The sequence below is a fragment of the Marmota flaviventris genome, chromosome 6 (assembly GCF_047511675.1).
Source record: "Marmota flaviventris isolate mMarFla1 chromosome 6, mMarFla1.hap1, whole genome shotgun sequence".
Taxonomy (NCBI): Eukaryota; Metazoa; Chordata; class Mammalia; order Rodentia; family Sciuridae; genus Marmota; species Marmota flaviventris.
The window spans coordinates 120,342,500-120,414,588 of NC_092503.1; the positions used below are offsets into that span (position 1 = coordinate 120,342,500).

The 72,089-nt window shown below is 38.1% G+C and overlaps 1 protein-coding gene and 2 pseudogenes across 1 annotated transcript; 2 read left to right on the plus strand and 1 right to left on the minus strand.

Annotated features, from left to right (window-relative positions):
- Positions 1-7,693: 7,693 nt before the first annotated feature.
- On the plus strand, positions 7,694-36,675 carry LOC114099403 (HLA class II histocompatibility antigen, DQ beta 1 chain-like). The gene is made up of 5 exons (XM_071613948.1): positions 7,694-7,791; positions 32,871-33,140; positions 34,069-34,350; positions 34,896-35,006; positions 36,126-36,675. The coding sequence occupies exons 2-5, from the start codon at positions 32,936-32,938 to the stop codon at positions 36,233-36,235; spliced, it is 708 nt and encodes a 235-aa protein (XP_071470049.1). The 5' UTR covers positions 7,694-7,791; positions 32,871-32,935; the 3' UTR covers positions 36,236-36,675.
- Positions 36,676-48,500: 11,825 nt separating this feature from the next.
- LOC114099284 (eukaryotic translation initiation factor 4E pseudogene) lies at positions 48,501-49,197 on the plus strand (annotated as a pseudogene).
- A 2,995-nt stretch (positions 49,198-52,192) lies between these two features.
- On the minus strand, positions 52,193-60,136 carry LOC139706127 (HLA class II histocompatibility antigen, DQ alpha 2 chain-like; annotated as a pseudogene).
- Between the last annotated feature and the right edge of the window lie 11,953 nt (positions 60,137-72,089).

The window sequence follows — 72,089 nt, forward strand, 5'->3', positions numbered from 1 at the left end:
TTTCAGCACCAAAGAAAAATTACTGTTTCAAAGAAAAATAACTTTTCTCAAATTAAAATATTTAATTGGAAAAATGCATCATTTTACTTTTTACAATTTGGAAAGCCTTTTTATTTGTCATCAGAGAATGCTAGATATTCATATTTTCAGCCCTTAATTTGTGACTTTGGTTGAAACAAAAAAAGGCAGCCTCACACAAATATATAGGAGGAATGTTTTTAATAACGTTTCCAATATTCATCTTTGATACTACACTAAAATGACACAAATGTTAGCTTCTTAAAAGTTTTTTGCCACAAGGACCATGAAACATTGTCATTGAATAGTTCATATTCTATCCATTAAAGTCTGTGTGGATGTGTCTTGCACATTGAATCGATCTTTTGCTAGTGAATGACATTTTTTAAAGTCATGCATCCTTTGACCAAGCTATATAGACCTTCTAGTGTTAACAGATTTAAGTGAAATTAACCAATAGGTCTTATGTTGATTATTTTGATATAACCACAAATTTCCCCAGAAAGTGTTGTAAGTACTTGGATGTCTGCAGGTTGATAGTGGTGGATGCAGGTTTGCTCAGATTCTCTTTTCCTCTTGAGAGCATAGATGTTATTATTGAATATATTGATGTCAGTGGATTATCTCAAAGGGACATGTTGAGGTAATTTTTTAGAATATTGGCCGAATATTGAAGTGTAAGTAATACTTCCCCTGTCGTTCATTCTTTTAAGCACGAATGGTATTCCATAAAGTTGAGGCCAGTACAACTCAACAAATGGCTTTTGTTGACACAAACTCCCTATGGTTGAATGTAGCAGATGTGTTTTATGTGTATTTCCATTCTATCAAATAAGTATATTTATAACATGCACCGTGAATGGCAATTTAATAAATTTAACGATTTTAATACTTCAGGACATATTTAAGCGAACTGGAATGTTTTCCCTTCTACAGTTAAAAGTGTTCAAGAACACAATAACTACTATTGCACTTTGGTACCATAACTTCCAATTTTCTGAGTTTTACTTTATTTTAAACAACGTTTTAGTGATATTATAAAAATAATTTTTGATAATATGGATCCTGTGCAATAGTCTAAACACCTCTGGGGGTTCCACAAATCACCCTTTGAGAATTGCTGCTCTGAGTAAACTGTGGAGAGACCCCAACTGGTTCCATCCTCTTCCCTTGATTCACTGCCACTACTCTAGATAATTGCTTCAACATGTAGAAAGATATGGTATTTGTGAACAAGTAGTGGAATTATGCATAATTATATGCAGAAAAAACAAAAATAAGTTGTTAAAAATTTAAAACTGGTCACAGAAATGAATAAGTCTATAGATGATTTGGACAATTAAATTAGTACCAGAAAAGAAGTCTTATACCTAGTAAAATAGTGGTAAGGAAGACTGAAGAACTATAAGAGAACAAGCCTGTCAATAAAGGATTTCCAACAATTGAACAATATCAATTCCAAAATAGTAAAGAGTAAACAATGATTTTCAAATCTTAAGAAAATGACTCAGTGTTTACAATCCCCCCCAAATTACATTTGAACTGCCTGATAACAAACGAAAACTTACCCATGCAAAGATACATTGCAATGAAATTTCAGAAAACAGGTAGAAAAGAAAAAACCCTGAACCTTTCAAGAGGCAGGAAAAGCAGCTTTGGAAAGCTAGAAAATGTTGAAGCAATATCATATGCATTCAATGTAAAAATATTTTTAACACAGAATTCTGTACTAAGTTAAAGTTGGACTAAGAGCTAGGGTGTCCTAAAGATATTTCAGACGTTTAGGGTTTCAATATTTTCTTTTCTATATTTCTCTAGGATATGGCCAACTGAAATGAGAAACAAAAATAATGGAGGAAAACCAAGAAAAGGGGATATGTGAAACGTAGTTAAAAGGAGCCAGCACAAGAGATGGAGGCCAAGTGTGTTTCCCCTGAGGTGAAGGAGATCCAGGGAGTCAGCCTCTATCCAGTTGTGAAGGCATCCAGTCCAGGTCTGTCAGGACTGAGAGTTCTAGGACTGGTGTCTTAACAAAGATCGAATTAGAGGAATCCTAGATATACCTGAATATATTCATGGAGACTGTCTTAGTCTGTTGGGCTGCTACATGAGAACACTACATATTGAGTAAATTTTAAAGAATAAAAATTTATTTTCTCACCATTAGTAAGGTTGGGAAGTCAAAGGTTAAGGCACTGGTATCTGGCTAGGGCCCTCCTGCTGTATACTCATATTATAAGGTGTAAGGGCAAGAGAGAGAGAGCAAGAGTGGTAAGGAGGGACCAACCTACTTCCAAGGTAACAGTACTGACTGATCTATTTATGACAGCAGGACCCTCATACCCACCTCCCATTAGGCCCCATCTCCCCACACCACCACATTTGAATATCAAGTTTCCAACATGTGAACTTTGGAGCACACATTCAAACCATAGAAGAGACTCTAGGGGAGAGTTTGAGAATGTTCCAGGAGTGAGAACAATAGAAACTAAACAAATGAAGGAAGAACATTTTTATTGACTGCAGGGAAGTTAAATTCAGTTCAAGGCAACAAAGTAATGAAAGCTACAAGTCTAGTTGTGAATAACACTTGCATAGTCAATATAAATAACATTGATCTAATCAAAATGATAGAATGATTGTTGAGAGAATGGTGCCTGTGAATGGAAGCTGTCCACTAAGAGTGCAACTTGAAACTGAAAAATTAAAGATGAGTCTTATTTGCATTCTATTTAGGCACAGAGGTAGCAATGACAGCACCAGGCAAAACAGTAAAGCAGGCTACTTCTGGGGATTAGGAAATGGGGGCTACATGGAAGATTGGGGCCATTTGTCTTTATAGCAAACCTTGTAGAAACATTTGAACTTGGAAATGCTGCCATGATTCTACTAGGAAAAAAAATCAATATTTAAAAAGACAACATGAGAGAAAGAACTCAGATGTCACTCTATAAGGTGTATCAGAGAAATGAGGCAGTAATGAGAGGGAGACATAGGGTCAGGTGGTGATTTTTTAAGGAGCGATTTTGTTTAAAATAATGAAGTTAATTATGTTGGTTTTAATGGGAGATGTTGCAATATGATTAATGCAGGAATGAGTAAGCCCCAGAGAGTGGAAAGTGAAGATTCAGGGGAGTGAGGGGCCAACCTTGTTCCCAGGTGTAGAGTACAGACCATCCACCATCACTGGTGGGACAGTTTCAAATGTGCAGGCTCTGAGGGGATTATGAGGCAGTCCTTACCTGAGTCCTACTTTTTTCTCACGTGAAAAGAGAAAGAATTTCATCCTCTATGGGTGAGGAATGGGGATGTAGTAGTGGGATGCAAGAAGGCAGGAAAAAGTGACAAATGCATTTTTGGGGGCAGAGAGCCAACTGATCTAGAAAATGGCATTTGGAGAGAGCAGTGCAGGGGGCCACTGAAGCTTGTGTTCATCATCTGAGGGAAACAGAGGAGAGAAGGAGAAATGTGCAGCATTCAGTCTGCAGGAGGTGGAGTATACCAGACTAGAATGAAATGCAACAAATTTTTCTGGTCTAGGCATATGGATTATTTTAACTTGTAGCTTATTATGGTTAAGATTTCATAATTTTTCTGTATCAAATATACATTAGAGTCATACATTAGGTAATGACAAGAAATGTGTTCGTTCTGATTCTATGAAGCCAATATCACCCCGATACCAAAGCAGATAAAGACACATCAAGGAAACAAAATTATAGATCAGTATGCCTGATGAACATAGATGTAAAAATCCTTCATAAAATATTAGCAATTTACATTCAAAAACACATTAAGAAGATCAGTTCCATCCAGAGATGCAAGATTGGCTCAATATATGCAAATTGGTAAATGCAATATATCACATAAATAGAATTAGAAAAAAAAACATTACATAAACATCTCACTAACTATTAAAAAAACCCCTTTAGCAAAATTCAGTACCTATTCATGTTAAAAACACTGAAGAAACTAGGAATAGAAGAAACTTGTGTCAACATTGCAAATGCTATATATATCAAACCCAAAGCTGATGTCATACTAAGTGGAAAAAAATTGAAAGTATTTTCTTTAAAAACAGAAATAAGACACAGATGTTCACTCTCACCACTCCTATTCAATACAGTACTTGAAACTCTAGCCAGAGCAATCAGGCAAGAGATGAAAATTAAAGAGATAAAAATAGAAAAGGATTCAATATCTCTGTTTGCTGATGACATTATTCTATACTTAGGAGACTCCAATTTAGCCTGAGACCAGCTCTGGCTTCATGAATGAAGATTCAAAACATGAGAAATCTGTAGGGAGTTTTGAATTAAAGAGACAAGACTCTAATTACCTTTAAACTAGCTCCAGGATGGCTCCTCTTAGCTCCAGCATCCAGCCACCTATTATGGTACCGAGGTTTACTGAAGAGGCGAGAGAGAGAGAGAGAGAGAGAGAGAGAGAGAGAGAGAACATGCCAGGGAGTGGACTTTTATTGGGGAACAAAAAATTCTGGGGAAAATCCCATCCAATGAAGATTTAGGGGGGCAGAATCCCAAGGTCGGGGGCGACGATTGGGTCTTCAGGTCAGTGGCCAGACATGCCTCCACTAGGACGAGGCCTTGGACCTGAGAAGGGTGGGGAAAGCTCTGGACACAAGATGTGCCTAAGTGCCTCTGGCCCAGCCAGGGAGGTAACTCAAATCACATGCAAGAAATGGCCTCCCACACCCAAGGAAAAAACCCACACTTTTAGAGCTGATAAATTCAGTAAAGTAGCTACATACAAGATCAACTAGCAAAAGTCAAGCTATCCTAGACACGAATAATGATGCTGCTGAGAAAGAAATCAGAAAAATTTCATTCATTATAGCCTCAAACAAATAAAAAAAACTAGGAATACATCTAAACAATGAGATGAGAGATGTGTACAGTGAAAATTATAAAACACTGAAGAAAGAAATTAAAGACACTAGAAAATGGAAAGACCTCCCATGTTTTTGGATTGGCAGAATTAATTTTGTCAAAATACCCACATTACCAAATGTGATCTACAGATTCTCTGCAATCCCCATCAAAATACTAATGATGTTCTCAAAGAAAAAAAAAAAAAAAAAACAGTCTGTTGGGGATGCAAATCAAGTCAAGATGGCGCCTGGCAGTTTGCCCGGAGGAGTGGTTTGTGAAGCAACGCAAGCGAGCCATTAAGATGGTGAGGATTCCTTATTGGCTGACTGCTGTATCTAGATGATGTTAATTGAGTCAAACTGTGTGTAATCAGTTAGGTATATATACCTCTGCTGTCCCACAATAAAGCGGTTCCGCTACCTTAGGAGCCCGCTACTTTGAGTTCTCACTCAGTTCCCGCTGAGTTCACTCGTAATAAAGTAGTTCCCACTTCAACCTTCAAGTTGCTTGTCACCTCCCGGTTACTTTGCCCAGCCAGACTGCGGCAACAGTCCTAAATTTCATATGGAAGAAGAGAAGACCCAGAATAACCAAAGCAATTATTAGCTATTAATCAGAGCAATGCTGGAGGCATTAAAATACCCAATTTCAAATTATAGTGCAGAACTGTCGTAACAAAACCAGCTTGGTATTAGCATAAAAACATACATGAAGGCCAGTGGAATAGAATAGAAGGTATAGAGACTGACCTACAGAGATCCAGTCATCCGATCCTTGACAAAGGTGGCAAAAAGACAAATTAGAGAAAACATAGCTTTTAAACAAATGTTCCTGGAAAACTGGATATCCATATGTAGAGGAATGAAACTAGATCCCTATCACTCACCCTGCACAAAAATTAACTGGAAGCAGATGAAAGACTTAGGAATTAGACCAGAAGCATTGCAACTGCTAGAAGAAAACAGGTCAACACTCCAACGTGTCAGCTCAGGCATCAGCTTCCTTAATAATACTCCTACAGCTCAAGAAATAAAACCAGGGATCAATAAGTGGACATCAAATAAAAAAAATCTGCACAGCAAAGGAAACAATTAAGAGCATGAAGAGAGAGCCTGAAGAATTGGAGAAAACCTTTGATGGATTCTATCTGACAAGGGGTTAATATCCAGGATGTATAAAAAACTTTAAATACCTGCCAGAAGAAAAGCAAGTAACCCAGCCAATAAATGAACAAAAGAACTAAACAGACATTTCTCAAGAAGAAATGCAAATGGCATTTCATATATACATATATGCATATATCTATATCTATCTATCTATATCAGAGAAATGCAAATCAAAACTGAGTTTATCTCTCACTACTGTTAGAAGAGCAATCATCATGAACACAAATAATAAATGCTGGGGAGGACATGGGAGTAAATGTTCACTTAAAACATTGTTGGTGGGCCTGCAAACTAATACAGCCACTTTTGAAATCGGTATGGATATGCCTCAAAAAGCTAGGAATGGCACCACCATATGACCAGCTATCCCACTGCTTGATATTTGTCCAAAAGAACTACAATCAACATACTCTATTGAGATATGCACACCAATGTTTACAGCAGCACAATTCACAATAACCATGTTATACTACAGATCTAGATGTCTGTCAACAGATGAATGTATATAAAATGTGCTATATGTACGCAGTGGGGGTTTACCCTGCCATAAAGAAGAATGAAATAATGTCATTTGTTAATAAGCCAATAGAACTGGAGAACATCATGCCAAGTGAAACACACCAGACTCAGAAAGTCAAGGAGCAAAATTTTCTTTCGTATGTAGAAGCTGGAGCAGAAAAAACCCAAACAAACAAAACCAGAATAAAGAGGAATCTCTAGATCAGCCATCTCTGCCCTAGTCCTTCCACAGCCTGGTCCTCTCAAGAAAGCTCTGGCAGCCTCGCAGGGCAGCACAGCAGCGCCTCTGTGTGGCCATGTGGCTGAGCACTAAAGATCTGAACTGCCATTTTTTGTGCTCATTTGGGAGTCCTGGGTCTTCCTAGGCTTGCAGCAATTGTACCGGACTGTGTGCACAAGTTGGCGCTTTCATCCTGTCAGGTTTGGGATTTCCAACTGTTACTGAAAATACAAGATAAAATATATTTCCTCCCAGTTGATCTACAGTGAACTCTTGTCCCAGGGCGCCTCCAGGTCTCTATGGCATAAAAGGCAAGTTTTCAGGTTATGGATGAACCCCATGAACAAAATGCATGTCCTCAGTTTCCTGAATGGAGCCTTGTACCACTGAATCCCTGAGACTTGTTCCAGGGTCAAGGGTCCTCCTTTACTGGGCCAGATTTTTTAACCCTAGTGTTAGGTGGTAATTAGTAATGAACAGTGGAATACAAAACAATAAGGTAGAAGGGTGTTAGGATGGCCTTAGGCCTGAGCCTAAGCAACTCCATTTTAAAAACTCCAGTTTAACCTATAGTCTCACTAGGAACACCCACAGAGCCTTCCAGTATGGCCTCAAACAAGTTACTCCCCCCACCTTATAAAGAGAGTGAAGCCCCTGGCAGGCTGTCCTGGCCTGATAAGAGGGAAAGGGGAGAAGATCAGGGTGGAGACCACCGGACCAGATGTTTTTGACCCCAGGGTAAATGATGTCACCAAGAAATCTGGTGGTAGCTGATAAAGATTGAAAGGGGTGTCAAAAGCCCCCAAATTTAGTGTAAATGATAGAGCAAATGAACAGGGATTCAGCCAGCCAAAACAAGGATGCACTCCAGCTGGAGAGCCTGATGAGGGCCTGACATCCCAACACTTTTAATCATTTCCTGAGCTTCTTCATGATCCTCACCACTCTCAAACTCTTCTGCCTCGTCTGGACCTTGGTGAGAGCTACAACTCCTCCTTATGACCTCTCTCCTCAACAGGTCATCTACTCCATGTCAGGAAAAGCCTGCCTTGGTTCCGGACCTGGTCACCACGGTCTGAGTGAGTGTGCATCTGCTGGACATAAAGCCTAAGGGTTAAGCCTTTTGAATTTAGCATGCAGAGGAAATGTCTGTCATTAGCCTGTCATGATTAAGTGTGTTTTGCGGTATTTAGAATCAATATAGAATTGTTTACTGTGAATTGATTATGTCTATTGCAGTGCCTAGCATTAAGGATTGTCATTTTCTTGATTAAGAATCCATAGAGTGAAATTGTATTGAGTAATTTGAGTGAATAAAACATTGAAAGGGGCAGAAGTGCATGAACATTCTTTATTTCTCCCCTTGACTGCATAAGTGGCAATTTTCCCCCTGTGAGACATAGGATCATGTGATTTTCTTTAAACTGCCTTTAATACTAATGAACAGCCAGAGTGGTGGTACACGCCTGTAATCCCAGCAACAAGGGGAATCAGAAGAATGGAAAGTTCAAAGCCAGCTTCAGCAATTTATGGAAGCCCTAAGCAACTTTGTGAGACCTTGTCTCAAAATAAAAACTAAAAAATGGGCTGGGGATGTGGCTCAATGTTAAGCACCCCTAGGCTTAATGTCTGATAACAAAAACAAAAGAAAAACCTAATATATAAACGAGTAATTCATAAAAAAAGGTGTACTAACCCTGAGAACAAACAGGGGGAAGCAAAGGGACAAATTAAGAAATAAGTACAGAAGGAAAGATCTATGGGGAGTTCCTGACAGAATCTTTCAGGATCATTGTAAAGTTAGGATTCATAGCCACAGGATTCTCAATGTATATCAGAAGAGACTTTAGTAGCACAGGTACATTAACGTAAAGTTTGCCTGGTTGTGGACCCCATCTCCTATATTAACATAGAATTCACCTGTGGATGAAGTCCCCCTAAATGGGATGGTCACCATGACAGTTACCAAAAGGATCAACTAGGGTAAAACAATACCTTGCTCAGATTAATGAAGGTGGACCACTGTTCTCCTGGTAAACATCAAACTTAATGTGTTTGGAAGTAGTATCAATTTCCCTTCGTGTTCTCTGCAGAGAGATGGATGACTCACTCTCTTTCTCCCTTGAGAGCGTTCTTTGCTTGAGCCTTACTTTCACTTATAATAAAATTCTCTTGCTTTTCTTTTTCATGTCTGACTCTAAATTTTCTTTCATGGGGCACAAGAATGGAGGCCTAGAGCTTCAGCTCCCCATTTACTGTGACACTGATGGGGCAGGAGTGAGAGGAGCCATTGAAGTGTTGTCCTAGGGTGGTGAGGGAGCCTCCTGAAGAGGTGAACATGGGGAAGAAAGTGGGACATTAAGGGAATGGAGGCCCAAGAAGTGAGGAGAATGAATCAGACCAAAAAAAGCCCTGGGAAGGGCCAACCTAGTGAACACTGTGAGGGAGCATAGGTCTGTTTGAGGAGAGGTTCAGGGTCTTCTGGCTGGGGTGCTGAAGGAGGGCTCCATTTTTTACTAGGCTGGTCATTACACAGGTATTAGCTGTCTGTCATCAGTAGGCCACTGTATGTTTTGGACAGTCTTCTGTATTACATGCATAGAGTAATTCAAACACACACAGGGAAGAAATGTGAAAAGAAGCAGATGCAAGAGGATAATTGACTAAGGGGATCCCCCACTTCCAGAGCCACAATCACGAATGCTGGGGTGGCAGGCAGCATCAAGGAGAGGAGGGAAGAGAAGGCCTGTGCCTCAAAGTGAAGTGCCCAGCTCTCGTCCCTGATTCTCGGATTCTCAGGGTCCCACTTATTATTCTCCAATGTCATGGTCTTTTCTAAGCCCACCCCAGTCATCCTGCAACAAGCCTTGGCTACCTGGATGTCTTGGTTCAGTAGGAGCTGCTGCAGGAACAGGGGGCTATGGGCTGGCAGTTGGCTACACAGCTGGTAGCCATGGAGACAGAGGGTCAAGAGTAGGTGTGGCAGTAGCTGAAGATCACAGGGGGCTACTGTAAGACCTGTGAAGAGTAGGAGCCCAGGTGTCCACCCATTATCTCCCCTGGATACTTAGGTGGTCACTCTCTACTTCTCCAGACCTTCAAGTTCAGGTGTCCAACTACCATCCTCTAGATGTCAAGGGTGAACCCTTCTCCAAGACACCAGATCAGGTACCCTCTTGGAGCCTGGACCATCTCTCCACAACTGCAAGAGTCCAGGACACAAACATTCTGCCTCTTCTTTTTTAGGACCTAAGCAGAAAAAGACCTGTTGCTACATTCCTCAAGCCTAACACCTTATCCTCACCATTTCTCCAAATTAATGGTCCTGTGGTTTTGAGTTTATTTTGATCCCTGCCATGTGCCCCCAGAGTTTGGGGGTTTTGTTCTAGGGTGTCTCCTGAGGGATCCACAGTCTGCAATTGGGACAGGACTGTGAGATGGGAAGCAGCAGTGAATTCTTTAGCTTAGGCTGCTGGGATCATCCTGTGCCTGGTTAGGATCCTCTTCCTGAATCCAAGAGGCTGTCAACACAATTAGTGGTCAGAACTCCTCCCTGGTCATGAACTTCGTGCAATGTCCAGAGTGTGGAGGGTGCTGTAGGGCTGCTGAGTGAGGGGTACCAGTTGGGAATAAAGTAGTAAGTAGCCCCTGTCATGCACACATGCACAAAGAAGACCCCCAGTCACATCCAGGAAAACTACCTGCCTTTCCTGGGCTCCCAGGAGATCTTTTCCTTGGCTATACTGATTCATTAAAACGTGTTTATCTGTCCTGTGCCTGGCTCTTACAATACATTAAACCAAAGTCAGGCAAAATCCATTCTCCTCAAGGAGCTAACCTTCAGGTGGGGGTAATAAATAATGAGGTGACTGCAGTAAAAGGAGCATCAGAAAGTAGAGTGATTTAGAGAAAAGGAACAAAGTAGGGATAAGGGAGATGGTTGTAATTATTTTAATTATCGTCCTCAGAGTGGGGTTTCCTGAGAGGTGACATTTGGTCACTGCCTGCACATTCTGGGCTGTACTGAGCACCAATAGGCTGCAGCAGGAATAGGAGTGATCCCTCCCAGGAGTTTCCATACAGCTTTCCAGAGTGGTTGCATCAATTTGCAGTCCTATTAGCAATTTATGAGTGTACCTTCTCCCCCACATCCTCACCAACATTTCTTATTTCTTGTAATTTTGATAATGGCCATTCTGAATGGAGTCAGATAAAATCTCAGTGTAGTTTTAATTTGCATTTCTCTAACTGCTAGAGATGTTGAACATTTTTTCTTCATATATATATATATATATATATATATATATATATATATATATATATATAAAACCAATTGTGTTTCTTCTTTTGTGAAGTATCTGTTTAGATACTTTGCCCATTTATTGATTGGGGTAGTTGGTTATTTAGTGTTAAGCTTCTTTAGTTCTTTGTATATCCTGGAAATTAATGCCCTATCTGAGGTACAGGTGGTTAAGACTTTTTCCCATTCTATAGGCTCTCTCTTCACATTCTTGATTGTTACCTTTACTGGGAAGAACTTTTTTAGTTTGATACCATCCCATGTATTGATTCTTGATTTTCTTCTTGCACTTTAGGAGTCTTGTTGTGAAATTCAATTCCTAAGCTGACATGCAGGAGAGTTGGGCTTACTTTTTCTTCTACTAGGTGCAGGGTCTATGGTCTAATGCCAGGTCCTTAATCCACTTTGAGTTTCTTAAGGGTGAGAGATAGGGGCCTAATGTCATTTTGCTACATATGGATTTCCAATTTCCCCAGATCATTTGTTGAAGATTGCCTACTGAATTTGAGGTGTAATTGAATCTTACATGATCAGCAAATGCCCCCTTGGAGTGGGAGAATAGTTACCACCTGGCATGATATAAAATAGAGATCTTTGTAGCCCTAAGATTCTCCAAATAGCAACACTAATAATGGCTAAGTATGAGAACAATGCACAATATCTTGTTTAAATTTGTAATATTTTCCCCCCAAAATATTACAATGCCAGGGCATGCTAATACAACTGACTTCAGACCTTACTGTGTTCTATTGGTTTCAAGTAGAAATTATATTTTTAATGTATTAAGTTTAATAAAATAATAATTTCATCTATTCCTTTTTCTTTAAAATGTACTAGCAAACTTAAGATTGCATCTAGGTATCAGAGTTGTGGTTAAAATTAGTTTTATTGGATAGCTCTGTTTTAGGAGCTTAATAATTGTATCTTCTATGTTCAGGTCTGTGATTTATTTCAAATGGTTTTTGTACATGGTGTTGTTTTTCTCTTTGGGTCTCATTGGTCACCTCTGTTTGTTAAAAGGATGATCCTCTCCCTTTGGTTTCCTTGAGTCCCTTTCCATCAGCTTGGATGTACATTTCTAGTTGTGCATCTTTATTCTATGCTAGTGATGTAGACTACCCTGAGCCAGGCCTTTGTTTTATTACTTGAATGCAGAAGTAAATCTTGAAAATAGTGTGCATTTAAAGTGAAAAAATATCTTGACAATTCAAAGTTTTTTTTCACTTGCATACTGATTATAGACTTCAGTTTGTTAGTTTCTAAAAAATAGGCATCTTGATTTCAATTGGAAATATATTGAATCAATAGATCAATTTGGATAGAACTGATAACTTGTCAATATCAACTACTCAAATCCTTGACTATGGCACTTTTATTTAGTTTTTATTTATTTTCTCTTGATGATGGCTTATAGATTTTAGTGTAAAATGTTGCTGTTATGGTTTGAATATTAGATGTCCCCAAAATCTCACATGTGAGACAATGCAATAAGGTTTAGAGGTGAAATAATTGGGTTATGAGAGTTTTAATCTAACAAATGAATTAATACTGATAGGGATTAACCAGATGGTAACTGTAGACACATAGGGTGTGGTTGGCAGAGATGGGTCCCTGGGAGTGTATGTTTGGGGTATATATTTTATCTTTGTTAAGCAGAGCTCTCTGGCTCTCTCTCTCTGCTTCCTAATGTGATGTCCTGAGCCAGTTCCTCTATTGCACCCTCTGCCATGATGTGCTGCCTCACCTCAAGTCCTGAGGAATGGAATCAGCCCTTTGTGTTCTAAGATCTCTAAAACTGTGAGCTGCCAAATAACCTTTTCATCCTGTGATATTGATCTTGTCAGATCCTTTAGTCAGCAATAATAAAAAAAAAACTGACTAAAACAATTGCCTAGTTTTTAAGAATGAGTATCTAAATGTTTTATTTCAATGTTATTATAAATGGAATTTAGGGTTTTTCCCCCACAAATATTACAATGCCAGGGCATGCCAATACAACTGACTTCAGACCTTACCGTGTTCTAAATTCATTTATTAGTTCAAGGAACTTTCTTTGCCTTAGGATTTTCTATGTATACAATCATGTCATCTGCAAATTAAGACATTTCATAATCTATAAATTGAAACATAGTCTTTTCAATCTATATTCCTTTTATTTCTATCTCTTGCCTCAAGATTCTGGGGGATGTGTTGAGTTACAATGTGTAATAGAAGATGTGGGAGTCGACACACTGGCCAATGAGTTATGGTTTGGATCCTGAATGTCCCCCAAAGGCCCAATATGCCAAAGAATTGGTGACAGTCTAATGGATGAAACCTTTAATAGTGGGATCCCATGTAAAGAGGCTAGTTTATTACGGGTGTGCCCTTGGACAAGTGACTGAGACCTCGGCCCCCTCCTCTTTCTCTTTGTTTCCTGGCATCATGTGGTGAAGGGACTTCCTGCCACATGCTTGTGCTGAGGTACTGTGCCCCCACAGGCCCAAAGCAATGGGGCCAAGTAACTAGGCACTGACACCTCTGAAACAGTGATCCAAAATAAACCTGTCCTTGTTTAAGTTGATTGATCTCAGGTGTTTTTTCACAGCAACACAAATCTGACAGCATATCTTAAATAAAAAGCACTTTCATGACACAATACATTGTTAGCTGTAGATTTTTTAGAGATGCCCTTTATCTGAAGAAGCAGCCTTTTACTCCTGGTTGGCTAAGAAATTGGATCAAGATTAGGTTTTGAGTTTGTATAATGCCTTTTCTTCAAGGAGATGGTCCTGTGGTTATTCTCCTTATCTGATTAATATAGTAAATTAGTATTGATATTAAATATTTATCAAAATGTATAGTCTAGGATAAAACTAACTTCATCATAATGTTTAAATTTGATTTGCTGATATGTTGTGGATTCATGAGAAATGTTAGTCCAAAGTTTTCTACTTTCTTATGTGAACAATATAAAATTCAAATAAATGTATACATGTACGCAACTATCATCACAGTACAATTATGGAATAATTCCATTACCCTAAGAAATTGCTCATGCTCATTGCCCTGCCCCCACTTCCATAGTGAGGGAAACACAAATCTTCATTTGAATTCTATGGATTTGTTTCACTTGACATTTCATATAAATGGAAATATATAGTCTGTGGTCTATTCTGTTTGGCTTCTTTCATTTAGCACATTGTGTTTGTGTTTGTGTGTGTGCACATTCATGCACACGCACATGCATGCATGCTCACACATACATGCACAGTGCTGGGGGCTGAACCCAAATTCTTGCACAATGCTAGGCAAGCACTCTACTACTGAGCTACATCCAGCCCTACCATAATATTTTGAGGTTTATACATGTCCCAGTATTTCATTACTTTTTATTGCTGAATATTATTGCATAGTATGGATATACCTCATGGGGTTTGTATCTGATTACCAGTTGATGTGGTATTACAAATTTCTACTATGAATTTCATTTTGCTAAAAGGTATAGAGCCATTTAGGTTATTTATGACTTCTAGTGTGTATGCAGATTCATGAGAGCATTTCAGAGAATATTTCCTAGAAAAAGAAATATAATGTCAATGATTCATTATATGTAATTATATATTACTATATAATTCTAAGTTATTAGATACATGTTTCTCACACCAAATCTGTCCATTGACTTTCTTTCTTTGTTATTCCTCCCTCTGTGGTGAACCAGTACCAAGGTCAGTACCACTGTCACAACAAGTGTAACTCCAACATATGACTTCTTCTGCTTAATGTAACCACAATTCTGGGTCTGAGACACTCTGACTGTCTAATATTGAATTTTAGTGAAATCCTTCTTTCACCAATCTGACTGAAGAGAAGTATTCCTGCTGTCTGAATCCCAATCACAGAGCAACGAGGAATGCAGCCTTCCTCTAATCCACCATCTTGACCATCCCATAGATGACTCTTTGCTGAGTCACCCCCATGTCTCTCAGGGGAACACCAACAACCCCCTCCACACTCCCCACCAGAGGAACTAGCTCTCCAGCCCCTTCCTCCTCAAACATCCTGAGTCCACAGCGTACAAGTAGTGGGACCTTCACAACTGCCTCAGTTTTGCGATGGTCTTTTGCTCTGTAATATTTGGGGTTCTCAATCTGCTTCTCATTGGTTACCCCAATTCTTTTCTGGCCACTTTCTCTGTTTAGCCTTTTCTGAACCTCTATATTCCACCCCAGATTCTTGGTGACTAGAGGAAAAGTCGTCTTCTTCTTCTTCTTCCTTCTTCCTTCTTCACTTTATTTGGTTATTTTTTATGTGGTGCTGAATATAAAACCCAGTGCCTCATACATGTGAGACAAGTGCTCTACCACTGAGTCACAACCACAGCCAAAGAGGAAAAATCTTGAGATATTGATGGGGTTTTGGCTAGAGAACACTCTGGTAAAAATCTAAATATCTCTTGATTGAAGCTCAGATGCTGCAGCCCTTAGGCATAAGCATTGAGGCCTTCACCTCAGCCTTTTGGGGGAAACAAAGATTTCACTGGAAGTTAAGAGATTCTTGGCAAGGGTGACACGCCGTAGAAACATAAGCCCAGCAATTATGACATTTTGGATCATGGTGCCCATTAGTAGAAGGACTTCTTCTATTCCTTTTATCTACTTATCTGTATCTCCAGAACACAGAACATCATGGGACTCTCAAGGGTCACAGGGGTGCCCTCCATCTCTGGTCAAGATGCCCTACTTAATGCCTGTTTGTCTCTCATGTTTAAACAACAGCTTTCCTTACTCCTTAGCTGCCTTTCTGATATTCTGTCCCTCCAAGGCTTGCATCTGGAGTGTCAGCTACATAAGAAAAACTGGTTTGAGACCAGAGGGGGAAAAGTGTCACTTCTCAATTTAAGCTTCTGTGGGACCTAAATGGCTGTTTTCTCTTTACTTGTACTCTAGGACTCTGCTGTCTCATTAAGTTCTTCCCTAAATGATGATTGTACAGGGAATAAAAATGGAAAAATTCCACCTGTGCAAGTTTTCTTTTTCTTGAGAACCTTTTTCTGAGGTCCACCCTCTCCTGGGACTTCATGGGCTTCTACAGTCTTTAAGTAAGTACTTGGATGACTCTAACTCAAATAGAACCCTGGTCTGATGGATGTTCCATGTGTCTCTTTACTAGTGTAATTACAGGCATGTTATTTTTTATGTCTTTGCTTAAACTCATTTTTTTTTTGGTAAATTCACCTTTATTTGATGTACCCAAATTAATATATTTTTGTTCTAATTAGTCTTGTTTTAATGTAACTGAAATTTTTTAGTCCTATGTGTTATACTTCTGTCTTTATTCAGAGGCTAATTATTCAAAGGTGAATTCTCAAATACACCAGAAAAGGAAAGACCCCTGTAGGACCCCTTCACATGGTTCTAAAACAGAGAATAAACAGTGATGGTATTGACATAGATCTACCTCATGGCTGGACAAGTGGCCATCTGAACCATTGATTCAGTGTCCAGGTGTGATTGATGGACCCTGTCCCAGCCATCTCCGCCTGTGCAGGGCTCCTCCAGGTCTATGCCCTTTATTCTACAATATATTGATCACTGTCACACTGAGGACATTTGTAACAGGTTTTGTTTTAATTTCTGAAGGGTTAAATGTGATAGAAAATGTGTAATAAATACCTGTAGTTCTTTTGTCTCTTACCTGTGGGGAGCATATACATGGCAAAAAGCTATGCAATCCCTATTTCCTCTTTGATTTCATGTAGATTTGTGCATACCTGTGTATTATATACTACGTCTACACACATGGTGTGTCTATGCATCATTTATATGGTACCCAAACTAGCTTATAGACATATAATCTGGTTTATAGATAAACTTTTAAAAAATTGATTCAAATGACTTTTAGTTCTAATGACTTAAATAAACCTTTAACAAAAGGTCAATATAAATTACCCAGAAATATAAAAGTAAAAATGTCTTAAAAATTACTAATCCACATGTTTTTCTAGGTGGTCAGCCAGTCAAGAGTGTTGGTTTCTATAAACTGTTTAAAGTATGGTGTCCAGTGCTTTTAAGGTTTTTCTTTGTCAGAAAAAGATGGCTTGAAACATTAGCATTCATTTTCATTGACAATCAAAAGTTAATAATTAAAATGGAGATAATCAGATCTATTTACTACTAAGAGACTATGTCTCTTCCTGGAAGAAAGATGGCAATTTTATATAAACCAATCTGGTATAGTTAGAGATGTAACAAAGAAATTAGCAGACTGTCACTCCTGGATTAGGCAGCAACCATCAGATTCATAAGGATCATGGTCAAAATTATAGCTGGGTGTTTTGGTGCCATCCTTGGTGGGATTCTTTTTTTTTTTTTTTCTTTTGGGCAGCAGAGTAGAAATTTGTTATGGAACTTCTTTTTTTTTTTTATTGGTTGTTCAAAACATTACAAAGCTCTTGACATATCATATTTCATACATTAGATTCAAGTGGGTTATGAACTCCCATTTTTACCCCAAAAATAGATTGCAGAATCACATCGGTTACACAGCCACAATTTTACATAATGCCCTATTAGTAACTGTTGTATTCTGCTACCTTTCCTATCCTCTACTATCCCCCCTCCCCTCCCCTCCCATCTTCTCTCTCTACCCCATCTACTGTAATTTATTTCTCTCCTTGTTTATTTTCCCATTCCCCTCACAACCTCTTATATGTAATTTTGTATAGCAATGAGGGTCTCCCTCCATTTCCATGCAATTTCCCTTTTCTCTCCCTTTCCCTCCCACCTCATGTCTCTGTTTAATGTTAATCTTTTCTTCCTGCTCTTCCTCCCTGCTCTGTTCTTAGTTGCTCTCATTATATCAAAGAAGACATTTGGTATTTGTTTTTTAGGGATTGGCTAGCTTCACTAATCATAATCTGCTCTAGTGCCATCCATTTCCCTGCAAATTCCATGATTTTGTCATTTTTTAGTGCTGCGTAATACTCCATGGTGTATAAATGCCACATTTTTTTTAATCCATTCATCTATTGAAGGGCATCTGGGTTGGTTCCACAGTCTAGCTATTGTGAATTATGCTGCTATGAACATGGATGTGGCAGTATCCCTGTAGTACGCTCTTTTAAGGTCTTCAGGGAATAGTCCGAGAAGGGCAATAGCTGGGTCAAATGGTGGTTCCATTCCCAGATTTCCCAGGAATCTCCATACTGCTTTCCAAATTGGCCGCACCAATTTGCAGTCCCACCAGCAATGTATAAGAGTATGCTTTTCCCCACATCCTCGCCAGCACTTGTTGTTGTTTGACTTCATAATGGCTGCCAATCTTACTGGAGTGAGATGGTATCTTAGGGTGGTTTTGATTTGCATTTCTCTGACTGCTAGAGATGGTGAGCATTTTTTCATGTGCTTAATGACTGATTGTATGTCCTCCTCTGAGAAGGGGAATTAATACCAATACTTTTCGAGTTATTTCAGGAAATAGAAAAAGAGGGAGCTCTTCCAAATTCATCCTATGAGGCCAACATCACCCTGATTCCGAAACCAGAAAAAGACACCTTAAAGAAAGAAAACTACAGGCCAATATCTCCGATGAACCTAGATGCAAAAATCCTCAATAAAATTCTGGCGAATCAGATACAAAGGCACATCAAAAAAATTGTGCACCATGATCAAGTGGGATTCATCCCTGGGATGCAAGGCTGGTTCAATATACAGAAATCAATAAATGTTATTTACCACATCAATAGACTTAAAGATAAGAACCATATGATCATCTCGATAGACGCAGAAAAAGCATTCGACAAAGTACAGCATCCCTTTATGTTCAAAACATTAGAAAAACTAGGGATAACAGGAACTTACCTCGACATTGTAAAAGCTATCTATGCTAAGCCTCAGGCTAGCATCATTCTGAATGGAGAAAAATTGAAGGCATTCCCTCTAAAATCTGGAACAAGACAGGGATGCCCTCTCTCACCACTTCTATTCAATATAGTTCTCGAAACACTGGCCAGAGCAATTAGACAGATGAAAGAAATTAAAGGCATAAAAATAGGAAAAGAAGAACTTAAATTATCACTATTTTCAGATGACATGATTCTATACCTAGCAGACCCAAAAGGGTCTACAAAAAAACTACTAGAACTAATAAATGAATTCAGCAAAGTGGCAGGATATAAAATCAACACGCATAAATCAAAGGCATTTCTGTATATCAGTGACAAAACTTCTGAAACGGAAATGAGGAAAACCACTCCATTCACAATATCCTCAAAAAAAAAAAAAAAAAACAAAAAAAAAACTTGGGAATCAACCTAACAAAAGACGTGAAAGATTTATACAATGAAAACTACAGAACCCTAAAGGGAGAAGTAGAAGAAGATCTTAGAAGATGGAAAAATATACCCTGTTCATGGATAGGCAGAACTAACATCATCAAAATGGCGATATTACCAAAAGTTCTCTATAGTTTTAATGCAATGCCAATCAAAATCCCAATGGCATTTCTTGTAGAAATAGAGAAAGCAATCATGAAATTCATATGGAAAAATAAAAGACCCAGAGTAGCAAAAACAATGCTAAGCAGGAAGTGTGAATCAGGCGGTATAGCGATACCAGACTTCAAACTATACTACAGAGCAATAGTAACAAAAACAGCATGGTACTGGTACCAAAACAAGGCAGGTGGACCAATGGTACAGAATAGAGGACACAGAGACCAATCCACAAAGTTACAACTATCTTATATTTGATAAAGGGGCTAAAAGCAGGCAATGGAGGAAGGATAGCATCTTCAACAAATGGTGCAGGAAAACTGGAAATCCATATGCAATAAAATGAAACTGAATCCCCTTCTCTCGCCATGCACAAAAGTTAACTCAAAATGGATCAAGGAGCTTGATATCAAATCAGAGACTCTGCGTCTGATAGAAGAAAAAGTTGGCTCCGATCTACATATTGTGGGGTCGGGCTCCAAATTCCTTAATAGGACACCCATAGCACAAAAGTTAATAACTAGAATCAACAAATGGGACTTACTTAAACTGAAAAGTTTTTTCTCAGCAAGAGAAACAATAAGAGAGGTAAATAGGGAGCCTACATCCTGGGAACAAATTTTTACCCCTCACACTTCAGATAGAGCCCTAATATCCAGACTATACAAAGAACTCAAAAAATTAGACAATAAGATAACAAATAACCCAATCAACAAATGGGCCAAGTACTTGGTGGGATCCTTTCTGACGCTCCTTCTATCTCTGTTCCTTGGACCCTTCCTGTTAAACCTACTGTCACAGTTGATCTCTTCTCATCTAGAGGCTGTCAAACTCCAGCTGGTGCTGCAGCAGGGCTTCAAAGGAATCCCACAAATGGACCCAAATGCCCCGCTGTCTCTTTTTGACAGATAGGGTGAGAGGGTCATGGTCCCCAATTAGGCAGGGAGAAGGACCCCAATGTGCCTGAATCAACTACAGGAGATGAGACCTCCAGCTCCTCAGCCACCCCAAAAGAATTTTGGGATCATGTCTCTCAGTGGAAAATGAGGTAGGAGTTTAGGGGTATTAAGATAGTGGAAGGTACAAGAAAAATGTGGGTTGGAGTCCAGTATGGCTGCCCTATGGCAATAAGTCCCATTACCATGACAATCTCTGCTCTGGAGGCTTATTGCCCATGGCAACTCCCATCACAGGTTCTGTACTCTAATTAGGTACAAATACAGTACCCATTTGGAACCAACAGGACATATTCTTCAATCATCCTGTGCAGAGAGGGGACCAAGGCACAGCTCAGCATGTAAGAGAAAGTCACCAGACATTGAGACCTTGGGTCCTGCTCTAGCTTGACCCACTCTGCTCTACTTTAGGAGTGTTACTTTCCCTTTCCCTTTCAATAAATCTATGTTCTGTCATTTCTGTGTTTCTTGGTTACTTGTTTGATTGGGAGGCCAAGAACCTGGGCCTCATCTGGACATCCCACCAGTAACAGTTTTGAGGCATGATTTTGGTGGATTGACAGTGATAGGAATTCCTGGTCTCCAAGACCAGGTTTCTTGCTCTTCAGCAGTGATTGATTTACATCACAATCTGAATAATGTGTGGGTGGACCCAGATCATCTACATTGGCCTTTCTAGCCCTTATGCCTGGTGATTAGGTCCATGCAAAACAGGAGGGCGCTTACATCTTATCCAAATGTTTAATACTATTACTATTAAATACATATTCAGTATTAAACATAATCACTATTCTGTAAACTGCCCGTTCATCTTCTCTTAGAGCAGTTATTCAGCAGAGAACTGAAGAGGGTATTTTCTTTTGTTTTTGGAAAGGTCTCACTTGAGTTATGCATGTTTCCTTTCTTCCATCTTGACCACATTCATTAGAGTCCTCTATCTTTTCCTATCATCCTGGTGTTTAATACATCACCAGACAGAATAAGATTCTGTAAACTGCATCTGAGAGCAAAGATGTCGGTTCAGGATTCGGCTTGAAGCTTCACTCTTGTCAGCTTACTTCATAAGAAGTTTTCATTTTCATCATTATCCCAGGGAGGTGTGGGGACCTCTTAGGTTTCTGACCCAGAATGTGCCGGGGGAGGGGGAAGGTAAGCTGGAGGAAAAACAATAGCAGGTCTTGGGTGGGTGGTGTTTTGGGGCGTATAAATATCTCATCTCTAGTATCCTTACATGGCATAGAGAAGACGGTTTTCCTTGTCATAATGAAGGGCACAGTCAAGATGCTAGATGAAATACTGAATAAAATTCCTGATGAAAGAAGTTTAGAAACTTGGGCTAGAGGTGTAGCTCGGTGGCAGGGTATTTGGCGAGCATGCCTGGCTTGGATCGCCAACATCTTTTAAAAAAAAAAAAAAAAGTTCAGAAGCCTAGTCTTGCACTTGAGTCCTGCTCTGCTGTGCAACCTTCCCAGTCATTGCTTTGGGATGCAATGGTGCACTTTGGACAACAGATGGCGACGGAGACCGAAGTTTAAGCTGTTTTTCTTCTGCAGCTGTGGAAATCCCGGTGGAAACCCGACTATTCGCAGGGGCTCTCCCCACGCAGCCTTGGCCTCTCTCTTCTTTCTCACATTACATCAATCTGCGAGGTTCTGACAGCGGCGACGGTGGGATATGGAAAACCAGGCACAGGAGAAGGGGTGATGGGCAGCTTTCCAGACCAGCCCCTGAAGCCCTCCTGCTTCCGGGGGACCCAATTGTAGGGCTTCAGGCTGGAGGACAAGTGGATGACCTGGGTCAGTCCGTGCATCCTGTAGATCTGGTCCTGCTAGAGCTGAGCTCCACCCGGGCAGGAATTCCACTCCTGCACCCCGGTCCCCGACATTTTCTCCACTAATGTATTATCATCACCTAGTGCAGTTCCACTGAATAAATATTTGTTGAATGAAAGAGTGAAATAGAAAAATTGAGGCCATGCTCCTCTAAATTGCTTATCTGGGTTCCTTCAGTCCCTTAGTGGCAGGGCCAGGTCTAGAGCTCAGGTTTTCTGATTTCCGGTTTGGTTCTCTTTCCACCAGTTTGTATACTCCCAATCGTATTTCCATTTAGACTCTTTTAGTCCTAATTATTGAATGAAAGACTTCATCCTCCCTTAGAGCAGTTAGAGAGCAGAGAACTGCACAGGGTATTTTTTGTTTATTTGTTTGTTTTGTTTTTTGGAAAGGTCTCACCTGAATTATATATTTTTCCTTTCCTCCATCTTGACCATATTCATAAGAGCCCTTTATCCTTTCCTGTCGTCTTCCCCAGATGAAGAATTCAGGTTTTACATCTTATCTGAATGTTTATCTTTAACCCGAAAGTTTGTGTGTGTGTGTGTGTGTGTGTGTGTGTGTGTGTGTGTCCATGTCCAAAGGTTTTTCTTCTTCTTCTTCTTCTTCTTTTTTCTTGCATTACAATTTGTCATAAAGGTGGAATTCATTGTGATATATTCATACGTGCATGTAACAGAATTTGGTTGATTCCTTAAGGGTTTTCTTAACTCCTAGAGTATGAATCCTACCAATCTGAGGGACGACCATCATTTATCTTCTCTGACAAAATATGTGTTGCATGTTCTGTAGGAAAAGGTGGGGTCGGGGTCAGAATTCTCTGTTTGTCTCTGGTTCAGGAAATGTTTTGAGCATGTGATTTGAGGAACAGAATGGACACTACATAGAGGAAATTTCTTGATGATGTGATTCAGTTTGGGAGACATGAATGCTGTGGGGATCAGGACCTTGAAAGGGAAATGCATGGTGATTTTTTATTCCTGATTTCTTTCCCCCTGGTTTACCTCTCTTCAGTTTTTACTCTTGGGTGCTATCTCCTTGTTATTGAGAATATAGCCAGGTGCAGTCGCACACACCTGTAATTCCAGCAATTTATGGATTTGAGGCTAGAAGATCTCAAGTTCGAGGCCAGCCTCAGCAACTTAGTGAGATCTGCAGCAACTTAACAATACCTTGTCTCAAAAATAAACAAATAAATAAATAAATAAATGGGAATCGGATGTGGTTCAGTGATAAAGTGCCCCCAGGTTTAATCAAAACAAACAGATAACCCCCAGTACAAAACAAACAGATAACCCCCCAAAAAAACAAACAGAAAAAAATGGAGAAAATGGGGGGAAAACTAGAAAAAAATACATAGTTTTTCTTAGAAGAAACAACAACAACAAAATCAGAAAAAAATGCTGTGAAAATTTCCATATTTCTTTATGACTTTTATGAAATGTGACAGCCATGTTTTAGGGTAGATATTTGATCTAATTACCATTAGGAAGAAATGGAAACTCCTAATGGGAGTTACATGCCTTACATAATTTTTTCTTTCTTTCTTTTTTTTTTTTTTTGCTTGCCTCTCCCACCTTGTTCCCTACAATTATCCAACCAACTTACTCTGTTCCAACCACACTCTCCTTTTTCTTTAAACACACGAAGTTCTTGCCGAGCATGCCTGGCTTGGATCGCCAATATCTTAAAAAAAAAAAAAAAAAAAAAATTCAGAAGCTGAATCTTGCACTTGAGTCCTGCTCTGCTCTGCAACTTCCCAGTCATTGCTCCGGGACGCAATGGTGCATTTTGGCCAACAGATGGCGACGGAGACCTCTCTTGCTTCTAATGCTCTTCTCTGCGATCTTAACACAATTTAAAGATACCTATTTGTCACATCTGTTCAAATCTAAGCTTCATGAAGCATGGACCATGCCAGTTTTTCTTCTATGTTACTTTGTAACCCCTGGTAGAGTGGTAATGGGAGGCCAAATATTTTATTTGAAAAATATTGTAGCATGCATATCCCAATGAAATACATACACAGCAGAGGAACTACTTTATCATATTTTCAGCAGGTAGAGAAACACATTTTAGGCATTCAGTACATTGTTATTAAATCCATATTGAATGCTTTCGACTGATTTTTGAACATTTCAAGTTTGAAACAAACAGAAAATCAGAATGCTATAGGTAATAGGGAGGGGGCAAAACCAAAGCAGACTATGGGCAAGATTTCCTTATGTAAACCCCAAATTTATCCAGATACAATAGGGTAAAGGAACATGTCTGATTAATGAGCGTTCTCTGTTATCCTCAGTGGATTTCCAGTTCTTTGCCATATGAGATATATAAAGCATGTATAAATTTGCCAAATTAATTAATTCAAAGACTGACATGAAGATTTTATTTGCTTAAATAAATTTAAAGTAATTACTCAGTAATTCATTAGGAGAGTGCACCAGAGGGGGTTAAAATATGAATGTTTTCCTTATTTTCAAACATTATCAGTACTGTATAAGCACTTATTTTCTTCCCTATGCTGCCCAGGCTGGTCCTGAACTTCTGGGCTCAAGCCATTTTCTTCAGCCTCTTAAGTGGCTGGGAGGACAGGTGGGTGCACTTGGCTTTGAAAGCACTTAAATCAGTTAATAACTATCATTAACTAAATTCATATTTGATATTAATATTATCAGAAATTAAAATTTGTTGTTATTTGCAGGACAATTATAGTGTATTGTGGTCACTGTCACTCTTCCAGTTCCATTGATAGCCCTCAGGCTTGTTCTTGGTGATGTATTTGATGGATTTACACAAGCTGTGTTATTTGAAATTATGTGATTTCATTGTTTCAATATTTTGCTCAAACATTATTAATATAAATGACTAAAGTATTTGCATGAAGTTTAAGACTGATTATCAAAGGCACATCTTTAAGACAAATGATAAACTGTGTTGTTGGGCAAGTTACTCAGACTGAAGCATGGTTTCCTTATCTGAAAATTTAGATAATAATAATCACCCTAGAGTCTGTTCAGGTTACTTGTGTCAAGATATTTTAAATGTGCCATGTCAGGCACATATTAAGATTGAAAAATGATACTTATTATTGTTTATACTAATAGGAACAATTGTTATAACTGTAATAATAATTTCATGTCTATTCTTCTTGGATTAGATTTAGAATTTGAAAAACTCCTATTAACTTTCAGCTTAACCTGACCTACTTCCTGTTTATCTATTTCATCTCTGGTTGCTGCTGGAACTGGGGTATCAATAGGCTCAGAGGGGTCAAGTCATCCTTGTGCAGCTATTTCCTGAAGGGCCTCCTCTGAATGCCATGAAAATACATGTGTTGATAAATAACTCAGTTGATTAAATAACCCAGGGAACTTTTCTCAACTATTTCCTCATCACAGCCTCTGTTTTGTCCCCTTTAAAAATGCAGAACATGGCTTTGTTTGGGGTTCTAGCTCTTTGCCAGGATCTGCAATTAATATGTCATATCTATAAAATTTTATTTTGTCTGAACACCGATGGTGTCAAAGAGAAAGTGTCTACCTGTTAAAGGTACAATGACTGAGTAAAAAAATCAATAAATTCTTCAACCGTGATACAAATATATTTTCTTTAAAATCTGTTTCCTTTCATATTGTATCTTAGTGCTCGTAGTGTTAAGTCAGAAGGAAAAATGAAGAGCTCTTAGATAATAATTTTATGTCCCAAGGAATAGTATTCCACTTCTTCCTGCCCTCTGGCATCCTTAGCCACCATCAAACCCCAAACATCAGAAACAAAATTTAAATAAATATCACAAGAAGACATGCCTTGAGTCCTGTTCTTGGTTCTGAGTCTTCCCAACATATCTTCAACATTTTACAAAGTTCAGTAATATTTGAAGATGATCTACCACTAGACACTAAGTAGATGATCAATGGATAATGTTTCTACAATTATTTTGTTTTATTTTTTATATATTTAGTTTTTAATTTGTTCTTTTTAGATATACCTGACAGCAGAGTATATTTTGACATATTATATATACATGGAATATAACTTATTCTAATTAGGATCCCACTGTTGAGGTTGTACACGATGTGATGTTTACTGGTGGTGTATTTAACAATGGATATTTTTTGAGTTGAGAACTTCCATTAAAAATGTTTACCTAGAGACAAATGAGGACTTACGTCATAGGGTTGATTATTACTTCCTTAGGAACTGTCCGAAAATAAATTCATAGGAGATTTCCTACTTTCCATCTCTGTGAAGTGAAATGTCAGGTCAATTGGTAGCAGTTGTGCTGAATTCCAAGTGCATTTGTTAAAATGCTTCTGTTCCAAGTTTGAAAAGATGACTGTGATTGCCGTAGTCTGGCTGGGCACAAATCACGAGCTACTGAAGCAGGAACAAACTTTATTTTTGAACTCCACCAGCACACTCCACACACACTCCCCAGGAACTCTCTGAAACCACCCAAGCGGCTCCTCCAGGAACCATCAACTGGAAATCCCTCCTCCGGCCCTTCCTCAACCAATGGGAACTCTCCAGGAATCCCCGCGAGAACTCCAAAGTCGAGCGAGAACTCCAAAGTAGCGGGCTGAGGCGGACAGTAAAGGTCTAATATACAATTGAATCAATCCAGCAACATCTTAGTGGCTTGCCTGTCAACCAATACTATTGGCAAAATTCGAGGGGCCATTCCGACTCGGCTGTGGCTCTCAGCATTCGATAATCCCCAGGAACACCTGGAGAAAAGCTGGAATTGTTTTTTTTTTTAACTATTTTTTTTAAAATTTTTATTGTTGGTTGTTCAAAACATTACATAGTTCTTGATATATCATATTTCACACTTTGATTCAAGTGGGTTATGAACTCCCATTTTTACCCCGTATACAGATTGCAGAATCACATCAGTTACACATCCATTGATTTACATATTGCCATACTAGTGTCTGTTGTATTCTGCTGCCTTTCCTATCCTCTACTATCCCCCCTCCCCTCCCCTCCCCTCCCCTCCCCTCTTCTCTCTCTACCCCCTCTACTGTCATTCATTACTCCCCCTTGTATTATTTTTCCCTTTACCCTCACTTCCTCTTGTATGTAATTTTGTATAACCCTGAGGGTCTCCTTCCATTTCCATGCAATTTCCCTTCTCTCTCCCTTTCCCTCCCACCTCTCATCCCTGTTTAATGTTCATCTTCTTCTCATGCTCTTCGTCCCTACTCTGTTCTTAGTTACTCTCCTTATATCAAAGAAGACATTTGGCATTTGTTTTTTAGGGATTGGCTAGCTTCACTTAGCATAATCTGCTCTAATGCCATCCGTTTCCCTGCAAATTCTATGATTTTGTCATTTTTTAATGCAGAGTAATACTCCATTGTGTATAAATGCCACATTTTTTTTATCCATTCATCTATTGAAGGGCATCTAGGTTGGTTCCACAGTCTTGCTATTGTGAATTGTGCTGCTATGAACATCGATGTAGCAGTGTCCCTGTAGCATGCTCTTTTTAGGTCTTTAGGGAATAGACCGAGAAGGGGAATAGCTGGGTCAAATGGTGGTTCCAGTCCCAGCTTTCCAAGAAATCTCCATACTGCTTTCCAAATTGGCTGCACCAATTTGCAGTCCCACCAGCAATGTACAAGTGTACCCTTTTCCCCACATCCTCACCAGCACTTGTTGTTGTTTGACTTCATAATGGCTGCCAATCTTACTGGAGTGAGATGATATCTTAGGGTGGTTTTGATTTGTATTTCTCTGACTGCTAGAGATGGTGAGCATTTTTTCATGTACTTGTTGATTGATTGTATGTCCTCCTCTGAGAAGTGCCTGTTCAGGTTCTTGGCCCATTTGTTGATTGGGTTATTTGTTATCATATTGTCTAATTTTTTGAGTTCTTTGTATACTCTGGATATTAGGGCTCTATCTGAAGTGTGAGGAGTAAAGATTTGTTCCCAGGATGTAGGCTCCCTATTTACCTCTCTTATTATTTCTTTTGCTGAGAAAAAACTTTTTAGTTTGAGTAAGTCCCATTTGTTGATTCTAGTTATTAACTCTTGTGCTATGAGTGTCCTATTGAGGAATTTGGAGCCCGACCCCACAGTATGTAGATCGTAGCCAACTTTTTCTTCTATCAGATGCCGTGTCTCTGATTTGATATCAAGCTTCTTGATCCATTTTGAGTTAACTTTTGTGCATGGTGAGAGAAAGGGATTCAGTTTCATTTTGTTGCATATGGATTTCCAGTTTTCCCAGCACCATTTGTTGAAGATGCTATCCTTCCTCCATTGCATGCTTTTAGCCCCTTTATCAAATATAAGATAGTTGTAGTTTTGTGGATTGGTTTCTGTGTCCTCTATTCTGTACCATTGGTCCACCTGCCTGTTTTGGTACCAGTACCATGCTGTTTTTGTTTCTATTGCTCTGTAGTATAGTTTGAAGTCTGGTATCACTATACCGCCTGATTCACACTTCCTGCTTAGCATTGTTTTTGCTATTCTGGGTCTTTTATTTTTCCATATGAATTTCATGATTGCTTTCTCTATTTCTACAAGAAATGCCGTTGGGATTTTGATTGGGATTGCATTAAACCTATAGAGAACTTTTGGTAATATCGCCATTTTGATGATGTTAGTTCTGCCTATCCATGAACAGGGTATATTTTTCCATCTTCTAAGATCTTCTTCTATTTCTCTCTTTAGGGTTCTGGAGTTTTCATTGTATAAGTCTTTCACCTCTTTTGTTAGGTTGATTCCCAAGTATTTTATTTTATTTTTTTGAGGATATTGTGAATGGAGTGGTTGTCCTCATTTCCATTTCAGAGGATTTGTCGCTGATATACAGGAATGCCTTTGATTTATGCGTGTTGATTTTATATCCTGCCACTTTGCTGAATTAATTTATTAGTTCTCGTAGGTTTTTTGTAGACCCTTTTGGGTCTGCTAGGTATAGAATCATGTCATTTGCAAACAGTGATAATTTAAGTTCTTCTTTTCCTATTTTTATGCCTTTAATTTCTTTCATCTGTCTAATTGCTCTGGCCAGTGTTTCGAGAACTATGTTGAACAGAAGTGGTGATAGAGGGCATCCCTGTCTTGTTCCAGATTTTAGAGGGAATGCCTTCAATTTTTCTCCATTCAGAATGATGCTAGCCTGAGGCTTAGCATAGATTGCTTTTACAATATTGAGGTATGTTCCTGTTATCCCTAGTTTTTCTAGAGTTTTGAACATAAAGGGATGCTGTACTTTGTCGAATGCTTTTTCCGCATCTATCGAGATGATCATATGGTTCTTATTTTTAAGTCTATTGATGTGGTGAATAACATTTATTGATTTCTGTATATTGAACCAGACTTGCATCCCAGGGATGAATCCCACTTGATCATGGTGCACAATTTTTTGATATGTTTTTGTATCTGATTCGTCAGAATTTTATTGAGGATTTTTGCATCTAGGTTCATTAGAGATATTCGTCTGTAGTTTTCTTTCTTTGAAGTGTCTTTGTCTGGTTTAGGAATCAGGGTGATGTTGGCCTCGTATAATGGATTTGGAAGTTCTCCCTCTTTTTCTATTTCCTGAAATAGCTTGAAAAGTATTGGTATTAGTTCCTCTTTAAAGGTTTTGTAAAATTCTGCTGTATACCCATCCGGTCCTGGGCTTTTCTTAGTTGGTAGTCTTTTGATGGTTTCTTCTATTTCCTCTGTTGAGATTGGTCTGTTTAGGTTGTCTATATCCTCCTGACTCAATCTGGGCAGATAATATGACTGATGGTGGTTCTCATGGTGCTGAGGACTCCCATGGCTTACAGAAGAGATTCCCCAAGTAAGTGCAGGTCAGCTGCTATTCATAGCCCAGATTTGGAAATAATTTCTTAGGGGCTCTGGAGCTTAAGCTTGGTCTGTTGTATTTTCAACAATCCACAGGTAGAATTTGGAAGGACTTTTACAAGTGTCCTGATTTCTCCTTCTTAGAGTTTTGCTAGATTCCTTTTTTTTTCAACCTCTGCAGTGGAAGGGAGGCTAATATCTCTAAAGGACTTTGGGATCTCAGAATTGGAAGAAAAAGACAAAGTTCATTTCTATACCAGACACAGTACAAAATGCAAATGAGGTACTTGAGAAGCATCAGGTAAGTTAAAAGAACTGGCCACTCTGGGGATTTTCTGGGCCCAATAGTATTCATCTATTTTGGGGCTTGGGATCAGACAAATTCAGACCAGAGCTATAGTCTCTGGAGCTTCAATACCTGTAGAGCACTATTAATCACCCATGCTTTGGAGATAAGCAGTGGGGTCATGGAGATGACACTGTGGGACTTGGGAGGAAGAATGGGATAAGGACAGGCAGTTACTAATTCTGGGTTAATTAGGGCCTTGATTTAGTATTGATGGTGAATGCGGGTTAGGACAATGGTGAAAAAAAACCTCCAAAATTGATATTTATTTTGCACCCATTAAATCCCAAGCCTGTAGTGATAGTGTTACATCAACTGTCTCACTTGGTCTTTCTAAAACACACACACAGATACAAATTGATGACTCTGGGGTATGTATTATTATAGTGTATTTTAACTAATTATTAGGAAAATAACACAACAGACATCATAACACACACACATAACAAAAATTCCAAGGAAATATCCAAATAACCACTAATCAAGTTGAACATATGTGAATATTACCAATTCTCCAAATGACTTCTGTGTACTCCTTTCCAACGGTACCCATTTTCACATTCCAGAAATAAGTTCCATTGTGACTCTTTTAATCCTAATATTTTGCTCATTGTTCTGTTAGCATATATATGAATGTATCCTTAAACAATATAGATTAATATTTTCTTCTCCAAATGTTCTATAAATGCTGTGCTCTGTCTTGCTTCCTTTCTCAATATTATGTCTGAGAAGACTTGCCACAAATCTCTGATGCAACATTCATCCATTTTCCTTGTTGGGTAGTACATTCCATTTTATGAGGGCAGAGCAATGTACTTAACCTGTTCTTATGTGGATGGAGGTTTGGGCTGGTCTTACTTAAAAGAAAATGTATCCGGGAATCCTGGAACCTTTGGGTCTGCATTTCTCTAGACTGAAATAAATACTTCAATTGCAATGTCTGCCTATCTTCAACTTGACAAGAGAAAGTCCAACTGTTATTCACATTAGTTGTCTCATGAGCTATTCATAAGAAAATCCAATTCTTGACAGCTTTTAGTGTCTTAGACTATTTAATGTTTCCCTGTCTGGTGAGTGTATAGTGTTATGGGAACTTCTGTACTTTTCCATATTTATCTTTTTCTCATTTATTTCAAAAAGATAAAAAATATATTTCAAATCAAGCCCATCATCAGTATGTGTTTTTCAAATATTTGTACTTTTGGCCTTGTGTAAGTCTTTTAATGACGTGTCTTGATGAGCAGAAGCTGTTAATTTTAATGAATTGAATTTATCAAACTTTTTATTTATCTTTAGTGCTTTTAATGATTTAAGAAATCTGTCAAACTCCAACATCATGAAAATGTTCTCTAGTTTTATCTCCTAACAGATTTGTAGCATTTCATTCATACTTAGGTCTATGTTACATATGGTGCAAGAAGTATGCCCAATTTCTTCTGCTCCTTCTGATGTATATCCATTTATTAGAACATCATTTATTAACAAAAGTATTCATTCCTCACTGACCACCTTGTGTGCCACCCTTGTTGTAAATTTAGTCTAAATAGATTCATGAAACTTATTTTGGAATACATTATGCCATTTATTTATGTCTGTGCCAAAAATATGATGTTTAATCACCATCTTTGCCTTATGAACCTTTATTGCATTTTAGAATCAGCTTGTAAATTTTGAGTAATCACAAATTGGTAGGAATTTTAAATTATACCCACAGAATCCATAAGACCATTTGATATAATGTCTTCTTTATAATATTCAGTCTTCCAATTCATGTACAGGTGTATTTTTGTGTTTATTTAGGACCCTTTTGGTGTATCTCATAAATTTCATTATTTCCCTTTTAGAATTCTTGTATATAAGTATAAAACTTCTTCATAATTTTTTATGTCATTATAAATGATGTAATTAACATTTGACTTCACATTTGTTACTCACGTACATGTAGAATATTTGAAAATGGATCTTGTATCCAGCCATTTGCTGAACTCTCCCTTACTTTAAATTCTTTTAGTTAGTGGATTATTTTGGATTTTTGATATTTACAGATACAGTATATGAAAATGTTGGCAATATTGTTTCTGTATTCCAAACATTATTTCATTATCTTCCTTCTTTGACATTTTTTATTTTCTCCAATAAATGATCAATGCAGGATTTGAGGTAGAGAAATCACTTCATTCATCCTGGGAATAAAATTCTGAGGGCTGAGAGCGGATTTTGTTTAGTCACTGGTCTGTGTTGTGATGTCACTTTACCCCCTGTGTCTCCCTAAACCAAACACAGGGTTGGTTGGGATGCAGCCTGGGCTAAATCTAATGTGGCCTGGTTCTCCTGCAGAGGATTTCATGTACCAGTTTAAGGGCACCTGCTACTTCACCAGTGGGACTCAGTGAGTGAGGCTCATGGCCCGACAAATCTACAACAAGGAGGAGATCCTGAGCTTTGACAGTGATGTGGGGGTGTTTGTGGCTGTAACAAAGCTGAGGCAGTCAAGTGCCAAGAGCTGCAATGCCCAGAAGGACCTCCTGTCTGAGTATCAGGCCCATGTGGACACCTTGTGCAGACACAACTATTACCAGACAGCTTTCTTCACTGTTCAGTTGAGAGGTGAGTTTAGGACTGATCAAAGTGCACTCACCTCTGAAATAGTGTGGAAGGCCTGTGGGGAAGGCAACTTTTGGGATTCCTAGTATTTTGGTAAGCTTGGGAGGGCATTTGAATTCAAGGAAAATCTGTTGAAAGACTTGGCAGGAGAGCATTGGAATAGTGTATTAGTCAGTTTTGAGTTACTGTAATAAAGTGCTTGAGATAATTAACTTAAATAAAGGATAGGTTTATTTTGATTCACAGTTTAGTCCATGGTTGGTTGATAGCAATGATTTTGAGCCCATGATGAAGTAGCACAACATGGTGAGGAGAGCATTGTTAGTTAATTGCATTCTGTGAAAATCACAGACTGTACTTAAAGCAAGACAACTAGGACATCATTAGTCTGAATATCTTAAAGGACCATGATGGTATATGCATTGCTGACATACATATTTATAAAAGATACATTTTAATTATGTTTTTCATTTAAAAATCAACATATATTATTGGTACTTATTTATGAGGTACAGTGTTGTAATTCAACACAATGATCATAATCAGACTGGGGAGATCAACATTTCCATTTTCTGAAATATTATCATTTGTGTCTATTGGCAACCCAAACTCTTATGCTCTAGTTTTTACAAAGTGTGTAATTAATTATTGTAGAGTATCCTTTGTGGAGCTGTATAACATTATAAGTGCTCCCCTCAAGGTATGTTTGATTCCCATTATTCACCCTCTCACTTCCTTTCCTAGCTGTAGTGATTTCTATTCAATTCTCTATTTCTATGTGATCAACTTTAAAAAAAAAATCTTCCACAAATGGGTGAAACCTTTGGTATGTTTTCTCCACTTTCGTTTCAAAGGAGGAACTTAAGCCCATGGCGAGAGCCTCTTCGCTGCCTCATTCTCTGACTTTATTTTTTGCTGTCATTCATCCTAGTGGAGCCTATGGTCACCATCTCTCCAGCCAGGACAGAGCCCCTAAACCACCACAATTTGCTGATCTGCTCAGTGACAAATTTTTATCCTCAACAAGTTAAAGTCAGATGGTTCCGGAATAAAGAGGAAGAGACTTCTGGAGTTGTGTCCACACCACTTATTCAGAATGGAGATTGGACCTACAAGATTCTTGTGATGTTGGAAGTAACACCCCAGCCTGGAGATGTCTACACTTGCCACTTGGAGCACCCCAGCCTCCAGAGCCCCATCACTGTAGAATGGTGTAAGGGCCACTTCATTGATACCAGGGAGCAGGGAGGACATTGGGTCTTGTGAGCTTGGGGTCCCTCCTTTCCTCTGCTGTTGGACACATTCATACTTTCTCTCCTACACAACTCCTGGTGTCATTTCTGTGCCTAGAGTCATGGAGGCCTGAGATCTCAAGTCAAAATTCAGATGCTGAGTACTGACCTCTTTTCGCTCCAAGATATTATTGCTTTATGTAACCTGATCCCCAGGCTGAGGTTCAACTTGGCAGTATATCTTCTGCAGTGGTGAAATTCTGGGCTTTAACGTTAAGGCTGGTGTTTGAAGATAGGATAGTCTCTGGATTTTCAGATGGACCTACCCTGGGGACTCACACTTCCCCTTCCCCCCAAACCCTCTTCCATCCACTGTTCTCCTGGGGTCTCTGCATGCCCTTGACCCTCCTCTGTTTGGTAGTGGGGCACCTGTGTCTCTTATATCTTGGGTTGGACTCCAGGCTTTCTGATGAGGACTCTGTGGGATGTGGGGACAGTCACTGATGCACAAGCTTCTACTTCCCAGGGGCACTGTCAGAATCTGCCCAGAACAAGATGCTGAGTGGAATTGGGAGTTTTGTGCCTGGACTGATCTTTCTTGGCTTGGGCCTTGTTGTCCACTTTTGGAATAAGAAAGGTAAGTCACCTGTAGAGGAAATGTTGTAGACTGGCTCTAGGACTAAGTGTTTCTGTTGTAACTTTTCTTATCACAGTAAAAAGGGGGAGCCAAAGTAGGGATAGAAGTAGATTGCAGAAATTAGGGAGGCCATGAGTTCTCCTTGTCCCAAGTCAAGTTTGCTTCATCAGAGAAGACAGTGGTGGAGGGTGATATTTAGACAGAGATTTTTAGAAGACAGTCCATCCTTACCTATGCCAAGCAGTTGTTAACATGTGACTTCCTTAAAGATGCAGAGACTTTGCTCACTACCTTCAGTAACTGACTCAGTGACTTTGGGGTGACGCCACTTGATGACAGTGAAAGGGTGCACATGGACTAGAGTGGGAGAGAGAGTAATCAGGAAAATTCTTTGAATTTTCTTTTGCAACTTGGGACAAAGAGACAGAGAAGCAACTCTTCCTTTGCCCATGTTAAGGAGCTTCTCTGTCCCTTTCTCTTTTTGTTCTTGCTGATGATGGAACAACCCAAAGTTCCACCCACAAGACAGAGCCCTACTCCTCTTGCCCAGAAATTTGACACATGTAAGATAGATAAAGATGTTGGCTGGGTTTGACTGGACACCCTAACACACTTCAGTTATTTTGTTCTTGACTTCATGCCACACTCTTTCTCATGTGAGTTTGGTTGGAGGAAAATTTTGGAACATTCCACATGGTCTCTGCAGGAAATTTCAGGAATTGTTCTCCAGAACAATCCCCAAACTTTGGCACTGAGTGAGGCTTGCATGATGCTCCCAGACCCCCAGATTACAGAGTGCTGCTGAGCTGGATGTTAGGTGAGATGACAGGAGGTTACAATTCTTACCTGTCCAGTTATGTACGTGACCTGTGCTTCACCAAAGCACTTAGACTGGTGATGGAAGTGGGGCCTTCTTCCACATGCCTCTGTGGAAGCTTTTTTCACTTTAGCACAGTGTCCTCTTTAATCAGATACCAGGAGAGATGGTGAGGAATGGGTGGTTGTACAAAAATCACCCTTAGTGTTCTGAGTTGCAGAGAGACCCCAGAGGTATTGGGCAGGGGGCTGACTTTCTCTAGGGATTTAACTTATGACTTATTTTTTTTCTCTCTCCTTCAGGGCTCATGCATTTATTCCAACATGTTTCTTCCTGTTACCCCTGTTCCATGGTCTACTGTGCTCTTCACACTTGTGCCCAGTTCCTAGCCTCCCTTCTCTCAGGCTTGTGAGGAATCCACCTCTGCCAGCCATGTCCCCATCAAGACCTGAGTCCCACAGAGTCTGAGCGCAGATGCCAGGCCCTCTTCTTTTGCATACACACACACACACACACACACACAATTTTTAGTTGTGATGGATCTTTATTTTATTCATTTACTTGTATGTGGTGCTTAGAATCAAACCCAGCGCCTCACACATGCTAGTCAATGGCTGTACCACTGAGCCAAAACCCCAGGCCCCTGGCCCTCTTCTTGTTCTGGTCTTTCCTGAATTTCTGTAACTGCTTTCTACCCAACGTTGGGAGCTCCGCTCCCTGTGCTGCCGGCCACATCTGTTTGTGCCATGAGTATTTTCAACACATTTCTGATCTTGTCCTCTGTCTGCAGACTTCCCACAATTTTAATGTCAAACTCCTTTATCTTTCAATATATATTTTTTCAAAATTAAATAGATTTGTGAGTCCCTTGTGTTTCTGATTCTGATTGAGTAAAAGTGGTGGTGGGAGATACTGACACAGATAGGACCACATTCTAGAGGGCTAGTTCAGTGAAGCCCCAAAGGGAGGAGACTAGGGGAAGTCATGGGTCCCCATACCTGGTCTAATTCAGGTGCCATATAAGAATGTGAAAAGGTATGAAAACATTCAATTGTCCACTATCCGGGGGCTTGGAAGTGGGGTTGTGTGCAGCAGTCTTTCCTGGCTTCTGCTGCAGCCTGATGCGTTTTATATATTTGAGCTATTGGAATTGTTTTGTGCCATCATGTTGCCTAATAACACCTAACACTATAAGTTAACCAACCTCGCCACACAAATGTCTCCTGGCCTTGTTGACTATGTACACGGAGGCAAAAGACAATGATTGTGGGTTGCGTCTGAACTACCAGATTATGTACTTGCCAGTGAGAGTTTTATTAGAAAGTAATGTGTTGATTGCATGTGATGGAAACTCCACTAATACCATCTTAAGGAAAATATTAATTTTTGACATGTAATTTAAAAGTTCATAAATGAATTTGGCTTCTGAAAAATGCTTAGATCAAGGACTAATATGAGATTCTTTTCTCCTTTTTCTATTAGCTCCTTCCTTTCTCTCTGACCTTTTCCTCCTGTCTTTATTCTCTTCTCTCAGTGTTCTTCTTTTTCTACTCTGTAGCTCTTCATCTGTCTGTCTCTCTATCTAGTTTTGATAAGGGGCACTCAACCACTGAGCCACATCTGCAGACCTGTTTTGTATTTTATTTAGAGACAGGGTCGCACTGAATTGCTTAGGGCCTCACTGTTGTTGAGGCTGGCTTTGAACTCACAATCTCCTGCCTCAGCCTCCTGAGCCACTGTGATTACAGGCATGCACCACTGTGCCTGGCTGTCTCTTACTATCATCTATTTTTCTCTATCTCTGTCTATCTGAAGGATCCTCTCTCTGTTCATATATTATATGGTTTTTCTAACTTTCTTCCATTCGTGTTCCTCCATGAACTTCTCTCTCACATATCTTTTATTTATTCCCTGCATTAGAATGTCTTGCTGTCTACCTCTTTTTTCTTTTCTTTCTCAATCCACCAATTGGACTGTGCTCATGGTGCACATGTCATTTCTTTCTGTCCTTCTATAGTCCAGTATTTTTCTCCTTGTCTGCATTCTCTCTTTGTGTTTATCTCGCTGCCTTTCTTTATCTGTCTTTGTGTGTGTTTCTTTCTCTCTTCCTAGTGCTCTCTGTGTTTGTCTGAGTACTGCTTTTCCTGATAGTTCTTATTTTCTCCTCTGGAAATATGGGTATGTAGAGGAACATCTCAAACTTTCAGCCTATCACCTGAATAGCAAGAGATCAAACATGTCAACTCCAGTTTAACCATCTGGAGAAATCTCTGATAGAGTGACATTCCAATTTCTCAACCAATCATTTTAGCCATGGGATATAGACTCTAAGTCAGGCCTTAGTTTTGAATCAATTTCTGTGGCAGAAAGGCAGATTTTTTTTTCCTCAAAAAGAGAAAATTATGAAAAACAAAGCAAGGCTGGATAGATGATAACAGTAATAATGATAATACAATAATAGTAATATCAACTGTCATTCCCTCTATATATGAAGTCTCCTTCTCTGTTTCTTTTTGTCCCATTAAAAGTTTATTGTCAAGGGAATAGCTCAGTGGTAAAGCCCTTTCCTAGCATACATGAGGTCCTGGGTTTGATCTTCAGTCCCCACACCCATGATGCTTCAAGTATAATATGTAGTTTACATAAAACTGAAGTTTCATTTATGCCATTATAGAAAGAGAATTTCAAATCATATCAACCTCCAAATCCAAGCTCTCTGGTTATATGAATTTATCTTTATTTGCTTTGGGTGGTTCTTATTGACCCTGTAAATGATGGTGAAAGGATAAGCTCATTTACCTTCAAAACATGAGGAAGTAATAGCATAATAATAATAAAATCACTTTTACTCAGCAAAAAGTGGTATTGATATTCTGGGTGAAGTCAGTCCCCATTGCTTATTTATGCGACCTATTACCAGATGAGGAGGAGGGAAGCCACTGGGATATAAATGCAGTAACTTCTGGAATTATATAATAGAACATCCCCACACTCATTTCCAACATATGTCTGCTGCTACTATCTACTTCGGAGAGGTCTTCAGGGAAAATAAAGTTGTCAAAGTTGGGGCAGGTATTGATACATTTGAGATTTCTTCTGCCCATGTAAGTCTGATGGTAAATATTTACAGTATGGATCCCCAGGATGTCCTGATACTTGGGTTTTTCTAAAAGGAGATCAGGAGTAGCCCAGGTTCTGCGAGTTCTGCATTACTTATGTTTAAATAATCAGATCACATACTTTTGAAATGCTGTGTCCTTTGGTATTCAGTAAGTGCTTAGTAAATATTTGCTGGTTACTCATGAAGACCTCTGTTTCGTGGGTTAGCCTATTCCTGGAATACTTTTACTTTTCTCTCTGTATACATTTTTTATCATACACTTTGATGGCTGTAGTGTCTCCTTCCCTCACTCATGATGGCAAAATTGTCTTGGCTATTTTGTCACATTGACACATATACTGGTAGTGATGGTGGGATATCTCCATTCAGCAGGATTTTATTTTTTATTTTTCAGTGTTAACTTTTGTGTTTTTATATTTTCCTGTTTTGGAATATGCAATAATTTTTTTAATCTACAAAATATTTCATTCACTACCTCTACTTTTAACATCCTTTGTGCACTTCTAAACATCTAGGAATCCTACATATTTCAAATAAGGTCTTAAATTTGTCCACTATGTACACAGTAGTGTTGAATAAACTACACACATGTAACAATGGTTATGTCTGAAAATGTCTTCTATGTAGGATCATTCTGGCCTAGAATCCTTCATTTCTTCCACCTCTGTTTCCTATGTCACATGTGTCATATCTGAGTGTCATATAATGTGATATTACAATTTCACTTCTGAAAGAACTTTTCAGAAGACTGCCTTTCTATAAATTTTAACATAAAGTGTACAAAATGTGTTAGTTTACTAACTCTACGTTTGTTATACATTGGCAACCTCTTTAATATCTAAAGGCTAAATAATATAAAATTAAGACTCCTTTGTCCAGTATATACACAATATATACAGAACAGCAAAGTTAAATGAAATGCACATTGCAGGGCAATGGGTAAGCTAAAATTGTCTAGCACACTCTAACAAAACACCTTTTGCAACTTCCCTCCTGCCTCCCTTAACCCAGTGAACAAGTACAGACAGTGAAGTTTAACAATTCCAAACACAGTATTTCCCATCAGTTTTTAAAAGCTCTTTACAAAAAGATTCATCCTACTACTTCTAAGTTCATCAAGCACTTATAAATAGGACTAGATATTCCACATAAGAACCTGTCCATGATGCACCCAGAACTGGTAAATAAAATTGCACATGTAACAATGGTTATAATCAGAGGTATCTTCTTATGTTTTGTCCTTGAACCTTTCCATTCTCACTTTCTTTTCTCTACTTTCAGTCCAGTAGACAAGTAGAAGCATATGTAATGCTTTGAGCTGGTTGAACAAATTCATATCCAAAAGTTTATATTTATAGAGAACAAGCTTTCCTATAAATTTCAATAGAAAATGTACAAAACGTGCTAATTTTACTAACTACTTGATCATATACTCTTTAACATCTAGAGACTAGATGTTGCAAAATTAGTTCTCATTTGTCCATCATAGTCACTAGATACATAGAAAAACAAAATGCATAAAACATGCTGAAAACTGATGTCTGAACATGTCTAAGTATGAACATATTATCATATTACCCTTTGCAATTGTTCCCGCCCTCCTCCACATCACTCAGCAAGTACAGATAGTACTATCCTGCTCACAGAGGTGGTTTTGCAGTTCCATTCCCAAAAGACAATATTTCATATGAGTTTTAGCAAAAAAAGATATTTACAAAGTGATGTTTTACTACCTATATAGGTAACATACAGTGGGCACTTTTAAACATCCAGACAGACTAGGAATTTCAAGTAAGAATTCAATTTGTTCACTGTGTACACAATAGTCTTGAATAAACTGCACACATGTAAAAATATTTCTAATTTGAAAATGTCTTCAAAATGTGAGCATTCTGCCCCTTCTTTGACCCAGTGGGCTGTAATGCTCAAATTTTTAGAAGACAATCTTTCCTAGGAATTTTAACACAAAAGATACACAATTTGTATGATTTTATGAAGGTGGGAGTTCATAACCCACTTGAATCAAAGTGTGGAATATGATATGTCAAGAAATTTGTAATGTTTTGAACAACCCACAATAAAAATTAAAAAAAAAAAAAAAAACATTAAATAGGGATGAGAGGTGGGAGGGAAAGGGAGAGAGAAGGGAAATTGCATGGAAATGGAAGGAGACCCTCAGGGTTATACAAAAGTAAAAAAAAAAAAAAAAAAAAAAAGATACACAATTTGTTTATGGATTCTACTTTTGTCATATACTGGCAACCTCTTTAACATCTAGAAATGACTAGATTAGAACTCATTTGTCCTTTATATACGCTACATAAAGAGCAAAGTAAAACAAAACCCATAGACACAGAAACAACCCTTGCCAAACTGGCATGGTGCTCCTGAGGAGCAGCTCACAATCTGCACTACTCAACAGGGGGTTCGGCTATTTCCCCCAAAATCATTTCAAAAGAAAATTTACAAAATGTGCTACATTTTACCATTTCTACTTTTAACATATATCAGGCACTTTAGAACCTCTAGAAAGTCTAGATATTTCAAAACAAGTACTTAGCATTTTCAACTATATATACAGTAATGAGGAATAAAATGCACAGAAAACAATTGTTATTTTATGAAAAACGTCTTTTACAGAAAACCCATCTGGCCTGGGACCTCCCCCGTCTCGCTGTTAAAGGCTTCTCCACGTCCTCTAACCCACTGGACAAACGTGGACAAGTGTCCCTCCTAGAGCTGGTCTAACAAATTCATTTCAAAGTCCCTTCCAGAAGACATTTCTGAGATTTTAAAACGGGCATCTACAGACCTCACAGTTTACCTCTATCACACGTGGGCAACCTCTTTACATTTACAAGGTCCAGACGTAGCACTAGCTTTAAAGGTGGGGAGTTGAGAGCGGCCTTTCATATTGTACACACAGGCTTCTACAAATGGCCATGGAATCTTCCCGCAGGGCGGTGTCATTTCCAGTGGGTCACCTGCGGCCTGTTGCTCTGCAGATTCTCTGTGTAGGAGGAACACGGAGCGCCAGGCAGCTAACCGGTCCACCCTGGTCACCGGTGCGTCAATCACCTTCCAGGGCGTTAAGACCTTTGCCTTGTCCTACAAGGTGGTGTCGCCAGGAGCCGGCAGTGCAGGGTCTCAGGGGGCCCTGGTCTGTGCTCTCTGCTGTCCAAGGCGTGGCCGAACTTTCGGCGTCTGCTCGCCTTCTTGGCCCTCGAAGTCCTCACTGGCCTCCACCGCACTGGGGGACCTCTGTTCTTCTCGCCAAGCCCCACCCGCTGCCACCCAAAGGCGTCAGGTCCTCAGTGGCGGTTCTGCCTGGGATGACAGGATTGGGGCAGCAGACCAGGCAGCACTCAGGGTCCCTGTCTGAGAAGTCGCTCCCACCCTCAGGTCCTCCAGCCAGGGGGTACTTTACAGCCTGGGTCAGCCAGTGCGCAGGCGCTGCCGAGCTCTGGGGTCTGCAGGGCAGAGGCCAAGGCCTGTCTCAGGCACTCAGCCCACCTGCCAGCCTGGGGCAGAGGGCCCCAGGAGCAGGTATTGCTCAGTTTCTCACCACCCTCTCTGCCAGAACTGATTCTGCAATAACCTTATTTAAAAAAATCCTCAATACTCCTGTAATCCCAGCGGCTAGGGAGGCTGAGGCAGGAGGATGGCGAGTTCAAAGCCGTCCTCAGCAATTTAGCCAAGCCCTAAATAACTTAGTGAGACTCTGTCGTAAATAAAATATAAAAAGGGCTGGGGATGTGGCTCAGCAGTTAAGTGCCGCTGAGTTTAATCCCTGGTAGGAAGAAAAAATAAAATCTTCAATACTGTGTTTTCAACAGAAATAGAATGCTTCATCATATAAGATTTGAAGTCAATAATTTTGCTAAACTCTTATAAAAATAAATTTCATGAGCCATCTTTAGAATTGTTTGCATTTCCTGTATCACATTTGTACTGTTAAAAGATAGTTTTGTTTCTTCCTATTCTGCTATTTTAGCTTTGTCTCCTTTTCTAACTCTCTGTAATATTGGGAGACACATTCAGTAAACTACCAAGAGGGTGTTGCTGTAGCTGCGATTTTTGTTTCATTCAAAATCAGTCTATTTTGAAGTTCTTATTCTAAGACTTTCTCTTGATTATGCCAAAGGCAAGAGAAAAATGATTGTTTTCTAATTTCTATTAACCAGAGAAAGCATGTTAAAAAGAGGGGGTTCTCTACAATATTCTTTTCATTATTTAATTTAAATTTTATGTGAACTCCAAAGATGGATAATTCTTCAATGTTGCTGAAGTCTTTCATTCACTGATACAGACAAAACCCCCCAAACCACGTTTTTAATATACTGTCAACAAAGGAGTTCAAAGTCATAGGTACTGCAGAAGAGGGAGCTGAATTGCCATCAAGGATTTTTTTCTTCTATTCAACTGATAGACATGGAATATTGATAAAAGAACAATGGCAGAGTAAAATTTTGTAGCTGATTTTAGGAAGATAAGAGTTTATTACAGGCTTAATATAGCTCATAGAATTACCAGGGGAATAGAAGGAGCTGAATAAGGCCACTGAAGAAGCCACTCCCTCTTCTCTAACCATGGAACCACACTGGTTGGGACAGCCACATGGGGAAGCCCCTCCATTTAGTGAGCTGCTCTGATCAATTTGCCCTGGTGAGGGGGACTTGCCTGTGTATTGCCTCTTTACATCCCTAAAGTGAGTTATCAGATATGAGGATCTCTCCTCATTCCAACACAGAAAAATAAGGTACCATTTCAGCTGAAAGAATATCTAATCATGTTTAACTCTCACCAGAATGCTTCTGATTAGTCAATCTAAATGATGCCAGAGTTTACCCAGGAAGTGTCATCTTCAATGTTGCACCTTCTGAGGTCAGGATGAATGCACTGGAAGAGGTTGAGGGCTGTTTTATTCCAACCCACTACATATGGGAATAGGGCACTCTTAAATTTTTTTTTTCACTTCTATTAGTAGCATAAGTAATTTTCAGATCAAATCTTCTTCCATGGAAATTATGAATGATGGTCTTATTACAGATTAGATCATGTGCAAATCAATGGTTTTTTGGCCCAATAGGCCTTTTCTACTTAATGTAACAGTAACCACTCCAACGAAGTAAAACAATAAATTCAAGTTAATCTTTTCCTTAAAACTCACAGAACATTAATTTAAATATAATTCTTTACAAGAAATAATTGACTTGCCTGTGTCTTATGGTCTATTTTAATATATTTTTACGACTTGTTTTCTTTAATGAATGATGGCCTTCTTCCCTTTTCATCTCTCAAACCAAAAGTTCTGGTTTCAGTGGAGAAAAGTCAGCAATTACCACAGTGTCCCTTTCAGTCAGCTGTGGCCAGGAATTTTCAGAAAATAACAGAGTAATCCAAGTAACTTCCTTCACTATGTCTTTTTCTATGGTTTTACTCATTCATGACATAGACTTCTTTTTGTCTCCCAATTAATTTAGCTATACTGTCCCCCTGTTTGTTGCTCTCACATGCAAAGTTGGTCCCTGCTTTAGGAATTGCACTTACTGTTCTTGCAGACTGGAGTGGTTTGCTGTAGATTTTGAATAATTGAATTTTTCTTGTAATTAAAGTCTCAGTTTAAATAGTATATATGAGACTAGCCATACCTATTCATTCCCTCAATTATGTTTTTTTTCCCTTTAGGGAGAATTCATTATCATCTAACTTAGAATATTACCTGGCTCATATTACATAATGAAACAAATAAAATATGTATACATTAATCTCACTAAGACATTAACCCCAATTTTAGATGACATTAATCACTATAATATATTTGCATAAATTAAAATAAAGTAGAAGGAAATGAGCTTAGACATATGTGGGTCATTATCAAATGGTCTAATATAATTAAAATTGTTCTAAAAAGAAGTGATAAAGGATGCAGGAAAGGAAACATAATAACAGAGAACTTTCTAAAACCAATTAAAGACAAAACATAGGTTCAAGAAACTCAACTTCATTCATAACATAGGCAAATAAAAATAAGCCTTTAAATAGTATGAATAACTTGCTGGAAACCAAAGATAAAGGGAAAAGCTTTCAACTGATGAGAGGAAAAAGTGCCTTATTTTCAAAAAAGAATAAGAGTTATGGTTGCCTTTCAACAGAAAGAATGGAATCCAGAAAATAGTGGAAAGACAACTTTAAAATGCACCAAGAACCTCCTTGGCCCCCAGAGAAACCTCGAATCCTATAATCTTCTAAAACATTCTTTAGCAGTAATGCTCAGAATCTTTCTGAACTGGCCAAGTAGGAACACAGCCCACTATAATCTCTCTTTCCCAGTGATCATAATGAAAAATATTGAACAGAATGTGTAAAGTGCCACCCGTGGACCTTGAAAAGTAACCAGTAGCAGGAGGAAAGTGGAAACTGAAGAAATGGCAGTCAGGGAGGGGGTTCCTGGTTCTTTTCTCTTTTCTCTCTTGGCTTTGGCTGGGCTAACTGTGGTCATGGAGCAGACAGAAGAAATTCCAAAGGCACTCCCTGTTTCTAGCCAGAAGACTGGAAAGGGGAAAGTTATAGAAAGTATGTGGGAAATACACCTTTTTTGTTTTTGCTTTATTTTCTTTTTCTATTCTAGCTCTGTCCTGGGCATGGCCAAAATCATGAAGCTGCACTAAGGTGCAGTGGTGGAGGCATTAAAAACCCCAAGAGAAAAACCCATTTGATGGCCATAAAAACTGTGACTAATGGAGTTTAGGGGTATTTCCACATTATTTTTCTCTATTTTATTTTGCTAATTGCCTCAAAAGCAGCTCTAATTGGGTGGAATCACATTATAGTACTGGAAACTACTTTGAGAGAAGCTCATCTTTCTGGACTGAGAAACTGGTAAAGGGACCTATAGGAACTGGAGTATGTGGAGAAATGGCACAGAGGAGAGAGTCATTCTATAAATTCATCATAATTCTTGGGGATGCCAGGCTCCCCAAGCTGCACCTGAGTGGCACAGTCTTCCACCAGCTCATCATATGCAATAGGAGCTGAGCTCTAAAATAAACCACCATCCAAGTGCCAGACAAAACATTGAGTGGCATATGCTCAGGGCAGGCACAGAGCAGCATTGCAAAGTATTGAGAAACTGTACTGACATCAGTACTACCATCCACAGAGATGGGACAGAGCTTGCCTTCTATACCTGATGAGGTTAGTTGCCTGCTAAAGCAAAAATTGTAACATTTTCCAGAGGATTTAATAGAACACAGAGCCCACATGTATATTCAAACTGTGAGGAATATAATCCAAACTTATTTGGCACACAAATAATCCTGGGGAAACAGAAGTTTTTAGCAGGGCAACATACCACATTAAAAAAAAAAATGGAGCTGGTTTTTGTGGCATATGTCTGTAATTCCAGTGGCTTGGGAAACTGGGAAAGGAGAATCACAAGTTCAAAGGCAGCCTCAGCAACTTATCAAGGCCCTAAGCAACTTAGTGAGACCCTGACTCTAAATAACAAATAAAAAACTGTTTGGGGATGTCACTTAGTGGTTAAGTGTTCCTGGTTTCAATCCCTAGTACCCTTCCCTCAGTAATCTGGAATAAAAAATGACCTAAGCAAAATAAAAATTCACTGACAGATTCAATAGCACAATGGAAATGACAGGTAAAAGTGCAAATGATTTTGAAGGTGGGTGAATATCCAGTATACAATTTGAAAAAAAAATGAGTATTAAAGAAGTGTACAGAAATTCAGGGACCTGTGGGACAATATCAAAAGGTCTAATGTTCATGTCACTGGAGCCCCAAAGAAGAGAAGAAAGAGATAAGTTGCGTAAAATGTACTTGAAAAAGAAATAAATTCATATTCAAATACAGAAATTTACAAACTGAAGAGGCTCAGTGAACCCCAGAAAAGATAAAATAAAACAAGCACCAGAACCATTCTAATCCAATTACTGAAGATTAAATATAAAATGTATTTAAAAGAGCCAGAGAAATATGATAAACTAGATATACGAGAACAATGATAGCAAGATGAGGTGACTGGGGTGATGAAACCTGTGGTTCCCATCAGGGAAGCCAGCTGGGCAGGTTGGAATGCAGGCCCAGAGTGAGGGAAAGCGTGAACATGCAGTAGAGCTGGGAGAAGATGAATACCAACAGCAGTTTGGGGGCTATGGGGGACTGAAATATCCTTTTATTACCTTCTTTATTAGGTCTTTTATAATGACTATAATCATCCATAAGCATGAAGACTCAGTGATACAATAGGTTTAATGAGGATTGTCATTGGATCTTGGCAGTAGAAGGGCTGGAATATGGTACCTCCACCATGACATTGTGGTCCATGTGATGTCAGCTGCAGCTGCTGTGGGAGGTTATGAGGAAATCCAGACTCCCTCCCTCAAGCACATCTTGTCCTGCTACTCAGAGCCATCTTCAGGGCCCATCTGGTCTATGTTAACGTGTAGCCTAGGAACTTAGGGGTGTCAGTGCCCCTGGAGCTAGTTAGTCCTCAACCAAGATGGGTAGAAGACAATAGGTAAGATTTTTGTCCTTCAGGTGACAGGGAAGTGTTCTGCCAACTGTGCAGCAATATCATCTCCATTGCCCAGAGTAGTAATTTTAACAACATATCCCTTTGTGTGTGTGTGTGTTTTCTCCTTCCTTTACTCTTTCTCTATCCTTTTCCAACATTCTTGTTCCCAATTAAACCACCAGTACCTACGTCCTTGTCTTAGACAGGAGAACCAGTTTCAGATGAGTTAGTTATCTGTATGATCCTCATTAAGGGCCAGGCTAAATGCCAAAAAAAATATATATACTGTACTTCATGTTTTATCAAGAATGTGGACCTACACTTAATTTTCCCCCTCAAACTACACTTATTTTTTTCTAATATAATTTCTTATCTCAAGCTCAGTAACAGGTTTCCAGTAGCATTTATTCCTTTGTAAATTTAGAAAGACAAGAAATCACTAGTTTTTGAATATGATGAAGTTGTTAAAACTGTTGTCCTACATTGCTTATCTGAGAACCATGTGTCCCTTTTACATGATCTACAGAACCCTTAAACAGAGTCTAGAAGCAAATAAATAACTTATTAATCCCTTTGGTATTTTCTTATCAATACATGCAAAAAAATACTTTTTTTCCACGATTTTATAACAAAAGAGAAAACAATTTATTTATATCCAAATAATTTGCTTGTTCTTTTTGTCAGTATAAAACAAGATGAAGCTACCAAAAATTAGAATTAACATTCATGATTTTAAAAAGGAATATCTGCAAGAATGAAATCTGAAGCAAATAGATCTTCTGGGTCACAGGATACCAAAGCCTGATTTATTATTTTTAAATGCTGCTTTCCCACTTTTTAGTAAACTTGCTATACCACTTCTCACTTTCCTTGTTTCTTTATAAGACTTTGCTTTTCCATGAAGAACTCACCTCTTCTCTCTTGTCTTGATTTGTGTCACCTGAGACCTGCCACTTCAAGTTTCAGGTCTAAGTTTGGCATTTGTAACTTAGCCTCAAACATCACTGGGGAGATTCATGTAGGATGGTGACTGTGGAACTGGAAACTACCCCTACTGCTAATCCCCTGCCTTCAGAAAAGGAGAAAACAGACTCTCATCAGGAGGTTGCTAACCCAGAACACTATGTAAAGCATCCTCTACAGAACAGATGGACATTCTGGGTTTTTAAAAATGATGAAAGTAAAACTTGGCTAGCAAACCATCCACTGATCTCTAGGTTTGATACAGTTGAAGACTTTGGGGCTCTATACAATCTTAGCTAGTTGTCTAGTAATTTAATGCCTGGCTGTGACTCCTCAAATATTAAGGATTGTATTGAGCCTGTGTGGGAAGATGAGAAAAACAAACAGCAAAGACAAAGTGACCTCGATGGCTTTTGTCTAGAGACACTGCTGTGCCTTATTGGAGAATCTTTTGATTACCACAGATGTATGTGGAGCCGTTGTTCATGTAAGAGTTAAAGGTGATAAGATAGCAATATGGACTTACTGAATGTGAATACAGAGAGGCTGTTACACATATAGGGAGAGTATACAAGGAAAGATAGAGATTGCTTATCAGTCTCATGAAGACATAGGTACTAAGAGATGCTCTACCTCTAAAAATAGGTTTGTGTTTAAGAAAAGGCCTTCTGAGTGTTCTCAAAGAAGACTGCCTCAAGTAATTGAGATTTGGGGGTTGAGGCAAAGCCTCTTCAAGGGCAGAGTGGACTGCACTTAATTTTGATTCCATCTAAATGTTGCAAAGATATAAGGAAGTCTAATTTACCTTTGTCTTGTATTTTGATGCTCATTTTTTAAAAAATTAAAAATAGAGTGTCCACTATCCCAATCAAAGAATTACAGTCAACACAATCTCCCAGATTTCATAAATGTGTTCCTGGCCCATTTTGTATTATCTTAATAGAATTGCCATTACAAACAAGTTTTACCCATTGACAATATTTAAAAAAACTTGCATTTCTATACCTTAATAAGAAAAAAATTGAATTTATGTTCCATTGTATGCAGGGCATATTCTGCTGGTTTGAAAGAATATGATGCATACAGTTTTCTAGCAATTTTCTTTGTTTCTTTTGACAGCATTATATTTACTCTACTCTTGATGATGGGTGCTAGATTTTAATTTATTTGTTTCTCTACTTGATAACACTGGTGATTCTGATTCCAGTTTTCCATTTCCCTCATGTTACATGGGTGAAGCATCTAGGAATATGACACAAAAGTGGAATAAGTATTAATTTTGTGCATACTTTTATTTTTTGTAACTACAAAACTTTGCTACAAATATATGCATTTCATTCAAATAAGGGATTTTGTGTGATTTCATGAACAGAATTATGGATTATAAAAAAGTAACATCATAGTTACATTTCTAACTAGAATTAGTATGCCTGATTTCATATCTTTATGCTGTATTTTAACACTTTGTATTACTTAGGTAATTTTGCTTTGGTTAAAAATGGCTCAAGCAAAAAAGCAGTCCTACTCATTTTAAGACAGTGTACAAAATGGTAAATAAAATGTATACAGTGAATTGTACTTTAAACAAGAAAAAATCACTGGGATATTCTTTTCGACTATTTTCCATCATAAGATCTCTTCTAAGAAGGAGAACCATCATTCAGAAATTATATGCTGTGACCAGCACAGCCAAACTGGTGGTTCTGGTGAGGGGCCATGGGGAATTAGAAAATATAGAGATTCACACATGCATATTTTGCAGATAAAGCTGGCATCTGGTGGAGCATTGCTCTCTGATGGAGAAGCAGATCTAGAGAGTTACACCAGCAATATTTATTTATGTATGTCTCATTATCAGGATAAAGATATGCAAGCATTATTCTTTATACTCAGGTAAGTTACAGAATTAAAAACATCTGTGCAGCTTCTTCATAGTTGCAATCCACATTGCAATGTGCAATGTTAGGAGCAGTTGTGCAGAGCTTAAGAGCGTACATTGTTTAAGCCAGCAGGCTCAGAAGTAGCAGAGTTGGTGAAACATTGTGGTTGTCTAGAATGAGAATTTCTCTATTCCTAGGAGCTATGTGCCTGAGATCAAGGTAGAAGCTGATAAGACTCTTGCACAGATCTTCCTCAGGCAGGGCATTACCATAGTAGCTAGGCATGCTATACCCTCACACAGATATTTTCCCAGGTACCTGGTGTGCCACAGGTATAAGGTCATCAAAGACCCCCCCAATCTCAGTCACTGCTCTCTCATTCTCTGTCACTGCTCTCCACAGTTATATACTATTTTTTCCTATGCTGCCTATGCATAAATATCATGCACCTAGACTAGGTCCTTTAGTGAAAATGGTATGAGTTAGCATCACCATCTCCTCAAAAACCTATTTTGAGGTTACTGAAGGGCATACATTTAAAATATTGGGTGATTAACATATTCAGGAATTATACAATATTTTATATAATAAAAGTGCCTAAGTTATAATGTCAATAATCTCAATTTATGAGTTTGAGCATGGAGTGGATTTAAATGTTGTTATCCTATTATAAATGTCCATAGGGGATGAGGCTGTAGCTGCCTCTGGTATAGGTACCTTTATCCAATATATTGCCTCTCTCTGTGTGTTTTCATTGATGTCACCCACAAAAGGATCAATGTATGGGGCACTTTCTGAGACACACACAGCATTTTCTTATTTTCTTGTATTCACTTCTATCTTCTGTCTGGCTAATCCAGAGAGCTTCCATCTCATCTGTGGTGAAATATGGGAGCAGACATCTTGCATCATTCTGCCATCTTCATAAATCTGACATTTGTGGAGAACATTTTGATTTTATATTCTTGAAAATCCATTTTTGACCTTAAAAATGTTTTATTTCAAGTTTTTATTTCTTCCAAAACTTTTAGAATGCTATTTTAAAACTCAAAACTTAAGCATTGCTCTTTGTTTTTCCACAAAAATACTACATTTATGGAATAAAGTATTCACCATACTCACTGACCCCAAAAAGGATAAAGGCAGAGTGAGAGCATAAAGGAAATGCAGAATGTAAAAAAAATCTTTTATTATGATACAATATCATTTTGGTACTTCAGCTGTGGTGTTATTAATATGGCCTGATGAAGAAGTTAAGGACCTAAGAAATCTGATAAAATTTCAACATAAGCTCTTCCATTCTTGTGCACAACTTAAATGAGTTCTAGGAAAAAGATAGAGGAAAAGTATACTCTAAGCAAAGACACCACAGAAAGAGATTTATTTATTTAATTTTCACACAGATTTTGGATGAGGGTGATCCAAATCCAAGTAGGTAAATGGGTGGGACAGATCTCTTTGTAAAAGGCAGGCAATCATGTAATAATAAGTTGGAAGATTTTATAAGAGTAAGTAATCTCTGTGGGAAAAATGTTTCATGAATTCCACTCAAGCAGGGCAGGGAGGAGGGCATGGAAGGAGCAATACGATAAACCAGAACAGGAAGTGGGTCTAAGTCATATAGCAAGGCCTGCACAGAGAGCTAGAGTCAGCCAACCATTCCTCTTCTTTCTTGTAAATTGTGATTATCTGAAATAGCAGACAGCATGAGGTTGATGGAACCTGTGCCCCTGTCCCAAGATCAAGCCATTCTTCAATTAGCCAAGAAGTCTTCCAAATACATTTAGGCATACTGCATGCCAACTCTGCACTCCCAGGCTCCCTATCTCCAGTTCCAGTTATAACACATCTGAATCCTTACCTCTCTGTTTTCTAGGTTATCACACATGAGGTCCTATGGTGGCTGGAAGTTCCACGGGAGTCCAGGACTTGGATGATGAAGATGGTGCCTATTACAACACCCATGAGGCCAAGAGACAATCCCAGGGCACAGACCAAAGTCTTGTCAGCTCTGCCATAGGGGTTGGAAGCTCAGGTTCTGAGAAAAAATAAACAGTCACAGGACAGGGTGTGTCTAGGGGGAAAATGGTGCATGTGTTTGAAAATGCACAAGACAACTAGACCTTGGGGAAGAGTGAAGTCAATTATTGACAACTTTGCAATTGTGGGATATAAAGTTGTGGCAATGGGGGTTAAAGGGTTAAGACAAGACAATGTAGCTTGGGGATTAAATTGGAAGGTAGACAATGATGATGGGATTTAAACATACCCCAGTGCTTGAGGAGAAACTCTTCTAGGCTCCTGTGTTCCACCTTGCAGTCATAGAAATCCTCAGTGGAGGGGACAAAAGTGAGGTAGCTGAACTTGAGGAAGGAATGATCACTCTTGGGATAGAAGGTGGTCTCAGCAATACCTTCTGGAACTAAATGTCCATTGGAAAACCAAGTGATATTGGTCACAGGAGGAATGATGTTATCCAGTAGGCAGATGAGAGTGTTGGGAATGCCCGGGGTCACAGGAAATTTGGGGAACCCAGCCACTTCAGGGATTTCTACAATGAAAACAGCACATTTATTGTTATTTATGATAACTGTGCTTCAATATTTTTAACCATTTTGGAGGAGCCTAGTATTCTCCAGATACTTATGATATATTTTCTTGTCATTTTAGAATATTTTTATACCAATTACTGCTTCTATTTTTTCACTTTGAAATTTAGAACACGTCTCTGTCTTTGGGAACCCTCAGGGCGTGTGTGTGTGTGTGTGTGTGTGTGTGTGTGTGTGAGAGAGAGAGAGAGAGAGAGAGAGACAGAGAGACAGAGGGAGGGAGACAGAGAGAGAGAGAGAGAGAGAGAGAGAGAGAGAGAGAGAGAAATGAACCAGCTTAGAGCTTATTAGGCCAAGAAGTTGGGAATATCCTTGTGTAGGAATTCAAGGAACATCTCATGGAACCTAGCAGAGGGATATTTAAAGTTAAATAAATATGATGTGGACTAAGTATTTGCCAATATGTGTACTAGAAATGGGGAGGAATTTACGATGTAATGGAAAGAACACCTAACCCCCGGGGAAGGAAAAGATCAGACCTGGACTGTGAGGTAGGCACAGCGTAGAAAAGCAGAATGTGGACACTTACCATTGGTGGCAGGTGTAAAGTTGGAATCTTTAACCAAAGTGTCCAGATTTTTTTTTGACCACAACAAGGTTTCTCAGGGCCTTCTGAATTTCAAATGTCGTGAAATTGCTAAACTCAGGCTGCCTCCACACAGTCTCCTTTTATTCCAGGTCGATGTAGAATAGTTCATCTCCATCAAATTCTTAGGTAAACTGGCCATAGTCACCATATGTCTGGTAGATATTTGTGCCATAAGTGCCGACATGATCAGCTGGAGAATTCTAGAGCATGAAGATGAGAATGGGCAGGTGAGATATACGGAGAGGAAAAAAAACTTCATAAATAAGAAGGCATAAGAAATACTGCGAATATTGCAGTGTATTACTCTATTTGGTTGCTCTAACAAAATATCATAAACTGCTGAGAGCCACTGCCAAGTTGGAATGACGCATGGCAATTTCTTTGTCAGCCTACCCAATGTTGCTTAGAGGAAGGACTCTCCATATTGGACCCAGGTCATTTGCAGTGACATTGCATGTAAGGTGACCTTGCTCAAGGACCAGGGTGGATCAGGGTTTAGGGCTCTCCTTGGGTTTAGGGCGGTTCCAGGTTTAAGGTGTACCCTGCTGGGAATAGGGCGTATCCTGCTGCCTCAGGCGCGCCGGCTCCTTGAGTTCCCGTTGAGTTCTCTCGGGATTCAGAGAGTATTTGGGATTTTGCCCAGAACGTGTGTGTAAAGTGCCGGTGACAGTTCGAGAATAAAGAGTTGCTGTTTGAATCTACAAGGTGTGTGGTGGCTTGTGATTTTTGTGCCCAGCCATACTGTGGCAATAAACAACCTGTATTATTCTGCTTATGGACTCCCAAATCCATGTCTTTCCCAATTGCATTTATTCTATCTCAAGAGTCTCAGAGGTTTTTGACTTGTTTTGGCACCAACATAAAAGTCTAAAGTCCAAACTCCCATCTAAATATCATCTAAATCAGATATCCCTGATTCAAGGTATTCTGAGGAAAATTATTCTCCAGTTATGAATCTGTGAAATCAAACATGTTGTGTGCTTCCAAAGTACAATGGTGGGGCAGGCATCAGATAGACATGCCTGTTCCAAAATGGAGAAGTAGAAAAAAAGAAAGGAGTGTCAGGTCTTGAGCAAATCCAAAAACTTTCAGATAGAAAATAATTTTCTTTGGTTTGATGTTTTGACCTCAAGTGTCTTCTGGAATAGTATTTGGGCCTACAAGGCCCCAGAATGTACTGACCCCAGGGCTTTGAGAGTCTCCACCTTCATGCCAGTTCTTTATGGTGGACTTATCTAGGTATTGGCTGTGTGCCTGGTTTGTACTGCCCTGGATCTCCTGGGCATTACCCTAATAGGGACTTTTCTCAGTGACTTCATTGTTTCCAGGGCACTTGCTCTCTAGGCCTTTGCTGGATGGTAGCAACTCCAATGACCTCTGAAGTGTATTTGAGGTCATTCTTCCATTGCCTTGGATAACAAGTCCTGGTTTCTCTTTAGATGGCTGACTAATCTTGCCATTGTTTTCAGACTAGCACCTGGTTTTGGTTGAGATGACTAATCCTTACTAATATTCTTATTAAATGGTCCCTTGGCCATCGCCTGCTCTTTCCCAAACAGACCGTCTCATTTTTAACAATAAGTATAGGCTAAGGATTATCCAAATTTTAAAGTTCTGCTTATTTTTTATTATAAATTTCATTTAAGTCATTTATCATATAGTAAAAATAGCCAAGAATACCCACCACTATGCTGAGAAATTTCCTTACCCAAATATACAATTTAATTTCTTATAACATCTACCTTCTAGGAAACACTAGGATACAAACACAATTCAACCACATTCTTTGTCATAGGAAGGATCACCTTTACCACAGTTCCTAATAACATGCTCTTCATTTTCAACTGAGGCCTCATCAGAATGACCTTTACTTCCGAAAATTTACAAGCAATTTTTTCAGGATTACTTTGATTCTTAGGTATTACTTAGGTATTTGTGGTGAGCTGCTTCTGCCGTTTCTGCAGACTATGGTCGCCATTACAAGATGGCGCTGGCTCCGCTGTGGTCTGTGACAAACAACTCCTTATTTGGGAGAGTTGGCACATGATTTTTCACCACCCTATGAGAAAGCTCCACGTGGCAGCTTTGCATTGGGGCTTGAGATGCTTTATTAAGGCTGGGAGGGGCATCCGAGAGGGAGAAGAAGAAATATCAAGGGCCTGAATAAACCGCTGAAAGAAGATTCCTGAGTTGCGTCTTCCTTGCGGGCAAGGGGTCGCGACAGGTATTCACTAAGGAGATTGAGGCTCTCTCTTTATAGTTCTCTTCTTTTCCTTTTGGGCCTCTGCAAGAATTATCCTTCATATTCTGTCCATATTGTGTGGACCTTTTATAGCACACAGCAGAAAATCTTTGCAGCCTGTATCCATTTTGCAATTCCAAAGCTGTTTCCATACTGGTTACACCAGTACTGTACCATTCTCCTGGTACCTATTTTCTATCTTATTCCATTTGGGGTTGTTTTAACAGCATTCTATTAACTGGTTGAATTATAAACAGCAGAAATTTCTTTCTCTCAGTTCTGGGGCACAGAAAAACCAAGATCAGGACACCAGCAGATGTAACTTTTGCTGAGCCTATTCTCTAGAAGGCCATCTTTTCACTGTAACTTCAATAGCAGGAGGGGCAAGTGAGGCTGAGTGCAATAGCATACACCTGTAATCCCAGTGACTCAAGAAGCTGAGGCAGGAGGATCACAAGTTCAAGAGCAGTCTCAGCAACTTAGCAAGGCTTAAGTAATTTAGTGAGACCCTGTTTAAAAGCAAAAAAATAAAGAAAGAATTGCGGATGTACTCAGTGGTAAAACACCCCTAAGTTTAATTCCTAGTACAAAAATAAATAAATAAATAAATAAATAAATGAAAAGCCAGTGAGAATTTTTAGAAATATCTTAAAGGGCACTTGTCTCAGTCTAATAATCTATTAAAGTCCCAATCTCCTAAACCATCACCTCAGAAGGTAGGATTTGAACATACAAATATGGGTAAAGGACTAATAGCATGTGGTTTCCTATTTTGCATAGTCTGATGTCAAAGTCCCCATTTCTGTCTTTTTCCTCTTTAAGTTATTGAGACATAAGGTTTAAAAATTGACTGTTTTAATTTTTAATTAACTAAAAATTAAATTTGTTTTTATGCAAATTGTCTTTTCCATGATATTGTGTGCTTCATGAGAAATAAGGATGTTATGTTTTATTCCCTTCTGTACCTTGAGTACTTAGTAGACTTCATGGCATATAGTAGGAATTCAGTAACATTTGTTTGATAAATAAATAAATGATGATTAACAAATATGTTAAAAATTTCATTGTATTCCATTCTTTTATATTTTTCTTTGCTTGGATTTTTTTTGGGGGGAGGTTAAACTTTAATGACTGTTTCAGTGTCCATGATGTAGCAGTGTAAAGAGCTAGAGAGGAGGCTGATATGAACTGGGGTGAGTCATAGATTAAGAACAGAAAAGCAGAGAGAGTTACAGAATGATGTAATTTAATCTGTTTTGCCCTCCTTCTAGTGCTTTGATGGTTAGATGTGACAGGACTTGGAGTTTGGGCTGAGCAGCTGAGACTAACTTATTTCTAAGTCCTTAGGTTTTCCATCACACATTATCCCAGTTATCTGAGACAAAAAAACCAAGATGTTACACTTATAATAATGCCAAACCTTGGCACTTATAGAGCTCTTTATTACTTAGAATATACATTTGATTATTTGTTTTTATTTGTGTGTTTCTCAGAATATTGCGGCAATTAATTATACACATGTGAAATCTGAAGAACAACATATGGAACTGACTTGCTCAATGTCATTCTGCTAATCATTTTAATTTTTCCCATTCTAATGATCTTCAGTCAAATTTATTCTCCTTGCCTCTAAAGCCAAAACTTGGAAAATATAAATTATGTTGAAAACAAACCAAAAAGTGACATACTATTTTCTGTATGGCAAAAACATTTATGGACTTAGTTATCCTAAGAAAATGGATAAAATAAGAATAAATCAGCAATCACTTTGAGAAAGACTTTAAAGTGGGTGAGGAGTAGTAGGTTCATAATCTGCTGTGAAAGGAAAGCAATATACTTGGAGAAAGATCTCTAATTTCAGGAGTTATCATAAATTAATGGTGTAATCATAAATTAATACTGTAATAATGCTTGAGTGTATCATTTGGTTCTGACTTTAGAAAGACAATAATGCCCTCTGTGAATACTCAGTGAGAGGTGGACATTGTAGAATTCAGTTTAGTCTACTAAGATTAGGTTTTAGGGGTTTTGGTTTCTTGGAGGGAAAATAAGTATAACAATTCAGATTCAGGGGAACTGTGGTTTCATATACTACTATGGGGCAACAAATTTAGTCAGGTTTTTTTCAATTTTCTTTCACAGTCCTAATCCTCAACCATGTACTCACCCACTATGTCCTCACCTCCACAGGGGCTCCCAATGGCCAGCAGGGTGAGGGCCCCCAGGATCAGAGCTTTCTTCATGGCCACCCTCCTCCAAGGGAATCCTCAGAAGTCACTTTTCTGAATAAGGGAAGGAATGAGAACTGGGCAAAGAAAGTGACCTAAAGAGAACAACAGGAAGAAAGCATTAGGAAGAGCCCAGAGCTACCCTTGCTGTCTTGGGTTTCAGCCCATTAGAGAAACCCCTGGAGCTGACATCTCAGTTGCCAGTTGAAGTACTTTTACAAAGAGACCTGTGAACTTCCCCTGTTTTGAATGCTGTAGGAGCACAGATTCACAATGGAGCAGAGGGAACTTTCATTCTGTAGATGGAGGAGAGGAACAGGAACCTCCATGGACCCTGGTAGAATGAGAATGTGCAGATCTAGGGAGGAGCCCTGGGTGGATGTTGCTGGGAAGCCTCATGGATGGTCACTGTATGGTGTGGATTGAGTCCGTATTAATTATTACTGCTCCAGGAAATTGTTATTGTGTCATGTCCCACTCCACCCCACTTCACATCCCTCTTCCTAGTGTTTTTGGTGACTGGGACATTATAGAAACCAAATAAGCAAAATTTTGTTTTTTATGTGTTTTTTAATATATATTTTGGGTTAGTTTTATCCTCAAAAATCTCAATTAGTAGGAATCAAGTAACATTTTAGGTTGTCCTACTTCTGTACTTCTAATTAAGCAAGTTCTTCATTCATAGTCTCAAAAGCCCCAGAATTTTAAACATCTGTATTTTCAAATACTTAAAAATTTGTAGTATCAAGTAGAACCACCCACACTGTCATATCCTTTTCTACATCTTCCTGATTTTTTTCTGCTTTATGTGCTCCTTTTGGTCTTTCTGTGATGGTGTTACATATTTTAAATTAAAGTTTGTAGATATGGTCATCAATGATAATTGCCTCCATTAATTATGCCTCCCAGAAACCATGAGCCACTGTGGAGTTTCACATGTATCTAAAGTTGGCATTAAAAATTCTGCCATAGATTTTGAAGCTACTGACAGTCTTATGCTTCATTATTTCCACAGATGCCTCTGTAATTAGAAGGTGTTTCTGGTTCCATTCAGAACCTATTCAATTTACTTTGTAGCTTCTAACTTTCTGTATAACACACCATAATTGTTCCTTTTATCATTCTAACTTACATTCTGTCTTTACAAATCTCTTGAGTTTCTAGCAGCAGACCAAACACTTTTTGCTATTTGATCTATTATTATTTGATAAAAATTTTTGTTTAGTAGCCTGAGATTTTTAATGCATGAGATCTGAACATCATCAAACAGTGTCTAGTTTAAGAGCTCAGAAAGGATAAAGGAAAGTCTAGGCAAATTCCTGCTACCAGATAATAGATGGCAGATTTGTATGTGCATGCATGCATTTGTGTGTGTATTGTGCATGCAACTTTGAGGAAGATTGGGGGAGATCAGTTACTTTTTCTGTTTTTCTGTCTCCTTTATCCATTATACTTTTTTCCCCTTTTGGTACTGGGGATTGAACCCAGGAAAATTCTACCACTGAGCTACACCTCCAGCCCTTTTTAATTTTCATTTTGACACAGGGTGTCACTTACTTGCCAAGGCTGGCCTAAAACTTGTGATCCTCCTGTCTGAGCCTCCCAAGTCTCTGGGATTACAGATGTGCACCACTGTCCCCAGGTATCTATTAAACTTTTAACCACTTCTTGGTTGTTTTGAGCCTAATGTGGTAACTTTACATTTAGCAAAGCAAAGTTCTTAGCATAATCATCTGAGTAAAAAGAAAGAATAACATTTTGATAATGACTAACACAAGGTTTCCTTTTATTTGAAGAGGAAAGAAAATGTCTTCCTTCCTAATTTAGTGGGAGGAGATGGAAGCTTAAATCATGTAAATTTTTCTAACAATTTGCTAGTCTTCTCAAACATTTAGAAGTATATTGTAGGCAAATATTATTTGATATAAAATGTTATACTGAAACTGAATGGTATACAGTGCTCATCCTTCTTTTCTTTAATGCAGGTTTTCTGAGTGATTCCCTGAACAGCACTCAAGTTAGTATTAGTCAACACGTATAATACATTAAAAATCTATATTTTTTCAAGTGCTGTAAAATTCAAGTTTTTCTATTAGTTCCATAACCTCTTTGTAGTCACAGCATCCACCTGAGGTCGAAGTTCATCATGGTAGCAGAGCTGAGCAAGACTGAGGATAGTGCATGGACTTCATATTAAAAAGATAGGAATTTGGGGCAGAGGTTGTGGCTCAGTGGTAGAGCACTTGCCTGGCACATGTAAGGCACTAGATTTGATCCTCAGCATCACATAAAAATAAATAAACAAAATGAAGGTATTGAGTCCATCTACAACCAAAAAAGTGCATTTAAAAAAAGATAGGGATTTAAGTTCTCTCTCATTTATCAGCTACATAGCTTTGGACAATTGGTGTACATAGTTTTAGCACAGTGTTCTTATCTTTAAAACAGAAATGGTAAGTCTTACCTTATAATTAGCAGACCAAACACTTTTTGCTATTTGATCTATTATTATTTGATAAAAAATTTTGTTTAGTAGCCTGGCATAAAAACCATAAAGAAAATGATAATGAAGTAAATGTAACCTAAATCATATGTAAAATATGCATTCAATTAGTTGGCATAAGGTATTCATAAATCTCCTTTCATCATTTTGCTGTGTGTAGGATCTGTATTGATAGACCTACTTTCATTTTCTTACTGGTAATTTCTCTTGATCTCTTCTTTCCTGGAAGATTATACATTTTTATTAATTATTATACAGTAGCACAGTTTGATAATGCTGTTTGCCAGTTTTCTTTTTCATTGGTATCTGCTTTTAGTTTTATTTATTTTTTTCTATCTTATACTTTCTTTAGGTGTATGACTTTTTTCTGCCTTCTCAAGGTTGAAACTCATATCGCTAATTAAACTTTTCTTAAGTTGCAGTGCATGTATTTAAAGGGATTAATTTCCCTTCAAGGTCTACTTTAACTGAATCTCATATATTTTGATATAATGTTGGTCCAACTGATGTGTTCACTTTGCTAACAATAATCCAATAGTCCTTTTCTGATTTAAGTTCTAAGGCAGACAAGAAACTCATATGTATCCCACTGTTACAGTATAACCAAAAGGCAGAAAATACTATGAATTTTGAATTAATGCATAAGTAGAGAAATAAATACTCAAATCTATCAAAGGCACATTGGATACTGGATTAATGACTAATCTAATGGATACTGACTGGAGAAGAAGGTATTGCATGGGGGGCTTCAGAGGAATAGACAGAAAATCAACCTTGTAAAAATAATCTTCTATTCTGAGTGAAGACATTTTGAAACCTAGCCTGGGACCTGGAATACAGCTGTATATTGAAAGGGGCTTGAATGTGGAGAGAATCAGAGGTGATAGACTTGGGAAGGTGTTGATCTTGGGAGTAGAGTGGGGACTTCAATGGTTCAGGATCCTCTAAGAGACATAGCAGTAAAAAGAAAAAGGAAGTAAGTGGATGGATTGAAGTATTTTTAGAAACAAAAAGGAATCACAAAATCAGCCCAATGAACTTTTGATACATTATTGAAACTGCACTGCCCTGTACTAGCACTAGAGGGTGATCTTGAACTAAGAAACTCAGCAATCCACCAAAATTCTTCCCTTAATATTCAAACCACTGTGCATAGCACAGGAAAATAGACTTCACAAAATAAACCAAAAACTGAAGATGTGATCTAGCCTCTGTTAGCTAGAATATAGTGTCTCCAGTATAAGAATAAAGAGAAGAACAAGAATGACTTCAACACCAGTAATGAAGCCAAAGGGTACTGTAATATTAGGTCTCAGATGGAATCAAGCATTCATGAATTGAAGGAAAATTCAAAATAGAAATGAAATGAACAGAATACAGAAAGACATGAGTGAACTCAGGAAAGAATAAAAAAAACCCAAAAATCGCATTGAAAATGGAGATTAAATGACAAATGAATAAAGTTTTGAAATTAAAACATAACAAAGGGCATTGTAAAATGGCGTAAAACAGCAAAGAAAATGATAATGAAGTAAATAGGTAAATGAGTATCAGCAATTGCCTGCGTTTGCTAATGTTGCAAAACAATGAACAGCAGTGAGAAATAACACAAATATATTTCCTCATAATTCCTGTAGGCCATAAGTCCAGTTGCAACTTTCCTGGGTCCTCTACTTGTGGTCTCACAGCCTACAATCAAGCTAAGCTAGGCTGCATTGCTAACTGGAGGTTTGACTAGAGAAGAATCCACTTCCAAGTTCTTTTAGGTTACTGGCTGGATCCACCTACTTAGAGGTGAAGCACTGAGGGCCCTCTTTCATGCAGACTGCTGACCAGGGTCCACACTCAGCTGCTACAGTCTACATGGACTTTCACAGGTGCTAACACAACATGGAATTTATTTCAAAGGCAGGAAGAGAGAATCTCTCAAGCATGATAAGATAAAAGTCTCATAAAAACACAACGATGGAGCAATATTCTATCACCTTTGCCCTATAACGTCTAACCAAGGGAAGGGAAGGACATCCTATTACATTTGTCATGTAGCATAGCCTCTTCACCTTTGCCACATAATTCTGGTTAAATTCAAGTCACAGGTTCCATTTGCACTAGAGGGGAGGAGGTTACACAAGGGTATTACTCATTAGGGGTCACTTTGGTGTGCATCTGCCTTCCGGCCCTATTGGCTTATATGTCTCCCATGTGTAAAAACATTCATTTTATGCCAAAGTCCTAAAGTATCGTTCTATGATAACAACAGCCCACAGTCCAAAATTTCACGTAAATCAGGTCCAGCTGAGGATGAGGCACCTGGGAATAATTCAGTACAACTAACTCCTGGGATAGGACTCTTCTCCATCTGTGGACCTGTGAAGCTAGGGACAAATTATCTACCTCCAAAATACCCAGTTTGTAATTGTGGGGCAGGCATAGGGTAAGAGCTACAGGCATTCTTATTCAAAAAGTGATAAAGTAGAAGGTTAAAATGGAGTCACTGGTCCATTCCAGTTCTGAATTCCAGATGGGAAAACTCTAGCCAGACTCCTTTGGCTAGGTTCTAAGGACTGGGAGTAACCTCTACACGCTCACTTTCACAGGTGTGGAAGGGAAGGGCCAGCTTCCTTCCTGCAGGGTGACAATGCCACTTACTCTTCCAGGTTTCAGTGGCTCTTGGCTGTATTCTCTGGATTTGGGGTCTGCCCTGAATCATCTTTCTCTTTTCGTGGAAGGTGCATGTGTTTGCAGATGAGTAGTTTTATCAGTTCACTTCCTGCTAGTGGAATTTTGTGAGTCCACAAGCCTGCTTCACTGTGCTTTCTCCCATTCAGTGTAGGCAAACACATTTCTTAAAATCTTTGTGTGTCTTCAGTGTATTCAGGAGGATTCATCCAAGTAGAGTGAAAAGCCACATCCATGAATCTTTTTGAAACAGTCTCTTCTTTGTGTGCTCTCTGCTGAGGTGGTTGAGGGACAACAGCTGAGAGGACAGGTGAGAGGATCCTTTGTGTGACTGAATTCTCTAACCAGTTGATCTTCCTGTGGTGCATCTGCCACAGTTGTGCAGTGATTGGTACAGAGGACAGGCAAAAGAGGTAAACATACACATAGTGAAATCCATAAAGAAGAGGGGAAAGAATAAGACAGTGCTAAGGTTATTTCATTTCTAAATTGCTTTCATTCTTGAGTATAAGAAGGGGGCACTGTTTAAGGCTGATGCAGAAGTACTAAAAAGTTATCAATTTAGAGTGTTTGGGTAATGGTGTCACAGTCATGAAAAACCAGAGGATGGGAGAGAAAGAAGAAATAAAAACTAGACTCCTGTTCAATCAATCCTGAAACACCTAATTAAGAAAATATATTGCTGTGTAACAGGTATTCTAGAAAAAGACACTAGGAAGAAAACAGAAAAAAAAGAAACAATAGAAAACTTTTCCTGAGTAAAGTCTTTGGATGCAAAAGGTTCATTCAAAATTTAAAGGAATTAAACAGTAATAATGAAAATCTGCAGATTCATAAGTAATGATGAATTTTTTTGACTACAAGATCAGAAACAAAAGAAAAAGAATATTTAAAATGTTTAAAAAACTTTCAGAAAGAAAATAGGCCAAGAATTCTATGTAAAAGGATAAGAACCAGACAGAAAATATTTCTTTTCTGAAAGAAGAAAAATTGAGCAACAACCATGGGAAATAGTGGGGTACAGTATTGCTAAGGAGAGCATTAAAACTTTCTTTGTGTGGCAGATTAAAAATTCTTGCCTCACTCTCAGAGACATAAATTACAGTAAACAATTTTTGAAGTATGTTTGGTCTTTTTTTTTTTTTTTTCGAAGAATTGTGCTAAAACGCATTGATTTGCTGGAAGAAGTTCAAGATGCCTAGAATATTGACAATCTGAAGGGTATTAATTAGGTCATGCGCACCAGCAGGGGGAGACTCTGCACTTTAGGAGTTCCAGGCCCACTGCTGCTCTCCCTTCCCCTCCCAGGTCTCCCTGGGAAAGGCCAGCAGTTCTACCCAGAGCCTGGCAACCAGCTCAGCTCTGATTTCACTGACTATTCCATCATATAATTAGTAAATGACGCTATCTGAGGTGTGGGTTTGGATGTTTGAGCAGCAAAGAAGCATGAAATAGAGCAGGACTTCAACTCTACTTATGCTTGCAGACTCAGAAGCTAGGAGATTGCTTATATAAAATTACATGCTTAGAGAAGAAAATTCACTGCCTTCCCTCTAGTGCAAGCCACAACCCTTTTTCATATTGCTTTCATAATTCTCTGCCACTGTCAAATGAATTCTTGATACTTCAACAAATCATTTTATTTTATAATTTGTATTTAAAATTATCAGAAGAATAAATATAGTTTAAATATTAAAGAATAGAGATGTGTTTTAATAAAACAGGAGAACTTCATATCATATATTCTTATTTTCTTGGGTAATTTAAATATAAATGGACTCTGAGTTATGTAAATGCTTCTTTGGGGGTTATCTAAGGATCAATGAATTTGCAAGGATTCAAATTATACAAAGTTTGCCTATTGATCAAAGTGAAATAAAATTAGAAATAAATGCAAAAATATATTGTCAAATATTTGAAAACAAAAATTCACAGTCCTTTTGAGTAAAACATGGGTCAGGGGAGAAAATCAGAAAGAGATTTAAAAATTATTTTGAGATGAATGAAATAAAACACAATATATCACAATTTATACATTTAAAGCAATGTTTCAATAATAATCACAAGATTAAATACACCGTCAATGAAGAGAGATCTCAAATCAATGAACTAAGATTCTACCTTAAGAAATTAGAAAACCATGTATTATTTCCCTTTTCATTGCAGCATAAATCCTAATAAAGCCTCTTTCTGATGGATAAAAAAGATATTATAAACTTAATATCAATATAAGCCCAAATTAAGCAGAAGAAGGGAAATAATAAAGAATGGAGTACAAATCATTGGCATGTAAATCAGAGAAATGAGAGAAAATTAAGTGTAATAAAAATATATTTATTTTTCAGGAGGTCACTAAAATTGCTAAGCTTAACCAGGAAAAAAACCCACAATTTACCAATATGAAGAATGAGAGAAGAGACACCATTGCAGATTGTGCAGAGATTAAAACACTTATGAAAAACTTTATGCCTACAAATTGGACCACTTAGATTCAATAGGAAAACTCCTTGAAAAACACAACCTCTAAAGATCGTTCAAGAAAATGCCATAACTTAGCCCCGAATAGTAGTGAATGCCTGTAATCCTGGCAGCTGAGGCAGGAAGATCTGAATTCAAAGTCAGTTTCAGCATCTTAGCAAGTCCGTAAGCAACTCATTGAGACTCTGTCTCAAAGTAAAAATTAAAAAAGATCTGGGGAGTGACTCAGTGGTTAAGTGCCCCTGAGTTCAATCCCCCAGTACCCCACCCCCCCCAAAAAAGGAATAACCTAAAACAGCCTTTACCTAATAAATAGTTAAAATCCTTTCCTCAAGGATGCTCTGGGCCCTCCCAGGTGACAAATTCTTTGAATTCATTGAAAAATTCTTCCAAGCACTTAAAGAAGCCATAACATCATTATATAAATTGTTCCAGAAAATGAAAGAAGAGGGAATACATCTCAACTCTCTTCATCATTAATCTTCTATCACAATTAAATATACTTCAAGAAAACCCTCATGAGCTAATATCCTCATAAACATAGATGAAAAGTTCTCAATGCAATTTTAGTAAACCAAACTTAACAACAGATATGAAGAATAATGAAGCACAACTAATCAAGGAATGCAAGGTTGTTTTAGCATTAAAAACTTTATCAAAGTGGTTTATTTTATTATTGGAAAAAATGAACAAAACAATCATTAACTCAATTTTTGCAAAAAAGAAAATTTGACAAAATCAACATCGATTCATGATGGAAATACTTACTTAGAAAGTTAGAAATAGAAACAAATGTTATCAACCTGAAAAAGGGCCACAAACATCAAACTCAATAGTGAAAGAATAAAGCTTTTGCTCTAATATAGGGACTCAGCAAAGAATGTCTGCTGTTCTTACTCTAGTCAATTGCGAAAAAGCAAGAGAAGAAATAAGAGATGTGCCAATTGAAAAGGGCAAAGTATGTTTTTTTCCATAGGTAACATGATTGACTATAGAACATGGATTGGCATTTTTTTTGTAAAAAACAGATATTTTGGGCTTTGTGTCCTAAGATGTGAAATCAAGAATACTATATAGATACTTGTACAATCATTTCAAATGTAACCATTGACAAATGTAAAAAAATAGATTGTATAAAAACAGGTGGTTGGCTGGATTTGGCCTGTTGACTATGATTTGTCAGCCCTTACAACAGAGTGTCTTATGGAGTCCACAAAAAACAAATAGGATAAAGAAAAAGTGAAACTAGCAATGTTTCAGGATACAAATTCAATAACAATTACCATTTTTATTTATATGTAGTATTAATGAACTATCAAAAATTGAAATTTTTAATCTTAACTTGTAGTATCATAAAAAATACAAAACATTCAGAGATAAACCTGACAATTTTTATATTGAAACTATAAAACATAGTTGAGAGAAATAAAGATAATAAATGGAGAGATATACCATGTTCATGTAGTGGAAGAATCAATATTGTTAACATAATTCTTCCCTAACTTATGTATAAATTCAACACAACTGCAATCCAAATACATACAGGATTTATTGAAGAAAATTGATAAGCTTATTTTTAAGATTGAATGGAAATTCAAAGGTGATAGAATAGGAAAAATACTTTTGATAAAAGAATAAGGGGGAAAGTTTATGATACTTGATTTTAAGACTTTTTATGTTGTCAACATCAAGATGGTATGGTGTTAGTGTAAAGGTAGATATATAGACAAATGGAACAGAACAGAGATTCCAGAGGTCTGCTTACATATATTTCAGCAATATATGCATGTAAACAAGTTTTGACACACCCAAGCAATTTAATGGGGGAAATACTAATCTTCTTTAAGAAATAGTGCCAGAACAATTGAGTATCTATATATGAAAATTGCAACTAGACTTTTACACAACCAAAAATTAACTCAAAACTGATACTAGTCCTAAACAGGAGTGAAAAATCTAAAAATTTGATAAGAAATTTGGAGAAAATCTAAGTACCTTCAGCTTGGGTAAATATTTCTTAACTAACAAACAGAAATAAGAAACTATAAAAAAACAACCAGTTTAACTGTTTTTGAAAAGATATATTACAAAATTAAAAAGGCTACCACAAAATGGGAGAAATATTTACCAATGTCTGACAAAGATCTTTTATATTATATATATATAAAGAACATGTATGTTCTCAGCAAAAATAGGAAACAATCCAATTAAAAGTGGCCAAAGATTTGAACAGACACTTCATCAAGGAAGATATAAAGATGGTAATTAAGCACATTAAATATTCAATAGCAGCAGACATTATGAAAATGGAAACTAAAACCACAGCAAAATGCTGCTATATTGTCATTGAAATGGCTACATTAAAGACCACTATACCAAGTGTGGGCGAGGACGTGAAATAACAGAACTCTCTTATACTACTGGTACAAATGCATAATAGTACAATCACTTTGGAAAATACTTGGGCAACATCTTAAAAAGTAAATTAAAACATCATGATTCAATCATTTCACTACTAATTATTTACCCAAGAGAAAGGGAAATAATTTACATAGGAAGAGTTGAATGGACTATTCAGAATTTACTTGTAATAGCCAAAATCCCAGAAACAACTCCAATGTCCATTAACAGGTGAGTAGATAAGGAACTTGTGGTATATCTATACAATGAAATGCTGCTAGACAATAGAAAGGAAGACATCATTGACATATACAACAATATGCTTAGGTCTCAAAATAATTAAGCTGAATGGAAGAAGACAGAAAGTGAGTTCATATTGTATGATTCAATTTGATAAAATTTTAGAAAATACAGACTAACTTATAGTGACAGAAATCAGATTAGTAACTGCTTGAGGGCTGGAGGTGGGGCTGGTTCACAAATGATCATAGGGAAGTTTTAGGAATGATAGAGAATATTCAAGAGAGAAAACTTCAATAGAGAAATTCCAAGAGTGCTAAAAATGATCATTTCACAGTACCAGTCATTACACAATTCTTATTATTATGTATATATTTATTCTGCACTAGAAAGACACACATATGAAGTGGTTAGAGAGATGTATTATCTGTCACTGGTAAATTTCAATGGCAATTAATAAACCTATTCTCATGCCGAAGTTACCATTACATATTGCTCTTGAGTTAGGAATATTTATAAACCACCTTGGCTCAAAATATCAGTCATCATGGGTTTTATCTTTTAATTTTTAAATTTTTTATTCTTTCTTTTTAGTTATACATAACAGTATAATCTATTTTGGCATATTTATATGTTTTGCAAATTATGTAATGCAAAGTAAATTATGCCAAATTTTTCTGATTTGCCACTGGGTGGGGTGAGAGACAGTAAGGCCCTGGATAACTTAGCTCAAGTCCTGAAGGATTCATGTTCCAAAAAATTTACTGTGCCCTTATTCAAGGCCCAGTATATGCATGGGGCTCAAGACTCAAGGGACTGGCTTCTGGCAGGGGGCTCTTTTATTGCCACTAGTTTGAACAGGCAGACAGCATTTTTCTAATCTCTGCTCAAGTGTGACCTCTACATATCCAGTCCCCTGGTTAATGCAATCTCACTGTTCAAGCTCCACTCCTCTAAGGTATGGAGACAGCAGCTGTGTGTGGCTGGCCCAGAGCTATCCACCACTCTCACTGTCAAACCACACAACTTCAGGTTGTTCTTACTGACATGGACTTACCATCTGCTTTCTTTTCTTTTGGGAAACCTTCTACAATGTAATTAGTGTATGTTAGATTCATATGCCCAGAAAGTGTCCTGTATAACAGGGTCTTGTTGAAAATTGCCTTTATAGTGATGATACTTTTAAACTATTCTTTTTTGATGCCCTTACTTGTGAATAGTTTCGTTCTGATCTTCTTTATATGTTAGAGGACTGGCCAAAGAATATATTTTTATCTAAAATTTACCTTGAGAACCTCAGAAAAACAGCACATTTGACGTCTGTAGAAATGAGAAGTTGTCTGAGCATAGGAAGTGGTTATTCGGTTAGGGTTGTGGTTAAAGAGGAAGGATGATGACATAAATCTTTACATAAATCGCATTTACAGGAAACTATGACATATCATTCAAAACCTTTCTTTCTAGCTAATAAGGCAAAGGAGAGAAGTCAGCATCAGTTGTCTCTGGCAGAATGCACTGCCAACAGGCATACTCAAAGTTGCAGGAGAAGAAATTCTATTAAGATAAAGAATAATAGAAAATAACAAAAAATCATTTTCATAAGAAATCCATATAATCAAGAGAAAGTAAAAATGATATTCTACTGAGAAGAAAATAGCAAATTATACAAATTAATGAAAAGAGATCATAAACTTGGATGGAGATAAAATCTATAGATTTAAAATCAATTTTACTCAGATTCCTCATAAAATTTTAAAAATTAAACAACATAGTAAAAGTCAAGGATAAATCCATTACAATATAATAAAACTTTTCCTGTGTTGTTAATTTTCAAAAGGGCTTTGCTGTTTCATCTAAGGGAGGCTGCCTTCTCCAATCTCTGAAAATAATAAAAAAAATTGTTTGGCTTTGTTTTGCTTTATGTATACATACTTAAAGCTGCCTTTAATTCCTGATTGTTTTATCTAAGTTTTTGTTTTTATTTTTCCCTTTATCTTTATTGCTCTCTTAAAAACATTTTGTGCTCACTGATATTATTTTACATTTAAGAGTGACTAAAAAATAGCTATGGGTTCAAAGATGGAATTTGGCAGGATTTGAGCTAATCCTTCAAGGTCTGTCTCTTTCATTGGGAGACCATAAAGTCCATAATGTGTAATCATTTTTTTCTGGGCCTATTCAAATTCTCTTAAGAGGAAACTTCAAGTATTTTGCTTGGAAAGATTGATAGCAGGCTACCTAAATGGTAAAAAAATTTTTTAGTAAATACCATTTCAAGCATATGGTGAGTTTTAGTAGCCACTAAAGATAATGTTTTATGAGAACGTTCAATGTTATAGGAAACTGTCCACCACAGATTATGTGGAAAAAAATTATACGACAGAAATTCTAATCCTGTAAAAGTTTTATGTCTATGCTGATGTCTATATTTATATTTATAAAATTAGGAAGGACTTTAATGACACTCATGGGACTACAGATAAATGATGCTTCTTGGGTACCATGTCCTGAACTGTATTCCTCTGCCACACCTTTCCCCCATGATGTTCTACCTATCTTGGGCCCAGAGCTATAGAGTCAGTTAACCAAGGATGAACCTCTGAAATCACAAGTGAAAGGAAATCAAAAGGAGGCAAAAACCAGGTGCAGAGGCAAAGTGGCAGAATATCAGGATGGCAGAAAGGCAGAATGGCCTCTTGCCCAAGCTGCCAGCTTTATTTATATCAATAGTTACATTAGGTCACTGTGTCAGTAGTACATTATTGTTCATTGTGTCATTAGGCAGGTTACAGAGTTAGTAACATTATGCCGCTTATTCCTTAGTTACATACTGTAGTTGCATTGTGCAATGTTAGGAGCTTTGTGTAGCTCTCAAGAGAGTCCACTGTTTAAAGTTACTGTTATGTGAACAGTTTCAGGCCCAGTGGAACTTGGTGAAACATTGTGGTTGTCTAAAAAGAGAGTTTCTTTATTTCCAGGAACTGTGTGCCTGAGATCAAGGTTGAGACTGATAAGACTCTAACCCAGAGCCTCCTCATGTAGGGCATTACTATACCAGCCAGGAATTGCACATTATTAGTTATCTTACTAGTTCCTGGGAGAAACTCCAGAATATTCCAAGTGTGGAAAACAAAATGCCTATTATTCCTCGGGAGTTTGCTCACCAGTAGAAATTCGCTATCTTGTACATTCCACAGCCAGAACCCTTACACACAAACCAAATAAGTTTTTCTCCTCCATGTTCTTCTTTTCAGGTCTTTTGGTCACAACAGTTCAAAAGCTGACTAAAACAGTGGGCATTACAGTTTTTTCCAACATTTTTTCTACTAATTATTATGCATTAATGAAACACTGAATTAACTTGTTCACACATTATCTTTTATTTGTGGAGTAGAACTTGAGGTTGGTAGGTTAAAGGGTCAATGCATATGCCATTTTGTAGGATATTGCCAACACTTTTTATAACAGGACAGTTTCTACCCATTGCCAGCAATGCATGGGTTGTCTATTTCACTATAGCTTTGTCCAGGCAATGGTAATAAAGCTTTCATATTTGATGATTATTACTTACCTAATAAGTATGAAATGCTAGTTTCAGTGTCATTTTAATTTGCTTTCTAACACATGCTTCAAGACCTTTTGTTTACTTTTTTTTCTGTCCAATCCCATTGTCCTTTTTTTATAACAAGATTTTAATCTTTGTCTTAATTTTTAACTCTTCATATTTTAGCAATGCATGATACAAATATATTCTCCCCATTTTTAATTTGTCTGTGGCTTTCCTAAAGTTTTTGTTTATAA

Coding starts and splice junctions, on each gene's coding strand:
- LOC114099403 (XM_071613948.1), top strand. CDS start 32,936: ATGGCCCGACAAATCTACAACAAGGAGGAGATCCTGAGCTTTGACAGT. Junction 33,141..34,068: donor CTTCACTGTTCAGTTGAGAG/GTGAGTTTAGGA, acceptor CATTCATCCTAG/TGGAGCCTATGGTCACCATC. Junction 35,007..36,125: donor CCACTTTTGGAATAAGAAAG/GTAAGTCACCTG, acceptor TCTCTCCTTCAG/GGCTCATGCATTTATTCCAA.